The following is a 72089-nucleotide window of genomic DNA, read 5'->3' on the forward strand; positions in this document are numbered from 1 at the left end:
CTATTCAGCTCATTTGCCCAATTTTTAAATCAGATTGTTTTCTTGCTATTGAGTTGTTTGAGTTCCTTGTATATTCTGGATTTTAATCCTTTGTTGGATGCATAGTTTGTGAATATTTTCTCCCATTCTGAAGGTTGTATCTTCACGTTGTTGATTGTTTCTTTTGCTATACAGAAGTTTTTTCATTTGGCATAATCCCATTTCTCTATTTTTGCTTTTGTTGCCTGGGCTATTGATGCCCTCTGCATAAAGTCTTTGACCAACCCAATGTCCTGAAACATTTTCCCTATGCTTCCTTTCAGTAATTTCATAGTTTCAGGTATTACATTTAAGTCTTTAATCCATTTTGAGTTGATTTTTTTTTATATGGTGAGAGATAGGGATCTAGTTTCATTCTTCTGCATATGGCTCTCTAGTTTTCCCAGCACCAATTATTGAAATGATTGTCCTTTCCCCCAATTAATTCTCTTGGTGCCTTTATCAAAAATTTTGGCTGTATATACATGGCTTTATTTCTGGGTTCTCTATTCCATTCCATTAGTCTGTGTGCCTGTTTTTATGCTATTACCATGCTGTTTTGGTTACTATAGCTTTGTAATATATTTTGAAGTCAGGTAGTGTGATATTTCCAGCTTTGTTCTTTTTGCTTAGGATTTCTTTGGTTATTTGGGGTCTTTTGTGGTTCCATATAATTTTTTTTCTATTTCTTTGAAGAATGTCATTGATATTTTGATAGGGATTGCATTGAATCTGTACATTGATTTTGGTAGTGTGGTCATTTTCACAATATTAATTCTTCCAGTCCATGAACTTGGAATGTCTATTTCATTATATTCTCTTCAGTTTCTTTCATCAGTGTATTATAGTTTTCATTGTAAAGATCTTTCACCTCCTTGGTTAAATTAATTCCTAGGTATCTTAATTTTTTGGTAGCTATTATATATGAGATTGCTTTCTTGATTTTTTTTCTCATCTTGCTCATTATTTGTGTATAGAATTGCTACTGATTTTTCCATGCTGGTTTTGTATCCTACAACTTTACTGAATTGATTTGTCAGCTCTAAGAGTTTCTTGGTGGAGCTTTTAGGCTTTTCTCTATAGAAGATCATGTCATTAGCAAATAGGGACAATTTGACGTCCCCTTTTTCAATTTAGATGTCCTTTATTTCTTCCTCTTGCCTAATCACTGTGCCTAGGATTTCCAGTACTATGTTGAATAACAATGGAAAGAGTGAGCATCCTTGTCTTGTTTCATTCTTAGAGGAAGAGCTTTCGACTTTTCCCCATTCAGGATAATATTAGCTGTCAGTTTTTCATAAGTGGCCTTTATTGTGTTGAGGTACATCCCTTTTATGACTAATTTGTCAACAGGAAGAGAAACCTCTGAAACTGTACAAATGCATGGAGACTAAACAACACGCTCCTGAATGACCAATGGGTCAAAGAGGAAATTAAGAAGAAAACTTAAAAACTACTTGAAACAAATAAAATCGGAAACACAATATACCAAAACCTGTGGGATACAACCAAAGCAGTACCAAGAGGGAAGTTTATAGCAATAAAAACCTACATCAAAAAAGTAGAAAGATTTTGAATAAGCAACCTAACAATGCATCTTAAGGAACTAGAAAAACAAAAACAAACCAAACTCAAAATTAGCAGAAAGAAATAATAAATGTTAGAGCAGAAAGAAATAAAATTGAGATCAAGAAGAAAAAATATTAAAGATTAGCAAGACAAAATTTTAATTTTTGAAAAGATAAACAAAATTGACAAGCCATTAGCTAGATGACAAAGAAAAAAAGAGAAAAGACTCAAACAAATAAAATCAGAAATGAAAACGGAGATATCACAACTGATACTACAAAAATACAAGGGGTCATTAGAGATTATTATGAATAACTGTGTGCCAAAAAATTGGAAAATCTAGAGGAAATGGATAAATTCCTGGACATATACAATCTACCAAGATTGAATCAAGAAGAACTAGAAAACCTAAACAGACCAACTATGAGTAACAAGATTGAATCAGTAATAAAAACTATCCCATTAAAGAAAAGCCCAGGACCAGATGGCCTGGCTGCTGGATTCTAACAAACATTTAATAAAGAATTAATACCAACTTTTCTCAAACTCTTCCAAAAAAATTGAAGGGGAAGGAACTCTTCCAAACTCATTCTCTGAAGCCAACATTACCCTGATACCAAAACCAGACAAGGACACAACAACAAAAACTATAGGCCATAACTCTGATGACAAATGATGCAAAAATATCCAACAAAATACTAGCAAACTAAATCTAGCAGCATATTTAAAAGATCATTCACCATGATCAAGTGGGATTTATCCCAAAGATGCAAGGTTGATTCAACACACACAAATTTAATAAAAGTGATACATCACACCAGCAGAATGAAGAACAAAAGCAATATGATCATCTCAACTGATGCCGAAAGAGCATTTAATAAAATTTAACATCCTTTCATAATAAAAACCTCTAGTTTCATCCATGTTCTACAGTTTTCAGTGTACAGGTCTTTAAAATCCTTGGTTAAATTTATTCTTAAGTATTTTGTGTGTGTGTGGCTATTGTTTTCTTGATTTCTTTTCCAAATAGTTTGTCGTTAGTGTATAAAAATGCTACTTGTTTTTGTATGTTGATTTTGTATCCTGAAGGTTTACTGAATTAGTTTATTAGTCCTAACACTTTTTGGTGGCATCTTTAGGATTTTCTACATATGAGGGCACTTTAAAATATTTGAGGGAAAATAAAATTAAAAGATAATACAATCTTTCCATGAACTTTTTGAAGTACCCTTATATAAGATCATGAGGTTGCAATCAGGGACAATTTAACTTCTCCCTTTACAATTTGGATGCTTTTATTTATTTATTTATTTACTTTTTATCTTGCCTAATTGCTCTGGCTAGGACTTCCAGTACTTTGTTGAACAGAAGTGATGAGAGTGGACACCCATGTTTTGTTTCTGATCTTAGAGGAAAAGCTTTCAACTTTTCATCATTTGGTGTGATGTTAGCTGTGGATTTGTCATATATAGGCTTTAATATCTTGAGGTACATTCTTTCCATACCTATTTTTTTTTTTTAGGTTTTTATCATGAAAACATATTGAAGTTTATTAAAAACTTTTTTTGGTATCTACAGAGATAATCATATTGTTTTTGACCTTCATTCTTTTAATGTGATGTATCACATTTATAGATTTGCATATGTTGAGCTATTTTTGCATCATGGGACAAATCCCCCTTGATCGTGTTGAGTGATCCTTTTAATATGCTGTTGACTTTGGTTTGCTAGTATTTTGTTGAGGATTTTTGCATCTGTGTTCAAAAGGGATATTGGCCTGAAATTTTTTTTTTTTTCCCTGAAGTGTTCTTGTCTGGTTTTGGTATCAATGTAATGCTGGCCTTATTGAAACTAAAATTATTTTTACTACAACCTCACACTTGATTAAAAGTTTGGCTTGTTATAGGATTCTAAACTGTAAATTGTTTTCCGTCAAATTTTTGAATGCATTGCTTCCTTGTCTTTCTTTTCCCAGATTATAATAATGTACTTCCAGTAAGTCCAGTCTTTTTTTTATTAGCATATTCATTGTAATAAATCATACTTATTTTTATGCCCCTTATCGAATCTCTCTCCTTTCCCTTCCCTCTCTCCCCTTCCCCTTCCCCCTTCTAATAATCATAGATTTGTTCTCTCCGTCTGATAGATTAACTGTTCCTCTTGGTTTGTTACCTAGATGATCTGTCCAGCACTGAGACAGGTGTGATCAAGTCCCCCCCTATTATCATAAATCAGATGCTTCTTCTCCAGTCTCTATTATTTGATATGGTGTGTTTTCATTCTTTAAGTATCTACTGGACCTACTGTGCACCACATACAGAATTTCATCTATTTAGAAAGACAATATAGTTTAGTTGTTAAGCACATGTACTGAATGAATGAATATAGGCTGCCTGGGTTCAAATCCCAAATTTCCCCCTTTCCAGCAAGCGAACTTTCACAAGTTGTCTTCCTCTTTGCTTTGGTTTCCTCATCTGTAAAATTTTGAAGATGAACTAAACAATTATTTGATGTGCTGGCACATAGTATGCTCAAAATCAGTGTTTGCTATTACCATTAAGGCTCTTCTTTGTATGTGCTACCAAGTAAGAAATCTTTGGAAAGCCATACTTTGCTCAGATATGCTTTAATAAGCCACCACTTCTTCTAGGGTGGGTTTGTTCTGGTTTATTGCACTCTTACTGATTATTGGTATTATTGTGATACTAGACTTGCCTAAGACAAACCAATGCAAAATATTTTTGGTGAATTTAAGAAAATTAATGCTTTAGTGGCCCTAGAAGTCTAGGATATACAGTGAATTACTAAGAAGGACATTATAATAATTTCACCTAAGTGAGCACATAACTACAAAGATTCATTATTCATGGTAATGTGCTGTGAAATCGAGGGCTAATGCCTACCTAATGCTTATTTAATATACACTACGTGATTTACAGGTTATAATAACCTGTCCAGTGAAATTATAATCTAAACTGGAAAGAAGTTAACACTAAGACAAGTAGGGAAGAATGCCAGCGCCAGTCTGTATAGACAACCCATTAGGCTGAGTGAAAAAATTTCATTCCAAGCTCTTCATTATCACATTTTAGGCTCCCATCGTTCTTCTTTGAAGAATTCAGAATAAAGCAAAATTTGTTGTTGTTGTTTTTTTTAAAAAAAAAGGTAAATGTTGGCTATCCTAACTTAAAAAAATATTTCAGTATTCTTGTTGGCACTAAATAAATAAATAAACAATAAAGAAAGGGAGAGAGAAAGAAAGTACAATCACAATAATACATTGCACTTTTAGAAGGAGAGAACAAAACTGTTGTTACTAGAAGGGGAAAGAGGGAAAGGAAGAGGAACGGGGATTAATGAGAAATTAATGAGAAATTGGATCACAGACACAAAGGATGATTATGTATTGTAATGATGAATAAGCTAATTATCTTGATTTGACCATCACATATTGTACACAACTATTGATAGTCAACTTTGTACTCCACAAATATGTATAATCACTTGTGCTTCAATAAAAAAGAAAATAAAAATTTTTTTAAGTGATTTGCTAATTAATATTTTTGTAGCTTTGTGATTTTACTTGAGTCATATATCAATAAGCAGTTCAGAAGAAAAAGCAAATAATTTTCCAAGATTCCAGCTCTCTTCATAACATTTTTCCCTATTGGATTTTACATTTCCCAAGGATTTTCATAGCCAGATACTACTGCCAAAAAGAAGAATCAAGAATCTCCCAAAGGAAAAAAAATTCAAAAGAGAACTAACAAAGTGGAGGAGAAAATGAAAAGAAAAAAAAAAGGAATTTAAAAGTATTTAGAAAAAAAAGGATTAACGCCATTCTTTTAGTGAATAAAGAGAAATTAGCAAAAAAAAAATTTAAATGATTGGGAAGCAAAGTAAAAATGAAAACATATCTATGAAATGTATTCATTAGTTTAGAGAGAAAGGCAATTTGCACAAATTCCTGGGTTGGCAGGTGCTAACTTGTTATGTTTGCATCTCCTTAGCTAATCAAGCAGCCAGCTTTTAGCACAATGGAGTGAAGCTCATAGCTCATGTCCAAAGTAGATCTATCCCCACAGAGTACCCCAAGCCAGCCCATACATGCCAGACTGCTTTATTCTTCTTGGAAAGCTAAAGAAGAATGCAGTACCCCCTTGGCAAATGCTTGATGGGTCTAAAATACTTATCTAAAGTGATTCAAATATTTAGTGGCGAAAATAGAATATACATGTTCTGGCTCTTTTTCTAGGCCTTATTTTTCTCTAGCAAACAGAAAATATAACAGAGTTTTAAAAAAATAAGAGAGTTTAGATGCGCCTCAGTAGATTACAGCCTCCTCTAAACAAGAATCAAAATCTGTATCTCTTACCACACTCAGTACAGTTTTCTGTAATCTTTATCTTTCTTTCCCCTTGCCGTGTATAGACTCTAGCATATGTTTGGTGTTCCATAAATATCTGAATAAGTGAATGAATGAGTGAATGACAATAAATATTAAAAGTACAGTATGTATCTGAGAAAAAGCCAACAATGCTTAAAAGATCTTACATAAAATATGTATGTAAAATTATGCTGTCACTTCAATGAACAGGTGAAGTGAATCATTTCCTCTTACTCCTAAACAGACTGTGTGCTTACCACCCACACTCACACTTTCTCAGTGAAATCTTCCATCATCTCTTGATTTTATTATATCAATAGCACCAAAATTGACTTTCCTGCCACCAGTTTCCTCTAGCTCCTGCTCACTGGTAAAAAAGTACCCAAAGTCCTTCCCCTGCTTTAAAACTGCCTCTGTCTAGCCAGTATTCTTAAAATAAGTCCAAGTTATTTAGCATGACACACAAAGCCCTGTCACATATTATGTGGGCCTTAAGGACAAGATAAATAGGATACAGATAATGGGTGCTTTAGCATCACCAAGAAAATCTCCATTCTGAGGCAAGTTTTCAACCTAGCCAATAGCATCATTTAAACTTTCCACTGATGTAATCTTGGATTTGCAAGGCCTCTTTCAGCCTCATAGGAGAGTGGGGGGTGGACAACATACAATTATTTGCTCCTTGTTTGGGCTGTTTGGGTAGAAAATGTGAACACTTTCTAATATTTCACAGTCCAATTCCCATGCCCCAGAATTGGTTATACTATTGTCTGTCTCCAAAACAATCCCTACTTCTCTTCTACTCTTAGAACAGAACCACCACTTTGATGCAAAATAAGCCCTGATCCACCAGCTTTGAGCAGTTGAGTGCTTTCTGAGGTAGGTAAACTGAGGCTTAATGGTTTTCTGAGCTCACAGACGCAGGAAACCCTGCTGATTCTTGTATTCTTGAGCAAAATAATCCAGACTCTAGGATGACTCACTCACTGTGTTCACATGCATTTTCACAAATATTAACACAGATTAATGCATCACCTCCCACTTGGCATGAGTTTGTTAAGAGCAATTGTGAATTACATTATGACAGAATATATGTCTGTGCAGAAGAACACCATGCTCTCTACAACTTCTGGAAAATGTAATGTTACACACATATCAATAAAAATACCACATAAGGTAGCAATATATTTCTGTCTACTCTTAACTTGTCAGGTTTATTACAGATGTTTTAAGAGTGACCTCGAAATCCTTTTTTTACAAAGCATTTAATCAACAATTTTGAGCACTATTAGGTGTAGTTTCACTTTCACCAGAGTCAATGGCTTTTTCATATCTTAAAATGACCTGCAGATTTTGTCAAATACTAAATGAAGTAAAAAATTGGTGAAAGTCTTTAACAATACCTCTTATTATGCAAACCTTATAGAAGTGCAATTAAGCGGATTTAAGTGTCGTGTAAATTTGAGATACAGTTTTACATTTGTAGACATTCCAGATGGTAAAACACCTAAAATTCTTTTAATACTTTTTTAAACCATGGCATACACAGTTTTTGCTGGCATTCTAAAAACCCACGCATTTTATTAGCATATGCCTCCCTGTCATATTTTAACAGCCCCTAATAATAACCAAAACACTTAGCTCATACATAGCATTGAGCTGAGCCAAACTATAACGTGGAGAGAAATTATGGTTTGATGGCAAGAGCCCGGAGAATGCATCAGGATGTATTGTTTCTAGTCTTGCCTTTAGCACTAACCTCATGACCTTTGACAAATTTCCTCATCTTTCTGGGCCTCTATTCAATACCTCTCAGATGAAAGGTGTCCCCACCAAGGTTTCCTGAAAATGAGCCTAGGAAAAAGGCCTACATGTAAGCGGTTTATTTAGGAAATGATCCCAGAAAGCAGAAGTGAAGAACCAGAGGAATGAAACAGAGAAGGAGAAGCCACTGAAGGGTATGTGTATTACTGTACTGGCCACTGCTTTGCGCTACTGTTTATGAGAAGCTTCCGGGGTGCCCATGAAATGCGTCTCCGAGCAGTCCACCAGGGGACAAAAGGGGGAATGCATTTATTCATCAGTGCCTCATCAGTCAAGGGTGGCCCTAAGGGTCCAGAAGCCCCCACACTTACAGTTTGCACCTGCATGAGTGTGGAGCAGGGTCCCACAGGTGACCCCCCTCAGAGATGTCAGAGAGGCCCTGGGTCAGGAAGCAAAAGGTACAGAGAAGCTTGAAGCAAAGTGCTCTCGGGTTGCTGTGAAGGGAAGGAGGGCAAAGCCTGAGCAGAAGTGACCACCATAGCGGTGAGCAGAATGAAAGCAAAGCCCAGTGCCTGTGAAACGGTGCACAGCAGGCGCGTGATAAAAGACCATTGGTCAACACGGTCTCAAAAACCTTCCAGCTCGAATATTACTTAATAATAGTTATAACTAACTTTAGTTTCAATGGAATGGATTTCTCTGTTTATATTGTTAAGCATTTACATATTCATCTAATTTATGCCACACAACAGCCCTGTAAGTAGACATTGTTATCTGGAAGAGGAAAAGTTACAATTTTGTAAAGGAGGAACACAGAGTAATATGTGAAGTGAAATAGGAAGGTTTTACTTGTTCACAGCTCAGGGAACATTTGCCCCAAGAAGTGATGAGAACTAAAGAGATGAGTAGCAATTAAACAGGCAAAAATGAGAGGGGAGAAGGGAAGAGCTCCAGGCAAAAGCAGAGCATGCCCAGTCTCCACTGAGGGGGAGGAAAACGGTGGTTGTGCAAAATGAAGGCCAGAGAAGGGAATAAACATGAGAGTGCACATGTTTAAGACCACGTGAAGACTCAGACTTTAAGAAAAATGAGAAGCCACTGGACCACTGGAGAGGTTTAAACTGAGGGGGGGGGGGAAGTGTCATGACCAAATTGACACCTCAGGAACTGTAGAGATATAAAGGTCAATGTGATGGTCCTAGGCTTCAAGAGAAGAGCCGACAAGTGAGAGAAAGGCTCACTTCCAAGGTCAAAAGAAATTGAGTGAGGGGTGATAAACTCTTACAACGAGTTCATTATGTGCCCCAAGAAATTTTGTGTGGCACTGAAGGACAGAAGATGCCCAGAAGAGAGAAGCTACACTAGAAAAATGATCTAGCCAATTGTACCAGGACTGTGAAAGGGCTTCTCTCAAGGTCCCCCTGTGATATTTTGGAATATAAGCTCTTTTTCTTTCCTTTTTTTTTTTTTTAAATTCCCATAGAAGAAATATATGTTCATTTGGAAAGTATAAGTGTAAAAAGGTAGATAATAATGATAACAATAATAATAGTTATCCATAACCTCACTTCATCTAAAATATCATTTTTATAAAAACATTATTCACCACTCTCTAAAGGAAACCGAGCCCAGCCCAGTGGCCCAGGGTAGGTATTTGGTTCCGTGACATACAAAGTGCCAACCTGAGATAAAAGAAGGCACTGAGATTCCTGGATAATTAAAGCATCATTGATAAAGAGGCAAAAATCCAAATCCTAGAAAAAGCCCATATTAACACCAAGTTTAGAGATGTCAGAGATAAGAATTAAGGTTAGTGGTATTCCACAATGTCAAGAGGTGGAAGCTGACAGGGTCGGTATTGCCTTGACCACCAGCTGGTAGGCAGGCAGGGTTTTTGTTCGTGATGCATAAGAAAATCCACCTGGTCCTAACACCTAAATCAGGTTTTGAACTGTAGTCTGTATAAAACAAATATCAGAACTACCTCAGGGCCAAGCCCGTGGCGCACTCGGGAGAGTGCGGCGCTGGGAGCGCAGCAATGCTCCGGCCGCAGGTTCAGATCCTATATAGGAATGGCTGGTGCACTCACTGGCTGAGTGCCGGTCACGAAAAAGACAAAAAAAAAAAAAAAAGAACTACCTCAGATGTCTGTCCAATACACTCACACATACACATGAATATGCATAAATTCCTAGTGTCCTTCCACGACTAATGAATAAAGACCTGCTGAAGTTAAGTTCAGGATTATGCATTTTCAACAAACTCAGATGATTCTTAAGTGTACCCCATTTCGAAAATCGCTGATCTGCGCTATGACTACCAAGAGGCTTGGTGCTGAAAGAAACCCATGCCTATTGGTATCTAGTAACTATTCAAGGAACACTGACCCACGCTGCCTATTTAAAGATGTTCTTTTTCTCAGTAATTAGAAAGAGGAAATTGAGGTCCAAATGCCCTGGTCCCTTCCTTTATTATAACCTTCTCAAAGCCCAAAGTCTAATGGAATAATTTCATCAATAGCATGAAATACTTAGCATCAGCAATATTTTACAAATGAATTTAATTATTAGCTACCAAAAGCTGAACAGAATATCATTAAAATATCATTTTTCTTATTACTATAATATTTCTTAAACCAAAACAAAACCAAAAGAGGACTCACTGTACTTCTTTCTTAAATTTTCACCAGCATATGCGAGCAGATAGACTAAAACCTTCTGTCAATAATTTACAGGCTTCTAAAGTGCTTAGCTAATATTGGAGGAGAAAAAACATTGTGTTACTTTTTGTGTGATCTGATACACAAGAGGGAAGGATAGGGTTTGTGTGAGTATAATAAAATAAGACCAAGAAATCACAAAAGATAAAAGCTGAATAAAAATCAAAGAAATATCAGTTGTTTTATTTAAAGCAAGTACAACTGACATTCATAAATAAGGTATAAGATTTAAGAATTATAAAATAATCTTCCCATTATATTCAGCACCAGTCAGACACTCAAATATTAGACCTAATTCTGAAGTCCTAAAATCCAAAGTAATATGTGACAAACTTACAGAGGATTCGGAGAGCTAAAACCTGACTACAGGCTTGGAAAAAACTTATTTTGGAAGAGAAAATCAAGATGGCAGAATAGATGGTCCCCAGCGTCACTCTCTTCCACAATCAACCAATTTACAACTATTAAAAAGCAAAGACTGCCAAGCTGGAGCCACGAGAGTTCAGGGGAAGAGGAGGAGAGACCTACAGAGTTCATGAAGACAGGAGAAGCTGCGATGCAAGAAAGACAGGAATGCTCCAACTGTTTCCAGACCCAGCCATTTCGAGCGCGTTGGTGGTATAGTGGTGAGCATAGCTGCCTTCCAGACCCAGCCATTTCAAGCTTGGCCCTGGTGAGCTCACGGAGCAAGAGCTGGCAAAATCCACAGCTGTGCCCTTTGTGTGACGTTGCCTGGAGACTGCAGGGGAGAGGAGGGCCTTGGTGGCCCCCAGGCCAGCAAGAACACTGACAAGGTTCCTGTGGACCCACATAGGAGTGAGGGGCCACAGACAACTTTAAAAAGGAGCCACTCAGAAGCCAGTGAGTCATTGCAAGGGACCAGCATGTGGCCCATCCTATAGGAAGTATTTGGTGCTCAGGCAGTGGGGGAGGCGGGCCACAGGGGGAACGTCAGGGCACGGCATGGACAGCTGATATGTCACCCAATCAGTGGAGACAGGTCAGGAATACAGAACTGCAGGGGTTGCAGTTTGCTGAAAAGTCTCAGGCCCAGACCAGAGTTTGCACACAACCCAGGTGTACCAGAACCACAAGACACAGAAGTACATACAAGGTCAACCATTAAAACCTGAGCTGCACAAAAATTCTTCCCCCAGGGAATCAGCAGCAAAGCATCAATTTAGCTCAACCACACAGCTCAAGTGCTGGTTCCCACAGGAAGTTCTCCCATTTTAGAAGTAAGCAAAGGACAACAAATTAGTACCAGTGAAGAGTTTAAGTGGTGGGAACAGCGAATAATCCAACACAGAACTGAAAGAAAAAACAAAAAATTCACAAATCAGAAATAAAGGTCTGACATTAATCAGTAAAGGTCTAACACTACCAAAGAACAGCTATAAAACTTAAAGGAGCCAGAAGCCCCCCAGACTCCTGAGCTAGGAGGGGCAGTGGAGGCTGAGGGCCTCAGCCACGCCCCCTGCCGTCCACAACCAGGCCAGTGAAAGAGCTGACCATGGGCCAGCCCCGCCCCCACCACCATTTCCATTCCCCTGCCCCCCTCCTCTTTCCCCTCCCACTCTTCTGCAACATTTCAGAATGTAAAAATAATAATAATAATAAATAAATCTTAAAAAGAAAATACTTATTTTAAATCATCTTAGCTTGTTTAAAAAAAAAGTAGATATATTTCATGTATAGCCAGGCAGATATACCCTGTTAAAGCAAAAATCTGTAAGGGGTGATATTTATTTGGTTTTCCCTCTCTAGGCATCAGAATCTTGACTTTATTATTTAGCTAAAAATTCAATAATAATTTATAGAAAGTTTCTTTAATGCAGATCTTTACAAGAAAATGGAGGGTTCAGAATAAATCCACATAACAGAATAGGAACTGCACATAATTTCATTCCCAGTTAACTTGGACATATTTTTATACATCTAACTATCTAATATAAAGAACCAGAATCTAAAGTGAATTTCCAATGCATTTGTTCAACAAACATGTCTTGAGCAGTTATATGCCAGGTGTTATTTTACATGCTGAGGCTGTAGCAGTTAACAAAAAATCCTGTCCTCATAGAAGTCATATTGCAGTGAGGAAAATCAGACCACAAACATAATAAGTAAATGAAATAGTTTAGATAGCAATAAATCCTTGGACATGAATAAAACAAGAAAGGAGATAGGGCAGGTGGGGCAGGATGTCAATTCTAAATAGGTTGAAGAAGACAGATCTCAATGAGAAGGTCATAACTGAGCAGAGGCTTGAAGGAAGAGAGGGAACAGGCCAGGAGGCTATCTGGAAAAATTGTTCCATCCAGAGGGATCAGCAAGAACAGGTGCTTATTGTGGGAAAATGCTAGATTGTTTGAGGAAAAGTAAGGAGGCCAGTGTGGCTTGACCAGAGTGAGCAAAATGGTTATAGGATAGTAGGCAATGAGGTCAAAAAGTCTTCCAGGGGCCAGATAATGGAGCACCCTGTAAGCCAATAAGCAAGATGGGAAGCCGTGGGTGGGGTTTGAGCAGACCAGTGGCGTATTCTCACGTGTTTTAGCAGGGTCGTTTTTGCTGCTGTGTTGAGAATAGACAGTAGGAAGAACAAGGGCTGGAGAACAATCAATAAGGCAGCTCGTGCACTAATCCAGGGAGAGATGGCGGTGGCAGTGGAGGTGGAGAAGCACAGTAAAAGTGTATTTTGAAGGCAGAACCAACTTGAGTGGCTGAAGGATTTGGAAGTGGGGAGTGGGGACAGAAGGGAAGACAGGAATGATTCCAGCGATTTGGGCCTGAGCAACTGACAGTCTGACGTGAGACGAGGAAGAGTCGCCAGGCAGATCCCGCTGCCTGACCATCTTCATGCTTGCTTTCACGTGTGGAGGGCATAAAAGTGTCAATTTGCCAGCCATGGTAAAGTGCCAAGAGCAGAACAGTGTGTATTCCTTCCTGACTCAAAATTATCTCCTTTTCATTTTGAGTTACTCTCCATTGGGCTAGCTTTATTAGTTGGAATTGATTTTTTGATAGACTGATTTAGCATGTATTACCCTGAGACTGACTACCTTACTACAATTTCATTAAAAGGCTGAGCTAGGCCAAACCACAGAGAGGTGATCCAATTCAAATAATGAAGAGAATGATAACTCAAAAATTGTTCAAGGTTGCTTTCACTTTGGCTAACTGCCAAACCAGCAAATAGTAGGGCAAAGGACAGACAGAAAATAAGCATACATGTAAGCAGCTCCCTAGTGCCTCTAATCTTGCACAGTCCACAGTTCAGCGGTTGATGTAACCACATAAAGTTTAGAATCTGACAGACCAGAGAAGAAACCAAGATCCATTAACTTTTTTGCTATTAGGCTGAGGGAGGGTCAATAGCACTCAAAGGCCCACCCCGTACTATACTAGGCACTTCCTACGGTGTCACATTTCCATAATTTTACACTGAATTTCCCACTGTCATGAGGAAAATAGAGTCCTGAGTGAATGGTCTCCTTCTAAAGAGTGATCATTCAATAGACCTAAGCCAATATTGTGACTCACCTAAATTTTATGACATTAGAATAAAAGAGACTATCATACATCATAATTCTTCCTAAGTGCTCCAAAATCATGAATTTGCATGAATAACTTCATACTATGCCATGTTTTGATATCATTAGATATCCAAGGACTGAAAGGTTTCCCTGAATTATTTAGTGTTGCTAATATCATTTTGGGGACACAGCTATTTCTCAGAACTATCTGGTGAGTCTGAATTCAAGGCTAAAACAAATTTCATTCTTTAAAAAGTAAGAACCTTCTAATTTTTAGGATTACATTACTCCCATACATATCTCATTGAGCAAAACTCTAGCCATGATAGAATTCTGCATATATATTTAGAACTAAAAATAGTTTTTATTTTCATCTCTAAAATTCACTGTCTCCATATCATTCACGGCTATTTATCTTTGTCACTAGCATATGGGGTAGAGCAGGAAAGGAAGAACGGAGAGTCTTCCAGACTCCACCAAGGTGGTAATCTTTAACCACCACACAAATCGATTATTTATTAAAGCTCTTATAATGTTCCAGAACCTTTGTAAATATAATAAATTCAATCTTAACAACACAGTCTCTTATTATTATTACTGTTTTACAGTTGAGAAAACCAAGCCACAGAAAGCCTCAGTAACATGAATAAGATTACATAAGTAGTCAGTAGTAGAACAAGGATTCAAACCCAGGACACTCAGTTCCAGAGACTGTATTTAATCTCTACTCTGTGAGGACCTATTCTCAGTTGCTAGTAATCTAAATTTCTCATGGAAAGTAATATATTAAAAAAATGATTAAGCAAAACAGAAGCATACCATCTTAGATTAAAGGAGCTCAAGGCTTCGTCATCAGGGCCAAGTAGCTCATTTATTATTGCTTTATGAATATAGTTTTTTGTTTTATACCACAAAATCAGAGAATCAACTAGCTCTCATATTCACATATAAAACTATTTCTGTAAGGGTTGCACACGGCTCTCAGAGACATTTAAAACTTTGCAGACCAAATGTAGTCTGTCACTGCCTCAATATATTCACTTATAATCACTTTCTCTACAAAAAAAAAATGATTTCAAATTCAAGAATAAGCACTTGCCGTGATTTTCTTACATTAGAAAGTGCATCAACCTGTTGCAACAAAGTTATACAACATCTTTTAAGAAACTTCATCATTTTTTATCTTATCTTTTCTTCCATGGTTTGCTGCTCCTACTTCAAACAAATTTTTTAAACTACAAAGAAAAATAGAAAAAAGAAAAATATTAAAAGATTCACTCAGCTAAATATATTTAAAGCAAGTAAAAAAAGTAAAACTTTTTTTCTCATGTTTGTTTTTGTAATTAGCAAATTCATGACATTATGGACATTCTATTTAAATGCTATTTTAACTGCATGTAGATTCAATTTACTGATATAGTTTAAGTACTTTAGAACTAGTAGGTATTTACTTATAGATGATGCTTTACAGTGTAATATTTTCCGAGCCCAATGATCTGAATAATTGAGCCAGTTTTATTTTGTTTTAGATAGGATATCCTGTTTTGTTAATAGAAGGATTTATGGATAATTTCTGGTTACTGTTTGAAAAAATAATGCTCATAGCAAAGCTACATGTATTAACTCTACTTTATACTCCATATTGCTTAATGTGTTCATTCTCACATTTATCTCTTGAAAAGGATAAAGTTTATTCAGAACGGTGTTTCACTATGTCTTTGATAGGTTTTCATTTTTTAAATAAACAAAGTCTAAGTTCTCATTTGCCAAGCACTATAGTATGAACATATGCCTATATTATCTAAATTAATGCTCACACCAACCCTGCTAAATAAATATTGTCTCAATTTTAAAGATTCAAAAAACTCAACCTCTAGTATTGGAGTCACTCACGCAGAGCAACAGATTATAACTAACCTAATTTAGACCCATATTTAAACTCTGAGGCAGGAATGCTTTCTACCAGCCATATTTGGCTATTGTCTTGAACTTACAAAGTGTTATATTTCATATACAAAATTTCAAGTCAGTGATTGACACATAAAGGACCAAATTTTAACTAAATATGTTAAGAAGCGTGTTTAAAGTCTAATCCACAAGCATGAAACTAGATAAATTCAATATTTGCCATTGATGGGTTGCAATATCCTTAGTTTGGAACCAATGTGAAAAAATAAGCCAAAAGTGATTATTCAAATAGATTTTAAGTAATTATTATAAATCAAACTAATTTTTGGATCTCTATTAGATCTCTTTATAATGGCCACTTTCACCATTTAAAAGCTATTAATTTTAAATATAATTAAATTTCACAAAGGCAAGAACATTAGGAAGCACCATGCTTGACATAAATAATACATTTGAATAATAGATACTAATGATAATTATCACCAAATGTGGTACAGAACCTTATTAATGTCTTTCTAATCCTCCATCCTCTGTGTGTTGTATTGTCCCATGGTCCCAAAGCAGCTGCTGTAGCTCCAGGCCGTGCCCACAGAAGAAACAACAGAGAAAGAGCAATGTCGGAGATACTGATTCTTTTATCAGAAAATCAAGTTTTCTTAGAATGGCAGAAGAATTCTTACTTACCTAGCCAGAAATAATAACATGTTTCCCTACCCCCAATTGCAAGGAGGTTGGAAAAAAAAAAATGAGCATTTAACTTTTTTAACATCTATTATTAAGACAAAAAAGGAAAATGAAGTTAGAAAAGACACTTGAGTTAGCCCATCAGGAGTGTCTAGATCAATATTATTCATCCTATTTAACAGATAAAGACAAAAATCATTTATCTGAAAGGATTTAAAATAAAGTGGGCAACATAATAGGGTTTTGAGAAAGTATGAATCTATCACTGAGCAAAGAAGCGTATCCCCCCACTCCAAGAAAAAAAAAAGTGAGGTCAGGAAAGTTTAAGATAAAGTCAGGGTCTAAGGGTCAGAGGAAGTACAGCAGAGCTATCTGGAGTCTATGACAATTTACAGAACAGGTCCATGTAGTCATGTTCCTGACAGTAGCCAGTGGGCTTCTACCTTTTGACAGGAACGTTTGAAGACTGGGTTTTACTCTATCTTCCCTAGGCTCTCTAAATTTAAAAGACCCCTTTTGGTTTCTGTCTGAACATAACCAACATTATGAATAGTACAATTTATTGAAGAAAAAATATCATAAACACAATGGCAGACACAGATATTCAGCATTCTTGAAAAAAAAGTGGAACTTTCTGCCCGGGTGAAAGCTGAGTTACATACTTAACTAGTTTATTTTCAGTGTTTTATGTAGTAGAAACAAATATTAATAATATAATAACAATAATAGTAACTGTATATAACTTCCAATTCAACGTGGTGGACTGTGCCTGTACTCTTCACTTCTCCCTCTGAAAATGCTATGAAGATGACAGATAGAACAGGCACATTCTCTGATGTTCGTACATTGAACAACTGATAGAAATAACTTTCAAAGTAAATTGGGGAACTGCTGGGCTGGAGAAAAGAGTGCTCCTAACCTGAGAAGTGGGCCAAACAGAGAAGTAGGCCAGGAACTCTTGATCTTTTCAAGAGACATTAAAGAGAATGAACTATAGAAACAAAAGGTCAGTAGGGTTGGCTCAGCATAGCAGTGAAACCCCCTAAAGTACTTTACCTTCAAGTTATGGCATTTCCTATATGCTCAGTCTGGGAGATTCAGCAGCTTCCCAACTTGTTCCCTTCTTGACAACCTTAATGGAAGCCTGAGTGTTGGCATGACCTCATTTGTAGCTATGGAGCTCTGCAGTAATCAATCAGGATTAGTAAGAAGGCCTGTTAAGGAAAATACAAAGCAACTTCTATAAAGGCTAAGAAAACCCATAGTGGCTACCAGGACTCACCAAACCAGTCTTTTACTTACAAATATAATCATACCACCAAGAATCATCAGACATTTGGGGGAAAACAATAACCAGAAAGGGAGAATCATGTTAACTACTTTCTTAGGGAAGCAGGACAATTAACCACCAAAGAAATATACAGGTAAAAAAAAAAAAAAAAATGGGGGAGGGGGGACTTTGAAAAAATAGTATTCTCTGAAGGATTCTACAAAATGTTGCAACCGTAATATAAAAATAGGAACCTATAAAAATGGCACAGGAAAAGGTTTTGGGAAAGGTGGAACATGATGGCAAAAAAAAAAAAAAAAAGAAAGAAAGAAAGAGAAGTCTGTAGCAAGGCTGTGTGATAAAATAGACACATTTTAAAGCCTAATTAGGATTCTTAACAAGACAAGGATGCTCACTCTCACTACTCCTATTTAACATAGTATTGAAAGTACCTTCCAGAGTTATCAGGCAGGAGAAAGAAATAAAGAGCATCCAGACTGGAAAAGATAAAGTCAAACTGTCCCTGTTTTCAGATGACATGACCCTATATATAGAAAAATCTAAAGACTTTGCCAGAAAACTCTTAGAGCTGATAAACAAATTCAGTAAAGTTGTAGGATACAAAATCAATATACAAAAATCAATAGTATTTTTATAGTCCATCAACAAACTAGAAGAAAAAGAAATCAAGAAAATAATCCCATTTACAGTAGCTATCAAAATAACAAAGTGCCTAGGAATTAACTTAACCAAGGAAGTGAAAGACCTCTAAAATGAGAACTACAAATCACTGAAGAAAGAAGTTAAATAGGACACAAGAAAATGGAAAGACATTCCATGCTCTAGAATTGGAAGAATTAACATAGTAAAAATATACATACTACCCAATCTACAGATTCAATGCAATCCCCAGCAAAATACCTCTGACTTTCTTCACAGAAATAGAAAAAATAATCCTAATATTTATAAGGGACCACAAAAGACCCCAAATAGTCAAAGCGATACTAAGCCAAAAAAAATAAAGCCAGAGGCATAACACTACCTGACTTCAAAGTATACTATAAAGCTGTAGTAACCAAAACAGCATGGTACTGTCATAAAAACAGACACATAGACCAATGGAACAGAATAGAGAACCAGAAATCAATCCACATACTTACAGCCAACTGATCTTCAATAAAGGCACCAAGAACATATACTGGTATAAGAACAGCCTCTTCAATAAATCGTGCTGGGAAAACTGGACATCCATATGTAGAAGAATGAAACCAAACCTGTACCTCTCACCGTATACCAAAATCAAGTCAAAATGGACTAAAGACTTAAATACCAGACCTGAGACTATAAAACTCCTAGAAGAAAACATAGGGGAAACATTTCAGAATGTTGGACTGGGCAAATACTTTATAAATAAAACCTCAAATGCAAATGCAACAAAAGAAAAAATAAACGAATGGAATCATATCAAGCTAAAAATCTTCTGCACAGCAAAGGAAACAATCAACAGAGTGAAAAGAGAACCTACAGAATGGCAGAAAATATTTACAAACTATAAATTGACAAGGGAGTAATATCCAAATATCCAGAATATGCAATGAACTTAAACAACTTAACAGTAGTAAAAACAATCCAATTATAAAAAGGGGCAAAAGAGCTGAATAGACATTTCTCAAAGGAAGAAATGCAACTGGCCAGGAGGTATATAAAAAAATGCTCAACATCACTAATTATCATGGAAATGCAAATCAAAACTACATACATCATCTCACCTCAGTTAGACTGGCTACTATCCAAAAGACAGAATAACAAACACTGGCAAGGAAGCAGAGAAAGGGGAACATTTGTACACTGTTGGTGGAACTGTAAATTGGTACAGCCATTATGGAAACAGTATGGAAGTTTCTCAAGCAAGTACAGATAGATTTACTATATGATCCAGCAATGCCACTACTGGGTATTTACCCAAAAGAATGGAAATCATCTGTTGAAGGGATACCTGCACTCCCTATGTTCATCACTGCTCTGTTTATAATAGTCAAAATATGGAACCAACCTAAATATCTATCAATGGACAACTGGACAAGGAAATTGTGGTATATTTACACAATGGAATATTATTCGGCCATAAAAAAGAATGAAATTTTGACATTTGCAGCAGCATGGATGAGCTTGGAGAAAATTATGTTCAGTGAAGTAAGCCAGGCACAGAAAGAGAAATGCCACATGTTCTCACTCATAAGAGGAGCAGAGAGAGAGGAGAGAGGGAAAGAGGGAGGGAGGGAGGGAGGGGGGGAGAGAGAGAGAGAGAGAGAGAAAAGAAAAAAGGAAGGAAAGAAAGAAAGAAAGAAAGAAAGAAGGAAGGAAGGAAGGAAGGAAGAAAGAAAGAAAGAAAGTAAGAAAGAAAAAGAAAGAGAAAAAGAAAGAACAATCATTAATACTACATTGAACCTTCAGAAGGAGAGAACAGAACTGTAGTTACTAGTGGTGGAAAAGGGGGAGGACACGGGGGTGATTAGAGAGAAATTGGTTAATAGATACAAAGAATGACTATGTTTTGTAATGAGGAATATGCTAATTATCCTGATGTGATCTTCACATATTGTACACAGGTATTGATAGTCAATTCTGTACCCACAAATATGTATAATTATGTTTCAATTAAAAAAAAACAGTAAAAATAATAAAACCTAATTAGGGATTTGGAAAGCCAAGGAATATTTCTGGAATATATTGCAAACATCAAAGAAAAAGGTAATTTTCTGAGAAAGGTTGAGACATGATGCAGTTCAAAAAGCTAACATCTACTTAATAGAAATTAGAAAATAGAAAAAAATAAATATATAATAGAAGAAACTTTCTCTGAGCTGAAGATAAACTCAAGTCTTTTATTTATACATCAAAAATATATTGAGTTTCTATTAAGAATAAGTCACAGTGCTGGCACTGAGCACAGTTTTGACTCTGAAGAACCATGCAAGTGCGAGGAGCTAATTTTGAAGACACACACCTAGACACATTCTGGGGAAACTTTTGAACTCTAAGAAAAAGGAGAACATTATGCATGCTTGGTGAAGGGGAGGCAAGCAATAGAGCAGAACAAATCCCAATACTTGGTAGGGAGAGAGGAATGGAGAAATGTCCACAGGGGGCTATAGGAAAAGGATTCTAAACATAAAATAATGCCCAGATAAACTATATTTAAGTAGGAGAACAAAATAAAGAAATTTTCTAACACGCAAGGACTAAGAAGATTTTCTACCCGCCTTGATTAGGATTCTTTCAGGTGCAAGTGAAATAAATCTAGCTCGAACAAGTTTAAACAGAAGAGGGCTCAGAAAACTGGGAAGGAGAGAGTATTGGGCCTCAGGTAAAACTGCATCAAGGGCCTCAAATATTATCATCAGGTCCCTCTCTCTTTCTCTCTCTCTGTCTTTCCCCCCCACACCCCCAACCCGATCTGCTTTCTTCTATGTCATGGCACTATTCTCTCTCTCATCGGATACATCCTTCCTTCCTCAATGTCACAAGAGAAAGAGGAAGTATGGTTCATATTTCTCCACTAGTAAAAACAAAAGAAAGACTGGAAAGATGCTGATCTAACTTGAATCATACACTCATTTCTCGAAAAAAAAAAAAAAAAAAATCCCTGTGTTCAGTGTGACGTTGTACTATGATTGGCCAGACATGGATCAATCAGGTACCCATCTGTGGTCGCAAGCCCAGAATATTGTGACTAGCTGCTCCACAAGGGTCACATCAAAGGGATTGTGCTAGAGGAGCAATTTTCTGAAGGAAAGCATGTTATTGCCAGAGGAAGGTAGAGCTACTGCACAGCCAAAGTAATGCATTATCATCTACTTACCCTTTCTGAATAAATTTCTAGAGAACATAATTCTGCAAAACAGGAAAAGCAGAATAAAGATTGAGAGAAAAAAAATGCAATAGTGAGCAAAGAAGCAAAACATATAGTTCCATCCAAACAAGTATTGGTAATGTGCATGTGAAGTTAAGAAAATACATTCACATTTATGTAATTGTTAAGAAATGAGTCCTAAAAACAGAATAGGCATACAAAATCTGAAAAATTCCAGATGATTCAAGATTTTTGTGGAGGGAAGAGAAGAGGATCAAGAGCAAGGAAAAGGTGTCCTAACAGTCTCATCTTGTTTGAGTGGATAAAAAGGGGGGGGGGGGTAAGTATACTGTTTAATTATCTATGTTAATTAATATAAAAATATATGTTTAAATATATATGTTGAAATGTTGAATGTAGCATTAAAATAGTGGTTTCCAGTGCTGGTTGTACATCTTAATTATCTGTGATGTGTTAGAAAAATACAAAAGTCTAAGCCCCAACCAAAAAGATTCTCATTCCGTAGATATGGCCTTTTACTTGAGGAGCAGTATTTTTTGAGGTTCTACATGTGATTCTAATGGGTTACTACAACTGAGGACCACTGCACTAATAAAGGTAGGATTTAGAATATCTAAAACACTAGAAGTAGGAAACGGTGGAAAAAATTATCATCCAGGACTAATCAGGAAATGAAATAAGTATATGCAAAAAATAAAGCATAATAAAAGGAAGAGATAAAATAAGATAGCAGACAAGAGAAAGTCTGTAAGTGACTCCAGGAAATATAAATGGATTTCCCCTATGCTAAAAAGATCTTCACATGAGGTTTAAAAGTCCAGGTTTTTAATCCAAAAAAAATTTTTTTAAAGAAATGATCGAAAGAGGTAGAAAATAATGAAAATATCAAGATATTCCTGTTGAATAATACTAAATTTAAATCAAGCGTGGCAATGTCAATCTCAAAGCAGAACGTAGGGTAAAATCATCAAGGTGACAAAAAGGAAAATTTTATATCAAAAAAAGATAAAATACAACAAAAAATTTTAATAGCCATTAACCTTTATTCACCAAACAGCAGAGCAACAAAATATATAATGAAAAACAAAAAAAAGTTGGATCCAAGGAGGTTTAATAAAAATTGAATCATGTGGAAATTCTTATCATGCCTCTTTTAGAACTGACAGAGTGCACAAAAAAAATATAAATAAAGAAAAATATGATTCTATAATGATCATGCTAGATTTATTATTAGATACAGAACTTTGTACCCAACATCCAAACTATGTACATTATTTTCAAATGTCTATGGCATGTTTAACAAAATTAATCGTGTAATCAGCAGCCGCAAAGAAAATCTTAATGCATTCCACAGTGTAACAACGGTATAGGCCGCATTGTCTATCCATGAAGCAATGCATCTTGAAGTTAACATAACAGGAATACTATGAACCTCTTGCCAAGACTGGAGGCTCAGCAACAACCCCTGAGATCGGTGAGGTGATTCTCCCCTCTAGCACTCCACAGGGATCCTGCCCCTCTATTCTTGATCTTAATAGGGTGTTTGGAAAGAAGATGTTGTGAATATTGGATATGATAAATTTAAAAAAAAAAAAAAAGGAAAGAAAAAAATTCAGAGACATGAGTAGATTAGAGGTTACCAGAAGCTGGGGGTAAGGAATAATTGACGCTTATTGCTTAACGTGTACAGAGTTTATGCTTAAAGTGACAAAATAGTTTTGGAAATAGAGGTAATGGTTCTACAACATTGTGAATGTAATTAATTTCATGGAATTATATGCTTGAAAATGGTTAAAATGGTAAATCTTATACATATATATATATATATATATTTTTTTTTTTTTTTTACCAAAATGAAAATTAAAACTTTTTATAAAAAGCTAATGGGAAGAGTAGTTAAGTCTAGTAAGGTAAAGAGGAATGTTCAGTATGTATCCTTGACTACCTTGTCCGTCTCTCTTTTGAATTTGCTTGGCAAAATAACACCCCTGGTTATATCCAATCCTCTACTTACTCTGAGACTGAACACATGAAGTTGAACATGACTGGAGAAAAGTACAATCCCACACATGACTGCTCTCACTTTGAAATTCAAGACCATGAACCTCAAATGGGACCTTATCAATGCCAGACAAACATACATAGATCCTGAATCCATTTATTCTCTTATTCTCCTATACAACTATTTCACATTCTCTTCTCTCTTTGAAAACCCTACCAACATCTCCTTCCTAAACATCAATCTCAGCAGAAAATCAGCTTTCTACATTACAAAGGATTTGAAATAATCAAAAAAGAACATCTAAAGACTTCCATCATTACACCTACATCTACCTCCCTTCTCACCTGTTACCAGAGATAATAAATTTTCAAGCTCCTATCTGAAGCCAGTCCTTCCATAAGTTGACTGAATACCATCCCTTCTGCCTACTAATGGACCACTAAGTACTAGCAGTTCTTTCCTTTCTCTCCCACATCATTTTTTTTTTACTCTCTACTAATTTACCATCATCACACAAACAAGCTATTATTTCTCCCATTTAAAAAACAAAGCAAAATAAAACAAACCTCTTTTTCCTCTCCCCTGATAGCTACCACCCCGTTTTTTTGTTTGTTTGTTTGTTTTTTTCTTTGCTCCCCTTTACCATAAAACTCCTTTAAAAGTTGTTGGCACCCAGTATTCTTTTTCTCTCCCATTCTTTATTAATGTCATGTCAGTTATGCTTTTCCTCATCACTGCGCTGGAACCATTATGCTCAAGATAGTCAAGGACCTTCACATTGCTAAACTCATGATTAATCTGCATTAAGAAGGGAGTGATGCACTTCATCTACTTGGCTTTCAGGATATCACACTCCCTTGTTTTTTCTACTCTCTCATTTATTTCTCTTGTCTCCTTTGATGATTTTTTCCTCCTGTCACTGATCATTTAATATTGGACTGTCTCAATCTTTAATCGTCTTCTCTTCTCTGTCGACAGTCACTCCCTTGGTGATCTCATCCATTCCCATAACTTTAAATACCTTCACAAGATGATGACTCCCAGATTTGTATCTCTAACACAGATGTCTCTCCAAAACTCCAGGCTTGTATATACTATTGCATCTTCGATATATTCACTTGCATATCTAATAAACATCTCAAACTCAATACTGTCTAAAGCCAGATTCCTGATATCAATCCCCCAAACCTTCTCCACCCTCAGCCTACTATCTCTAATTCGACAGCAATAGTATTATTTAAGTTGCTGAGGCAAACATCTTAGAGTTATCTTTGATTCTTTTATTTTACTCACCCCACACATCCAGTGTCAGGAAATCCTTTTGTTTCTACCTTGAAAATATATCCAGAATAAAATCAGTTCTCACCAACTCTACTACTATCTTCTTCCAAGGTTCTGTTCTATTCCACCTTCTAATAGATATTTATTTTATTCTATCCCCCAACCATCTATTTCCCAACAAACAACCCAAGTGATTCTTTTAAATCATGTCAGATCTTACTCTTCCATGTCCTTCAAGTCTTTGTTCCAATCTTAGTTTTCAGTGAGGATTACCTAGACCACCCTGTTTAATATTACAACCTCCTCTCTCACATACACCACCTCTCTCCCTTACCTCATTCTGCTTTTACTTACCACCTACTAACATACTGTATGATTTGTTTATTTTTTATGTTTATTATTTACTGTCTGTCTGCCCACACTACAGTGTAGGGTCCACAAGAGCAGGAAATTTTATCTGTTTTATTGACTGATATATCCCAAGTGCCTAGACCAGTGCCTTATACATAGTAGTTACTCAACAAATATTTTTGAATGAATAAATTCTATTAGTTCTTATATTAATGAATAATAATAAACATTTGAAAAACTGTCTTATGGCAGTACTTAAATACTAATTGCTATCATTTGTTAAATGCCTACCATGTACCAGGCACTCTATTAGACAATTTATAAACTTTATCTATAATTCTGAATTTTAAAAAAACCTGAGAGAGAGATCTTACTATCAACAATTTGCGATGGAAAAAAACAGAATTTAAGAGGCTATTATGGGTTGGAGCCAGATCTCTTTATCTCCGAAAATCAATGTTCTTTCTACTATAATATGCTATTTCTGCTTTCAATTTATTTGTTTTGCACCCTTTTTGGAAATGCGGGGTATAATGTAATCAAAAGTCATTATGATGCATTCATTTTCATGTCTTGCCTGACTCCTTTTCACCATAAAACCAGAACCCAATCTGCTGAATACGTCTCCATAGGTCCAAGAAAAAGGTACTAGTCTACATTTTTCCATAGTACACAAGTCAGAGGAAAATATTTCAAGAACTAAATATTAGGTCAGAAAGACAAACATTCAAAATAGATTCTTAACATCAGTGAAGCTGAAAAGTAGCACATCTTTTTTGGGAGAAAAGTTTTTATTTCTTCATCTCGCTTCAGAATAGAAGATGAGGCAAACATATTTTTTCAAATACCATAAGTCTAAAACTGATAAATCTTCCATGGCTGAAGGCCCAGCAATGTTACAAAATTTAGAGACTTAAAGAATATTGAATGTATCAAACAATCATTTAAAAATGTTTAACTCCTATCACTAAATATATTTTACCTCTTATAGTCTGCAGTTAGGAATAGGATCAGATAATAATCAGTTTATTATAAACTCATTTTTAAGGATTAACTAACGTTAGATAAAATACTTTCACACATATTTGTGAATATTGTCAAATCTGACCTCATTATGCTAATCTTGCTCAGTGACAATTAAAAAAATGATTTGATGAGCTGGCTGGTTAGTTCAGTTAGTTAGACTGCGGGGCTGATGACAACATTGTAGGGTTCAATCCCTGTACCAGCCAAATGTCAAAAGAATAATAAGAAGAAAAATTCAAGAAGGTTGTGTTTTAAATTTTTAATGTTCTATGCGATAAATTTAGAAGTTTTCTTACTATTTGGCAAGCTGGGTTTTAGCATAAATAAAACTAGGATAAAATATATGCATATACATATTTAAAGTATTAGAAAATTTGCATACAGGCTTAAATAGTTTTGTGAAACATTTTAAATATCACATAATCTTCTATGCCTGAATTGAATATTCATAAATTACTGTATTTATTAATATCTGATTTTTTTACCAGCACTTGCTAGGTGCTAACAATTAGCCAGTGGGTAATAGAGGCTAAATTTTTAGAAATTGCTCCTCAGGAACCCATAAATCTTAATATCAATTAATGCTGTGCCATGCCTTTAATGTTTAATACAAAAAATATATTTTTAATTGAGAAAATTAAACTTAACTTCTCCATTAAATTGTTTTCATTTAAGCCAATGCTCTAAGTTATGGAAATTTAAAATACATTAAGTACTTTAACGTTTAAATTAACATTTTTAAATTAGCAATTTAAAAGGTTAATTACGATACTATGCTCTATGGATCAATAAAGGTCTCTATTTTTTGGATTTCTTCCTTTCTACTTCTTGTCCATATGATTTAAGGAAAAGGATAATTAACTTTTATTTTTATTTAATTTTTAGTGTTTGATTCCTGTGTCTCCCCACCAGGTTGTCAGGCTCATGAGAGCAAAGACCATGTTTTATATTCATTGTATATTCCAGAGTTAGTATATAGTAGTATACTAATATACTACTGTCTTCCACACAATAGTGCTCAGTTTTTAAAAAGGGTGTGGGGGGAAAAGGGGAAGGAAGAAAAGCAATATGAAGGCAGGAAGCCAGTTATTAAGTTAATGGGAACCATATTAGCCTTCATTTCAGTTCATTAAGCATTTACTATGTGCCAGGTACAATGTTCGGATCAAAAGCCTTATAATCTGCTTACTTGAGACAGTCACTTAACCTAAATATTAGTTTTATTATCTGAAAATGGAGATGATAACAGATTGCTGAGAGGATTTAATGAGGCAAAATTTAGAAAGCACTGTAAACATTTTTAAAAAATGCAAAAACATGTAAGAATGATAATAATAAATTAGCTACAGTTCTCTAAACAAACACGATAATGGAAAGGAAATTAGGAGTAGCTTATGAGAGATAAGGTTAATGTTTTTGAGTTCCCATAATAGGACAACAAAGTAGAGAAAAAATATCCTGAAAAGAGATATTCAAAATAAACATCTATCTTCCATTCCTCAAATAATGACTGAGTGCTTAAGGGTAAGGTAATTCAAAGACAAAAATTAAATCCTTCCCATCGATAATCTCACAGTTGAGTAAGAGAGACAGTCCAATAAAATGTATAATAACTATTGAGGGTAATAAATCTTTTAATACTATAGGGGTATTTATTATGAGTTCTCTTTTAATTCAAAAAGTTAGGATTCCTGTATAAACAATTTCCATCAGGAACATGCTTATATACTACTAATGAAAAGTAGATGCAAAAGCAGATCGTAGCAATATGGGTAGCTGCAGACAGTAGTATTTTATAAAAAGAATATTGTTGGGGAAAGGAAAAACAACAGAAAAGCACAGATAAAGCCATTGAAGAAACTGATTCAAAATAGAGAGAAGAGAAGAGATACACAGGAAGGAAGAAAAAAAGGAAGGAAGAGAAGAAAGGAAGGAAGGAAGGCAGGAAGGAAGGAAAGTAGGAAGGGAGGAAGGGAGGGAGGGACGGAGGGACGGAGGGAGGGAGGGAGGGAGGGAGGGAGGAAGGAAGGAAGGAAGGAAGAAAGGCCTTGAGCAGCATGCCTTACTTTTGAATCATACCACAGCATAGAAGGCTTAGAGATAATCTCCAAAGGCATAGGAATCACTAGAAAATGAAAGCATTCATTATTCTTTATTGAGGCTGTAATGTGTGAGATACTAAAAATTAATTCGTACTACATTCTGGAATTTCAGTGTATTGCTACCTATCCCAGAAAGCTTCTTTTAATCTTCTGATACACTGAACACAAGTCAAATTCTCAAAATTAAAAGACTTCAAAATATAAAATGCAGAACAATTTTTCACCATAAGAGAATTAAGTCCTTCAATATATTCTTTTTAATGTATATTTACTCATGATTTTGTATAAAAAGTAATAAAATTAAAATGAAATAAAATGAAAAATATACCATTCAGAATTTATGTCTCCAGCTAAACTAAATGGCTCATCTTTATGCTGTTCTGAATATAATTATCTGCCACCATACCCTAACCTGCAATTTTTAAAAATCTTTTAGGTTTAGCTTAAATATCACGTTTCATATATGTGATACACCCTTTCCAGACAGAACTGATCTCTCAAATTTCTGCACCTCCATAGCATGTTGTTTGTTCACTCTGATGTGCATTATCTGTGAATGTTTTTCTAATTAGATTAAGATTCTATATCTTGTCTATCTTTGTAACTCCCATAGTATTTATCAAAGTACCTTGTATATATCAAATCCTCAAGGAATGTTTATTCAACTGAATAATATGTTTTATCTATTTTAATCTAACAGTATTTCATTCTTTCTTTTGAATTTACCAATATACAGTATTTTTCTACACCTAATGATTATTAAGTATTTCGTAAATTTTACTGTATTTCAAGCATAATCTCAGTTACTTTCATAATCCTATCCCAATTTAAAACTTTTCTCTTTGATGTACTGTCCTGTCTACATAAGAAAAAGCTGTTAAGCAAAAGAGTTTATATCCAAGTTCTAACAAATTCTCAAGTAATTTTCAAAGACACATAGGAATGTGTTAGCCATAGCTAAGAATTCTACCATAAAATCAGTTTGAGTCAAAACTAGATAGAGTTGCAAAAGTGAGGGTTTTCTCCCTTCTGTTCTTATGGAGTTATGATGTCACTCTTGTGGTAAAAAAGAAAAAATGAGCAAAATATATTTTTCAAAAAAAGCAAAGTTTAAAACTGCTGTATATAACAATGTGAATATAGTTAATGCCACTGAACTGTACACCACATTTAATTATAATTAAAATGATGAATTTTATATTATGCATATTTTGCCACAATAAAATAACTATTTTATCCTTTTTAATAATTAATTTGTTCGTAGTAAAAGGTCTTCCATGGAACCTAACACAGTACATTACACTTATTAAAATAAATTGGCCAAACATGTACAGTGTTTCAGTTGTGCCTTAATAAAATATTCTGAAAACTATATATTCAAAACATATACTAGAGACTTTCAAGCATAAAGGTAAATAGTACTCAGTCTGTGCTTCATAGGTGGGATCCTTTTAGGCAGAAGACCCTAATCCTTTTATTTATTACCTATAAAGGATGAGAAAGCTCTTTTCTAAAATGTAAATATATCAGTTACTAGTAATCATACGCTTTCTATATGCCAGAAATAGTGGACATTTTGTGTATATTATCATGTTGGTCCAATGAAAAGCAACCAAGTAATCCCTACTCCATTTCTCAAGTCCCCATAATCATTAATATTAGGTATATTGAAATTTCATTTTTTCCAGGTGAGGATAATAAGTCACATCTGCAAGATTATTTTCACAGCAGACTTCAGAAAATCCAAGCAACCATGTTTCGGTTCATCTTATATTATTGACATAGAACAGGAATGAATTTAAGAACAAGTTCCTTATTAGATAGGCCTAAACCATTCCATGGGTAAATCTCTTTAAAAGGCTGTTGTACAGAAAGAATGATAATTAATCTGATCCAAGTTTTATAAATGAGAGAATTTATAGAAATGAAGTCATTTCCATGTTCAGTTCCAGACTCCCGAAATGCCCTCAATAATGCTTGCTGAGGGCATAAATAAATGAATAAATGAATGAATTAGGAAAGAAATCAGATACTTCCTACTTGAGATATGTGGAAGATAAATAATAACGACCCTAATCTTTATTCTTTTTCTTTTTTATTATCCTTTAATAGCAAAAACAAGTTGCTAAAATACCTGAAAATATTGCACATTCTTTGTTATTTACACTTACTGTCTTACCCTATTGGTATTTCTTCTTTTATTTCTAATTAGTAACCCACTAGGTATTTTATTTGCAGAACAAATGTATCAGAAGTTACTTTAGTAATTACAATATACCAAATGAGGAAACATCTGAAAGCCAAATGAGGCTGCATGACATATTCAAGGTCATGCAGAGAGAGTCAGAATCAAAGCTCAAATATCCGAGCTATTCTTTCAGTTGTTTAATGGGTTTTGCCTCTTAGATTTTCTCAACTAAAGTTGAATAGTCTGTAAAATTAGGGGCCATGACATATACATGTGCATATCCCATACAGTACTTGGCAAAATGATACATATTTATTGGGTCTAAATAGATACTTGATGGTTATTAACATTCCTGTAGTCACAGAATTGCAATTACTGTCTTATTGTATTGTATTCTAACGCTCATGCAGTATATCATAGAGCAATCATTGTATAAGACATAAGACAATCATTGTATAAGACATAAGACAATCATTGTATAAGACATAAGACATCACGAGACTAACACTTTAAAATATCCCCCTGTATTAGTCAGCTCTTTGGGTTTTCATTTACTAAAATTTTCAAACCTAGCAGTCTCTTACAGCACCTTAATGTTGACCATTTTAGCCTATGGTACATTTTGAGTCCTAAGTACAGTTCCTGCTAACAAAATAGAAGATAAAACCTCTTTTGGAGTCATTTTATCAAGGCGTAAAATGCTTTGAAATGTCTCTGATCACAAGGAAATTTTTGTCAATGTTGACAGTGTAGTTTCCCTGAAGCTCAGAATCCCCATAAGGAAAATTCATGAGAAAACTTTCAGAAGCAAAATGGACACAGCCACACTTTAAAATGAACTATAATTATTGTCTTTTTTCCCCTAAAAGAAACTGTAATAATAGGAGGCTAGTAGTATATTTGTGAGGTATTATTTCCTAGAGCAAACTTTAGAAAACAAGAAGAGAAATAATTTCATAAAATATTCATTTTTGCCTATTAATGAAAATATACAAATATATTTCTAAATGTTTGTTGAAAATCAGTACTACCAAGGGATAAAAAGTAAGTGGATAGCCCAGTTTCTTCAGTAGTTTTGAGTCACATTAAAAGCCATTTATACAAACCATGCAAGGAAAAATCGGGTTCTGCTTTGAAGCTGGCCTACGAAGTAAAGGGAGATAGGGTCAGTGAGAAAGAGCCAAAGGCAAAAACATGCCAAAAAGCTTCATTGTATTTATATACATTTTCTTCTGCAAAGCCAAAGAAAAATCTACAAACATACTAAATGTATCAATAAAAATATAAAGTCAAGCATAGGAAATCATGACATAAATGCTATATTAATATTCAGCATATAATCAAACTTTTTTTAGTACAGAGCACTGATCAAATGCTTTAGAAACTGCTAAGAAGTTTATAATGCACAAGCTTAAATAGGCAAAGAGAGTACAAGGCAGGTGTAATAAATGCTTGATGAATGAATTAAAAAGGAAGCACTATTGTTATTCAGCTGACATGGCAATTATGAAATGTTCAAGTAATTGGAGAAACCATTATAGAGATGGTAGTTTAAGGATAGATAAGGTTTAAATAGGTGAAAGAGAAGAGTACCTCAGGAGATGAAAGAGTATGAGAAAAATGGGGAAATATCACTTGGGAGAAAGTGGAGCATTAATAAACTAGTTTAGTTGCAGGGAAGTTGTGGGATAGCCAATCTGAAAAGTTATATTAGGCAAGGTTACATTACAGAGGCTCCAAAGAGTGAAAAAGGATGTATAGGTTAGAGAGGTCCTTAGGAGGAAGAAGAAACAGGATTTGACAGTGTGAAATAAATGTCAAGTAGTAAAGTGAATTGATGAATGATGATATTTTAGATAGTATACTGAGTTGAAGTTATTACTTGCAGCAATGTGGAAATTAGGACAGTATAACATCATAGTTAAGAGCTTCGGCTCTGGGACAGACTGCCTAGGTTTGAATCCTGACTCTGTTGGGAAAATAGAATACTTTGTTCAGGGCCCTTGCCTCAGGTCCAGCTGGGTGTGGTTCAGCATTCTTTGTAAGCAAATTGTGTGTGTGTGTGTGTGTGTGGAGTTAGTGCACATGCATGCCAATGTATCTTTTCAGTTGTTGCTATTCTTGTGTTCTTGAGAGAGAGAAAGAGAGAGAGAGAGAGAGAAGTTTTAATGAAGCAGGCAGGTGGATATCTGCCTCAGGTGTCTGCCCTGCGTGGCCATGCTTTCCAACCTATGGCTCCAAGGACCTTTTGGCCAGTTACCTAGCTCATAGACATGTGTGTGAGGGGTCTGGTGACCCAGCCTGGTGTGTGAAGGTTTTGTGACCCAGTCTGTGAACAGGCTTGAGGGGTCTGTGAGCTCCAGACCCAGCCCTAGCTTGGCTATTGGCCCAGTCAGTACAGGATTACCAGCAGGTAAAAGAGCCCAACAAGTAGCGGGTTGAGTAGCATTACAATTGGCATCACGGACAGGAATAAAAGTGCTACAATTGGCAATGTCAACAGGATTCCAGGCATTAGCTGTAGAGCCTGGCTCCATATTTGGCATAGTCTGCGACAGGATTCTGAGTAGGTACAGGAGCTGAAAGCCCTTGGAAGGAGGAGATGTGGCTACTTTTGAATGTGCTGTGCTCTATGGCCACCTTCCTGTTGATCAGGATCTCTTGCTGCACAGTTTACTGCAAGGCAGCATAGACCAGGTACTACAATGCAAAACCCCTTTGGAGGGGGAGGAAATGTGACTGTCCTTGAGCATGTGGCGCCCAGTGGCAACTTTTCTGCTGACCGGAGCCTGGATGCTGATCACTATGCTGCAAACTGATCAAGATTTGTGGCAGAAAGTAGAGTTGTTGAAAGCATGGATAAATGTGCTGGAGGATGACGTGCAGCAACTGGCCACTCCTGCCTCTCACACCAGGGAAGACGACCAACCCAGTGGTGAGTTGGGGAAACTGTGAGTCTCTGGCACGATCTGCTGTGCATGAGAAATTGAGACAGTAAAGCAGCAGAACCAGGGAGAGCGCCTGTCTGCTACAGCTATAAGATCTAGGGATAGAAGATGTGAGTGCTCTAGAGACTATGTAGTAAACGCATGTTGCATTTGTCTGAAGGCAAATGGCTTGAAGGGTGCCACTTAAACCCAATGGCCGGCCGGGTGCCATAAAACCCGAGAAAAGAGTGCCACATGCAGATAGGCAGATGACCCAAGGACATGTGCCCCTGCAGAATTTCAAGTTTGTTTTCACCTGGTGAAAAGGTGGAAAAGTTAGTCTCCGTTACTACATGCCTGTCTCTGAGGCAGCAGCTGTAGATTGGCCACAGATGTGCACAGGGGCAGGGCAGCCACTCCTTGATGGACTGGAAAAATGCAGCTGTTTGAACTGTGTGGGCAAACGCTCTAAAACTACCTGAGACTGAATGAGTAGCCAGTGTAAGCCGAGCTGATTGAAGAAATTCAAAAGCCAGAATGTAAAGGGAAGCAGAGCATAAAGATTTAGAAAATTTGCAGCCTGGCCATGCAATAGAAAAGCTGAGAGCAGGAGAAAAATGCCAGAGTGAAGTAGATAAGCTGTTTGCTAAAGACATTATCTTGGCGGTGAAGCAGCCAGATGCCGAGAGCCAAAACAATGGGGAAAAAGCCCTAAATAGATTTGAGAAGTCTGGATGGGTGCCCCACCCATCACAGGCCCTGAGGGCATTTGAGAAGTTTGGAAGAGCGCCCTTCCCATCCTAGCAGAACTGAGTTTGTCCTGGAGGGCAGACCTGAGGTGTCATTGCCTTTGTAAAACTGCTCCCTGCATCCCAGCTGCTCTGGCTGGAGCAATCCTGCCTCAGCACCTCCAAAGAAAAAAGCAGAAAACCTCGGTGGCGTTCACATTGTGTTAAGTTTGCAGGCCAGCAGTGTGTGAGAGCAGTGGAGGCGTAGCAGCCTCCACCTAGATTTCGGAAGATGTATGAATAAGCTGGGGGACTCAGGCAGAGACCTGCTGCAGGGGAGGAGCTGCTGTGGAGGTCATCTACAGAGCAATGTGGAGCAGAAAAGTGGGGTCAGAGCCCCCACAGAGAACCCCCACTGTGGAAATGTCTATTGGAGACAGGATGGCGGGACTGCCGCCAGGAGCCCAGAACTTTGGGGCTGCTGGCAACATGCAGCGATGGCTTAGAAAAGCCACAGGCACCAGGCAGATATTGAAAGTAGAATTTGAGAAAGATATAATTTGATGTTAAAACCATAGAGTTGGTATGGTAGATGATCTCAATGAAAACTGATGAGATTTCTAAGATATAAAATACAGAAAAAAAGGAGCCAAAAGTCCACAGACTTAACCTTGGAGTTTGCTTGTATCTAAGGATCAGAAAGCAAAAAAAAAAAAAAAAAAATACAGTCAGAAAAAAGGTAATGTATTGCCACAAAGTGAAGGTTTCAAGAATAAAAAGCAGCTAGCAATGCAAAGAAATAGAACAAAATGCAAAGTGAAAAAGAGCCAAAGTCCTCAGGGACTCTTAAGAGTGTTCTTTCTGGTGAGAGGAAGCAGAGCAGGGAAAAGAGAGATAAAGACTCAGAGGTAAGAAGAGAAGGGATATATGTATTTAGGGCTGGAAGCTTAACAAAGTGAGTAGGAATTAGAGCTAGTGGATGTAGAGCAGTGAAATAAAGGAGAGAATTAAAATAGAAATTAGTCAGGCAGCAGAACCAATTGCAAAATTTTTTTGAGAAAAGGAAGACATACAAACTATGTAATTAAGCATGCAGATTAAAATGAAGTTATTATACTATGAATATTTTTTAAGTAGTATTAAGAATATTTGAAAAAGTTAAAAATGAGAATTTCTAAAATTGCCTTTAAAATTTTTTCAATTAATTAATGTATTTTTTCCTCATAGAAGTAGAGAGTAGAATGGTGGTTACCAGAGATTGGGGTGGTTGGGGGGAGAAGGGAGGTGGGGAGTTTTGACCAAAAGATGTATAATTAGAATTAGATAGGCGAAATAAGTTCAAGAGATTTATTGTACAGCATGGGGACTATAATTAATGATGGTATTTGTTCTTGAAAAATGCAGAGATAGGACAGTCTCATCACAAAAATAACCATGTGAGGTAATGCATTTGTTAATTAGCTAATTTTAACTATTCCACTATGTATATGTATTTCAAAACATCATGTTGTACACAATAACATGAGTACATGTAACTTTATGTCTATTTTTTAAAAAATAAACTTAAAGAAATTAATTTTAGTCAAAATGTCAGATTCACTAAACCCATTTGACTTTTCAAGTTCCAGTTTAACATTGAAAGATTTTCCTTTTTAATCTTAAAATTTTAACATGTTGAAATGCATAAATTATTAAATTGATTAAGTATACCTTAATGAACAAATTGACTTGTAGAAACATATATTTAAGGAAAATGACAAATACATATATTTTTAAAGTGTAGTTATAAAGTAGACAACAATTAAAAATACCTTATATGGGCCGACCCCGTGGCTCACTCGGGAGAGTGCGGCGCTCCGGCCGCGGGTTCGGATCCTATATAGGGATGGCCGGTGCGTGGCCGGTGCGCTCACTGGCTGAGCGCAGGAGGGTTGCAATCCCCTTACCGGTCACACACACAAAAAATACCTTATATGCTTATTAATAATAAAATATTGTTTCATAGAAATACATAGGGGCAAGGAGCAGCTAACAATTGTTATTACTACGTATTTTTTTTACTAGTACAAATAGAAGAAGTCATTAGAAAATTTAAATGTATTATACTTATTTCATTTACAAAGATTTTAAATGGGATAGGTCATCGTTAGGCAGGTGAGTTTCTGAAAAAAGATACATAGTAAGTAATCTAGACCCAAGCTTTGTTTTCACTTCTTTGCTAAAGGAGAAAATACAATGGACAATAGCAAAGAACAGGGAAGAAACCTTTAAATTCCAGAAGGGCACAAAGTTACATACCTAAAAACAAAAAAGTTTATTCAGCATGATATATTTAAGAATTACCTACTCTGGGTCATATTGTTCATTCTTTCATTTGACCAACATTTATTGAATACTTACGTCAAGCACTGTCCTAGGCACTGGGAATACAGCAATAAACAAACTAAACACGACCTTTGCTGTTACAGAGTTTAAAATCTAGTGGGAAGGACAGCCAATAAGGAAAAGCAAAATACATAGTATGTCAATACGAAGGTATTAAAGAGGAAAAACTAAAAGCAGGGAAAGGTATAGATATCTTAGCAGGGAAGAAAGGCCACACTGAGAAGATGACATTTGGATAAAGTTCTTATAAGGGGGATGCAAGGCAAGCTATACTGATAGTTTAGAAACAAGCATTTCAGAAAGAAAGCAAGCACAAAGGCCCTGAGGCAGGGACCTGCCTAATGTGTTCAAGAAAAAGCAAGGCCAGTATGGTTTCAATGCAATAAACAAGGGAAAATAGTAGAGAGGAGTATCGGAAGGTAAGAGAGGGTCAGATCATGATATAGCCTTCATACATCAAAGTAAGAGTTTTGGTTACTACTCTGAGTAAAATGGAAAGCCTTTGGAAGATTTTGAACTGAGTCATGATGTGCTATAACATATTTTAAAGGATCATTCTTGCTACTGTGTGCAGAATAGACTTAACAGGGAGTAAGGATTGAAGCAGGAAGACCAAGTAAGACTCTACTGAAATGATCCTGGCAAGAAAAGCTAAAGCCAACAGGATTTGCTGATGGGCGAACTGTGGGTTGTGAGAAAAAAAGTGTCAAGGATAACTCCAAGATTTCTGCCCTGAGCGACTGGCAGAATGGAGTTACTGTTCACTGAAATCAGAAATACTGTGTTTGGAGTTTGGGGTGAAGTTATCAGGAGCTCAGTTTGGGTCATGTGAGGTTTGAGATGCCTACTAGACATCACAGTAGAGATGCTAGCAAATAGTCATGAGTCTCAAGTTCAGGAAACAGGTCTGCAAGATTTTTTGTTTAATTAAATGTGCCTCGAAGTGACAAAATTTACAAAATTACTGAAGTATAATTACGATGCCCTTTAGATCATGAGTTTATTCTTTTCTCCATAGCCTGGATAGATAGAACAGTTGAGGAACTATTTCTTCTGAATTTTGTTATAGCACATGCCTGTGCTTTAAGAAAAATATTAAATAGGCACATATAGCAAGGATGGTTTCAAACAATGACATGTTTTACAACAAAGTGAGGAAAATATAATTTAGGACCCTCTGATATCTTAATATACTCCCTTTAATCCAATATAATATATAATAATATAATAATATAATCCCTTTAATCCAAAAGATTATTGTTTAGTAGCATAAACTCTGCCACAAATAATTGTATGTCTATGTAAAGGTGTAATGTCTGTGATAATTAGAAAAATTTCCTGAAATGTTGACTGGCTCCATAAACATTCTTTTATATGGCAATTTAGATGTAACTAAAGATCAGTTTTCCTGCGTATTTTGTTTTCCATTTTACTTAACTAAATAAGGTTAAACAAATAATATTAACTCAGAGGTTCGTATACTTATGGTACTGACTATCAATATAATTTTTTCAAGTTGATTCAACATAGGGCTCTGCTTCTCTTCTCATTCTCACAGTTATGCTTCCAAAATCTTGTTACTTTAAACTAACTTAACACAGAGATTTATTCTAAGGTTGAATAAAAGCAAGTATTTTTTGAAGGGCTCTTATCCTTTGAGTATTTTTCTTCTGATCTGAAAGCATTCAACTTTTACATTTTAAGAGCAAAGATATAAAGAACAAGGTGGAGAGAGGATGGATTTCAAGTTAAAATGTCTTCTACCACAGCTCTCATGCAGCCTCTTCAAACCTGGCTATGAACATACAAAAACATAAGAGCTAAAATGTTTTCTCCCTCCTACCCTCCAGCTTTCTACTTCCAGAGAAAAGAATTCACACAAGCAGGCAGGAGAGGGCAGGTAATGTCTACTTGTGTATATATATGCATGTTTGGAGGAAGAGATGGAAGGGTTGCTTGAGTAATGGCACTAGCAGGAATAAATTTTGCATTTTGGAAGGTGTAATCCCTATAAGAGAAGTTCTATAGATGAAAGCAGTTATGGGGCAGTGACACAGAAAACCACTGTAAGTAGTACAGTATGTGCTAGGAGTTTAAACTTACTCCATTCAATCAGTTCAGAGTATAAAAGAACCAGCTGTGAGTGCTTATAAGCAAATACACCATTTATTACAGAAAGGATGAAAGTAGCCTCCTAGGGACTAGGAATAAGACTGGAAGTACATAAACCTGCCCTGGAGAAGTAGATCTAACAACAGAATTCCGTATTCATACACAGCAACAGAGACCAGGGAAAAGGACCAAGGTTTGTGAAGACAAAACTTGTGATGAGATCTGTCCTTGCCTGAAGATAAAACTTCAACATGGGGCTTATAATAATAAAGAGGAGGAAGAAAAGGAGGACCTTTGCAGGAAAAAAAAAAAAAAAAAAAAAAAGCAAAAGAAACATTTGCATAAAAATTAAAGAAATAGCATACTCCTGAAAATAATCCAATGCAGGATCCAGGAAAAAAAAAATTTCAAGGAAAGGACAAACATTACAGTTATTAGTTATTGAGTAGTTACTAGATATCAGTAAATAGTTATTCATTATTGAGTAATTACTTTGTATCATAGCTGTTATAAGTACATACTATGGATTAGCCCATTTAATCCTCATTACAATCCCACGAGATAACCTTTTTAGAAATGAGGACTTGCCCAAGGTCATAAAGCTATTAAGAATTCAAAAATACAGCTATTATGAGACAGGAATAGAAATTCATTCACTCAGATAATATTTAATGACTATGTACTACGGTATTATTCTGGGTACTTGGAATATATTAGTGGGAAAAAGAAAAGAGTCCTGCCTTCAAAGAGTTAGTATTCTAGTAAATTATAAACTATAGTATGACAAGGTGATGAGTTCGGGGGGTGGGGGGCAGTGAGGGGGGTGGGAAGAGAAATTAGAGCAGATACTGAAGTTGGAAAGTATGCAGTAGGGGATGGAAATTAATGAACTGGACCAAATTTGAGGTGATTTTTAGGGAGTGTGAGAACCTCTGCTTGTAACAGGATAATTTAATCCAGTCATATTTATCTTGTGAATACATTTAGTCTTCCTTCTGTTGTCATACGCTTTGTTTTTTATACCTCTTTGATGCTTCTTTACTTTTTGTTAAGTAGCCCGTTTTATAATTTCTCCATCTAGTGTTTTTAAAAGTATATTTACAATGTGGTTAAATTTAAATTGTGTGTATGTATATCCCACATTTCTCTACCAATCTCAAGCATGGAAAATAAGCTCCATAAGGCACGGTCTTGATGACATATACTTTTAAATCTTCTCTATCACTGAGACTAATATAGAAGGAATGTTAAAATATATTTGCTCTATGAGTAAATAAATAGTATGCATTAACTACATGATCATAATTTTGCTCTGGGACCACAGATAGATTCTGGAAGAAGAAATAAAAGTTAGAAAAATAGAAATAAAGATTAGGAAGAAATGCAGAAAAAAGTAAGAAAGAACGCTAAAGAGGAGAAAGCTTCTATTCCAATCCTAGCTCAGTTATCTTAACTTTACCCTTTCCACATCTCTATTATTTCACCTGAAAAAATGGGAGAAATGGATTAGAACTTCATTCATTTTGGGGGGGTCACATATCCTTTTGAGAAACCTATAAAGGCTATCTCCACAAAAGAATCATATGCCTATATCATGAAAAATAAGTCAACATGCTTTATATGATCATGAAAAGACTTTAATGTATGTATTGTTTATATAATATGAAACATCAATAAAACATGTTATTTCTTTTAAACATAAGGTAATTCACAGACACACACACAAAGAAAAAAACCTCCCCATACTTTATAATAAAGAAAGCCCAAAACTCTCAAGCTGGAAAAAAGCATTTATCCAAAGAAAGAAACAAAACATTTCTAGGTGTTGTGAAATATGAGAGTCCAAAAATCTTCTTTTAAGTCCTCATAATATTTATTTCAGATATGGATGAAGTTGTTTAAGTCTAGCTTTCCTTGACAAACCAATCCTGATTGGTCGACTGCATGTCTTAAGAGGTTGTATTCTTGAAATGCCGTGTGAAAAATGACTACCTAAAAATAAGACAATAAAAGTATATAAATGAGTAAAAATTACATATAACTTTATATCCTTAAAAGTCTTTACTTCTATTTATTGTACTAACAGCACTGACTAAGCACTTATTATTTTTGTGTCAGGCATTGAGCTAAGTGCTTTAAATGCATTATTTTATTTAATCCTATACCCAGTTTTAAAATGTGGAAACTAAGCACAGAATAGTTAAGTACTTTGCCCAGTATAAAATACCAATTAAATAAAATGAGTATTCCAGACCAATAATCTGCCTTAAAAACAACAAAACTATACAGGTTTTCAAGCCAACTTGATGTAGTTGGCTGATATAGTTTTAAACACTATGTCATTCTTCTACTACAAGCTAAATAACTACATTTATATTGTTAATGGTTATGTTTGGTTTCTCATGGAGATTATTGTCAATAATAGAACTCAGGTGTATTCCATCTATTATTCATCAATGGAGAATTCTGATTCTGAATTTTTTTTAACATCATACTATATCATTTTCAAAGAGGTTCAAAGTATTTTATGGAGGTACATCTGTTACCTAGTTAGCCAGACAGGTACAATCAACTACCTTTGATAATGATATACAACAATATCTCTGACTTTCGGAGTTTTGTTTTTTTAATAAACTGTGGGGCATATACGTAAAGCTAAAAATGTAAATTAGACTTTAATGAATTAGTATGACCTTAATATAAAGCACGTTATATTAAAAACAATCAATATACATTTCTCAGTATACCTGGGAAAAGGTATGCTGTATGATTTCTACTAAGTTGAACCAAACAATCTTGAATCTACATAAACATTAATGAAATAGAATACAAAATTAAACTACATGTAAATAGGGAGAAAAACAACTTAACACAAAAACTGCTGTAAATCAGTTTATGGTATTTGATTCAATATTAAGATTTTTAAGTTATAAAAAGAAAAAATACCTGCTGGGCTCTTTTACCTGCCCAGAATCCTGCAACGAACTACACCAACTGTATAGCTACACTAATTGATTATCTGGCTAGTGCAATTGTCGGAATCTTGCCAAGGTAGCCAGTTGTCCTGCTAGGGCTCAGGGCCCACAGACCCTTCAAACCTGTTGTACTGGCTGAGACACCAGGCGCCTCACACGCCTGGATGGGTCACCAGACCCGTCACAAGGAGGTCCCGGAGCTAGATAATTGGGAAAGATCCCGGGAGCCGTTGGCAGAGGACATGAGCTCAGTCCTCAGCGTTCTCAGCAACAGCAGCAGCAGCAGCTTACAGCAGATCCAGCAACAGTAGTGGTAGCGGCGTCTAGGGGCATCCCCCGGGCCCTGGCAGCAACAGCAGCTTGTAGGAAAGGCTTTAGCAGTAGCAGCCTCCCCGTGGACCCGGGGGGGGGGGGGGGGGGGGGGGGGGGGGGTAGCGGTGGGCCACACGCAGCAACAGCAGCTGTCTCCCTAAACCCCTCGCCTTTCCGGGGGCATACCGGGGGCGAGGGGCACTGTGGAACAGAGCCATTCGTCCTTTATACTTAAGTCCAATGACTCAAGACACCTGGGCACACACGCGCATCCACACCAAGAAACACCTGGACACACGTGCATATTTATATCAAGTGCTCGGCTGGATTCCGAACCCCTGAGGGGATCCTGACTGTTTACTTTCCCTACAATACCATTTTATTGCTTTTTTTTTTTTTTTAACTTTTAAAAAAGAAGGAATTGTATGAATAAGACAAAATCGTTGAATCATACTTGATTGATAAACTAGATTTGGTTATAAATTAGAAAATTTCAGTAATTTATGCTGTGTACTTTAAGATTATTATTTCAAAACAGTGTCGTGATTAGTAATCTATTTGATTACTTTTCAATGGATAACTCTCCTCTTTTATATTCAAACATGATAAATACTTCTGTTACTTTTGCAATGGATGGGAAATTGTTGAACTGATTTCTATCAACATCAGGTCTTTTGCAAAGCATACACATATGTCCTTAAATAGTCACTAAGGTATAGTTGTGAGGATGTATTCCTTTGTCTCCTTGGATTTCCTACCTTCTTATTAAATAAATGATGATCTCTTTGTTACTATACACTGGATTGATTCACTGTTTTGTATTGTTTAACAACTCTAAACACTCAAAAATACTACGAGAGATAATCTTATAAAAGTCAGTGTTTTAAGAAGTCATAAAATTGATTAGTGGTATTTTAGAACTAATACTACCATAGTTGTTTTCTAAATCCTTGCAACTAGGGGCTTGTTAAAAATGCAGAATCTTAGGACCAGTCTCACAACTGAAACAATTATTTAATGAGGTCCCCAGATGATTTATATATTCATTGAAATTAGAGAGGCATTGGTCTAAATGATATATAAAGTACCTAGCAAACTGGCTGGCTGGCCTATAACACACACTCAAAGTAATTTCAAAATACTTGCCTTCTATACATCACAGAGTGAGAAGACAGTCACAAAAATAGACAGACAGGGGATGCACTGAAGACATTAGTGGTAGAAAGAAAGCATCATGATGACAAGTAGTTAGGTATCAAAATATTTCAGGACAATTAGGATCTTTCTGATGCCTTTAAAATCACACTGTGTAAGCAGGCACCAACTCCACCTAGGCAGAGAATTAAATCCATTCTTATTAACCCCACATTCAAGTATCTCCCAAGTTTTCCCTTACTCTATGGATTTTAAGAAGCCTCAGCAAGATCACTCAATTTTTATGCACTTTGAAAGTGAATCCAGGATGAGTATCCTAACGTAGTGTTAAATAATTCTGGCTGACCTCACATTATTTTTCATATTTCATGACAAGCCACTAACTTGTGAAGGCAGAATCACATTATTATGGGTTTAGATATTTCAAACAAATGTAACATTTCTTTTCCCATTTGTACACATACTTAATCTTCCTCATATATTCACTTCATTATCACAATTACGATCATGATAACAACGTAGACTTTTGCTCCCTAATCTCCCTCTATTCTACATCAGAATATGTTCTTAAATCCAATTTTGTTCTTTCTTTCTGTCCTAGAAGCAAACCCTATCCTTTCCAGGTTAATTCTTGCCACCCTGTTTTTAAACTTATGGAGTATTGTTTCATCGATTATTTCCGTTATTCAGGAGAGAAGAGACTACCTGTGAGCTTTTGATCTTCCAAGGGCATTAATTAATTATTTTTAAAGATTATTTCATTGTAAGCTAAGAAAAGAGGAAAAGGTACAGTTCTGAGGTGACAGAAAAGGTATCAGAAACAGCATTCTACTGATGATGAGAAGCCAGGAAAAATGTTTTCAGAAATGATGCTTGACAGAGATGTTTTGGTAAATATATTTTTACCTACAACATTAATCTTTTTAAATATAAAGTTACATAATAACAGAAATTTCTGATGAGACTATAACTTTACCTAGTTGCCCATTTTTAATCCTACCCCTGCACCATACCCATTGGTACCACAAGTTAGAATGAATATTAGACATATTTTGTTTTATTTTGATAATGTGGACCTCTTAGGCAAAGGATAAGGTCAGTTGTTTAATTTTTATTTTGTTTCATTTTATTAATAGTAATCAGAAGTATAAATGCCATAGTCAAAAACTTTGTTAACATGCCTAAATGATACTGAATTTTTATTAATTTACAAAATAAAATGTCCATATAAAGAGCCCTATAAAAATAAAAAGTATAGAGAGCATTGATAATAAATATATAATTTGGAGTAATATCTCATAAATGGAAATCCAACTTAGATAAATGCCTTTTTTAGTTTGTCAATTAATGTTGCTTACCTTAGATGTGTATTTTAGACATACGCAACACCTATCTCATCACATGGTTATTGCAATACATCAGCGCAAATATTTGAACACAGTTTTGTAAACTGTTATTTCTCAGGAATATTCTAAATAGCATTTTAATTTTTAACCACATTTTAATTACTGAAATTTGTATCAGTAAATTATTAATGTTTTTGAAAAGTACTAAAACTTTGTATTTATTTTCTAACAAACTAAATATCCATATTTCCCTTATGCTAAAAATACAAGAATATGATAATCATCTTAGAAGGTATCCTAGAAAATAATTAAAATCTTACCTCCTCTCGAAATATAATTAAATTTTTCTTCCTTGCATTCATCAGAAAAAAAGGCGGGTCTTTTAGGTAAAGGTTTTTCACAATCTGAAAATGAAATCTATATGTTAAAGCAATAAGTAACTTTTATATTAAAATGCTAACACTATAAACAAATTATTTTTTCAGAAATATTTCCTTCAGTTGTCTCCTAATATTTAGAGAAATGAAACAGGACTTTTCAAAGCTCTTTTTAAAAATTTAATAACTTGTTTGCTTCAACTTTAATATATTTTTTAATATTTGAACAGACCTTTATGAGAAAACAGTATGAATCAGTAAACATTGTCATATACTTTATCTTCTTTTTTGTCAAAATTATATATTTGGCCTACACAGAAAAAAGCAGTAATTTTTAAACATGAAAAAGAACACTTGAAAATGAATTTTATACCTTCCTCAGAAGTAGAATAGAGTAATTCTTCCTCTGATGTTTTCAGACATCTATACTTATTAGGAACTTGCTGTTCTCCATTATTGGGTACTGTTTTCCATTTAAATAAACTTTGGTGTCTTTTATGCATATTAGAACCCGCTATAGTATCACAGAGCAAAGAAGATGCACATATTTTGTCAACTGCAACCATTTTCAAATCTTTTTCTATCTCCTTTTTTTCCTCCTCAACATCATTATTTTCTCCAAAGTAATTTTGTTGCCCATTGTTTGCTTCCACAGTGCTTAGAATTTCGTCTTCCTTACTAATTTCATGAAACATACGAAGTTCTTCAAGAACTAAATCAAATTTACTCTTCATCTCAAAATCTTTGTCTATTGTCAGAGCTTCTGTTGACAAACATTTAGCAGTTAAGTCCTGAAAACATTCATTGTTCTCTTCACTTAAATCAGTTTCAAATTGATGATTAACACATAATGTAGAGTCATTTTTTGGATAAAAATGCTTTGAATTAGCTAACTGACTTTTTTGCAAAATGCTCTCACATTCATTTCTGTTGGCTATGTAATTTTCATTAACATATTTAGTTTCTTCCCCATTTACTTTCTTACTCATTAATGAAACTGACTGCACAGAAAACATATCATCCATTGGGGAAAAACTATCTTTCTCTTCATTTTCTATCTTAATATCTTTATGAACTTGGCAACTATTCGCTAAACATTGTGCTGTGACTTTTACTTGCTCCTTTAAAATTAAGTTTTCTTTTTTTTCTCCTATTTCACTTTGTGAGTTCCTGAAATTTAGCACCTGAGTTATAGTCATAGTATTGGTCTGTTTACTATGTATTGTATTATAGCTTGTCAGTATGGCCTGTTGCCTAATATTGAAAAAATCTTCAAATATGCACTGAGAATTAAAGCTACTGATCTTACTATGCTCCTGTTTTCTTTCAGTGTCTAAATCTTGGTTGTGCATATTTATTTTATAAAATTTTCCATTAACATATAAATGGTTGTTCCATATAAATTGAGGACAAGACTTAACATATGTCTTAACAATACTAGAACTACAGTGAGCCAAATTTTCCACATTCATGAGTTGTTCAGGACAACTCACATTCTTATAACTAAACTTTTTTGTCAAATAAGTTTCTTCCATGTCATCAAAGTCCATTAAAAGAGGAATTTTTTCATATGTTTCAAAAATTGGAAAATGTATATTTGTAGTTGTCATACTGAAGGAATTAGGTTTTTTCTTAGACCCTTCAAAAACTTGTTCGGTTTTAAATAGCTTTCTCTTCTTTACAATAGGTTTCATATTATCTTCTAATGGTCTTGAAAAAGTTAAAATTCTTACTAGATGTGCAGGATAATTTTCCACAATAAGATTTTTTTGATGATTCAAATACACTATTCTTTTGAAAATACATCCCTCTTCTAATTCAATATCATTTTCAATTCTTGTTAAAGAGTCAAAGTCACTGAGCAAAGAAGCTATGTTGGTTTTCAATATGATATTTAAAGGTTCTGAAACATTGGTTAGTAAATATATGCTTAAAATGCCACTCTTTATATTGACGTTCTTATTCCTCGTTATTAGATCTTGAACACCAGTTTGCTTTTCACATGTCAAAATTTTATACCATGTTAAAATACTATTGTCTTTTTGATTTCCTGAAATACTTTTAAGGAAATGAAGAATTCCTGTAATAAAACTTTCAAAAATATTGCTTAAATGAAAGTCTTTTTGTGCAGTATCATATCTCAGCTGTGACATATTATCATTTTCTTCTTTACCATTTAACCAAGCAATTTTTATTAAAGTTTTTTGGCTATCCAGTATTTCTATCATCAGAGGCTTTAATTGTTCTTTACACACATTCATGACTTCTGTATTGTGATAATCTTCCTCACTTAAAAGGTCTATTTTGAATAAATGTAGCAAATTCAATTTTTCTTCAGTTGTTTTTATATTTTCACATTTCATCTTGTAATTATTCATAATCCAACAATTTTCACTATTTCTTCTCAAAATATGTCTAATGTTATAGTCCCAGCTTTCAGATTTTTCCAAAGGGATAGGTATGTAACTGTTGAGACATGTTTCTGCTTCCTGCCAATTTGCATTTTCTAGTACTAGAGTCAAATTCTTTGTAGAGCCTCTTACATCACACTTGATACTACTGTGATTATAGTAGTTTGAACTGATCAAGACTTTTTTTCTCTCACAGTTCTTTTGGTTGCTGAGTGCCTGGTAGTTACTTCCATAACACTCAGGAAAAATATTTTCTGTAACCACAATTTTTTTATTAGCCTGTAGCTGTTGCTTCTTAACATCAGGTCTATTTTGGGACCAGTAAATGTTTGTGAAATCCCTAACATATGCCTCGTTTTTGTCATTCTTTTTCTTTGCTATTTCCTCTAAATAGACAGAGGACATTTTTCTATTTAAGTACGTTGGAAACTTCGGGATACTTATTGTGCTGCCATCTCTGAAAGAGCTGGGTTTGGCAATTTCCAAGCTGGGCTGGTTTTGAGATTTGGATATTTTTAGTACAGACGATGAAATGTTATGTTCTTTTTTATTGGATGGCATAACATTGTCGGCTTTACATCTGTTCTTCATTTCATGAAATGTTGATTTAGTTTCCTCGTAAAAGGTAACATCTAAAAATGGATTTTCTGTCTGTTTTATATAACTATTGTCTTTCAGAATATTGTCTCTCTCTTGGACTAAACATTGTTTTCGATCGTCATGTTTCACTTCATGTACACCGTGTTTGGAGGTGTTGACCAGAAGTTGGCTCACCGCTGCTTTAGGTCTGTCACCGCAGTGCACACCAAAAACCTCTTTGTCATGAGGTCTTGGTTCAGACCTTCCCGAAGCCCTCAAGTCAGAATCAAAACTTGGTGAGGGAAGAGACTGCGGACCGCTATTCTTCTGAATTTTGCAATTTTGGCATCCCAGATTACATATGGGCTTCCCACTACCTGACTTCTCCACACAGAAGTCTGTGGAGTTATCAAAAAAGGCATCCTTTGAAACAAGGCGCGCCTCAAAGGGTCTGGGAGACAACTGCCGGGCCTTTTCCACCTCAGACAAGACAGGCACCAAAGGCAGCCGCCACTCCGCCTCAGAGACACGGTCAGGTTCCTCTACACGGAGCCGCTTGCTGCTGGGTGGCTGGGAATCGGGGTCCTCCTCGGGAAGCGGGAAAGAGGAGGCCGGCCCCCTGAGCTCGGCAACCCGCTGCGTGGGGCGCGTGAGCGACATGACAGCGAACGGAAGGGCTCTGTCCGAGGTCCCGGCGAGCCTTCAGCTTCTTAACAGGCGCGAGGAGGTGCCGCCCCGCCCCCGGAGCCGCCCCGGACACGCCCCGGACACGCCCTCGAGGCCTGATCTCGGCTATGCTTGAGGACTAGCCCCGCCCCCTGCCCGCCCCGGTCCCGCCCAGGCCTCAGTCCCGCCCCCGCCCCCTCCCCCCCCGCCCCCGCGCGCCTTGAGTTGTTTCCCTCCGAGGCTGAGGTGTCCGCGGCCATCACGTTGTCTATTTTTAGCGCCTCTTTCTAATGCCACGACTGTAGCTAGTCTAAATATTTTCTACCTTCTTGAAGAAGTAAGGGGAAAAGTCAGAATCTGTCTTTTTTTAATTTGTGAATGGAAACAGCTTTATTTTTAAAATTCTAAAATTCTATTTTCCTCAGAAGCGGCTGAAGCGGCTTCTCCACAGTTGGTCGAGTGACTTGTCCAGTAAGATCGTGTCGCTCTGTGAGCACCGGGTCAAATCTCTCTGTGTCTGGAAAGACTTTTTAATCACCCCCCTGGCACTTAAAATCACATTTTTCACTTCACTAATAAAGTGTGTATTTAGCGGGAAGGCGCTGGTACTTAATCTGAATATCTGAGGGAAAGTGTGTGGAAATTATCCGGATCATTATAATTCTTCACTTAAGACGGAAAAAAATCATTGTCATATACGTTGTGTGTTTTTTTTTTTTTCTCCCTCAAATATTGTGAAGAAAATTACTTAGAGATAAAAATTATATGTTTAAACTACCCCACTCAGTGTAAGCATAAATAATAATACAGTTTGGACTCATACGCAATAACGAATTTTTAAATGTTACTTCTTCTTTTCCTCCGCTTTGAGAATCGTTTCTTTATGACTTACAGTCAACTCTGATTTCTGTGAATTCCATAATCATAAAGAAGAAAATTATTTTCGAAATGCATGTTATTATGATATTCATGTTTATTAAGAAACATGTAGGGCCGGCCCCGTGGCTCACTCGGGAGAGTGTGGCGCTGGGAGCGCCGAGGCCACGGGTTCGGATCCTATACAGGGATGGCCGGTGCGCTCACTGGCTGAGCGTGGTGCAGATGACAGGGAGCAAAGGGTTATGATCCCCTTACCGGTCACACACACAAAAAAAAAGAAAGAAAAAAGAAAAAGAAACATGTAGTTACTACTCAGTCATCAAAGCCTCACTCCCTTTGGTGGTTGTTTCAAAGCTGATATGTTCTATGTTTCTAAAAATTTGCAAGAACTACAATTATGTACAACAGGAATCCTGATTTCAGAACCCGTGGGAGCATGTATGACAATATGTGACTAGCACACTACCTTAGGTAATGAGCTTCATCAGCCTCTGCCATGTAAATACTAGATATGCTGTGACTCCAGTTCTAGGCATTTGCTATTGCTGTAGCTTGTAAAGTCCTCCAGAGAAATGTTTACTTAAATTTGCAGAAAGCCTTGCAGCCTAGGCACTTCATCAGCACTACAAATAAGAATGAGGTGGTGGTTCAGATTATACATCAGTGAATTCTCATAGTGCTGGTTCTATATATGTTATGTCCCATTGCTTTTCCATCCCAGATTCCCCACATTCTATTCTAATGCACTCTGTTTTATGATTGTGATCAGCCCCTGAGGACTGACTTGCACAGCTATGGTCGATATAATTGGTGTAGTGGAGTGATATTAACAGCAACCTTTTTAACTGTAAAGTAAATGCCACAGCTTTGTTATTTCTAGATTGATCTATAACTTGGTGTTTGATTATTTCATCATCTTGCTAGTTTGCCCAAGAACTATTTTTTAGATCTCTACCACACCATTATTTAACAACTGTTCATTTTTTAAGGACTAGAATTCAAATAAAACCCAGAAGTATTAAATTTAATTCAACAATTGTTTGAGAACTATGTCCAAGACAGTGTTAGAGGTACAGGAATTTAGACCTTTTTCTCTATCCTAAAGAAACTTATAGCAATGAAGACCAAAAAAGGAGGCTTTTCTTGCATTTATTTATTTAATGATTATACTAATGGTCACTGCCACTTCAATGAATTCCCATCGAAGCTACTATTTATGTGTTTATACCTTTTTTCTTCAAATGCTACCTTGAAAATGGACTAGTTAAAAGTGAGAAATGCAAAAGTTGTACCTTCGACTCATCATAATCAAAATATAAATGAGACTTGCTCAAATCTGACCCACACTTCAAAGCCCATTTCATATGTCATGTTTTATATCTTTACCTGCCCTTCCTTAGGAAGCACTTACTTCTTTTAATAACAGTAAACTGAGCTTTTCAACACCTTTCTGATTCCTTGTAGCTTAGTTTCTTATTACAGTTCAAACCTGAATGAATGAAAGAATGAATGAATTCATGAGATAAACCTCACTCACACTGAAGATATGGTGCAATCTCCTATTAAAGTTGAAAATTCATTCAGTACCGTGACATGCCTGATGTCCAATGTCCTTATCATGGTATGCCACATCTTTACCTCTAGATCCTATCTTAACTTTTTCAGCTTCATCTTTTATTTCTACAATTTGCCCCATGCTGTCTATACTAGATGGTTATTTTCTTGCTATTCCATGCATGTTCTCAATGTCCTTCTCTTTCTCCACCTGGCAAATTTCTATTCGGCCTTAAAGACTAATACCCAAAAGTGACCTTCACTGTGAAAGCTACTGTACCTCCTCCCTGCTCTATTAAATCTCCAGGCAGAATTACCTGCATCCTATCTGTGTTCCTACAGTACTTTATTTCTAACTGTAAGACAGTTAAAACATCTTATTGTATTGAGTTGTTTATATATTCCCTCCACTAGACTCTATTAATCAGGACAAGGATTTATTCATTTTTATATCCCCAATACCTCCCACTAAGTGTCTCAGTTAATGAGAAAAAATTAAATGATACTACTATTAATATACATTTACCAGTCCAAATGGATTTTGTGTTGTCTTGAAAGTATTTTAAGTTTCTTGTGTTTGTTTTATTTTGCTTTAGTTTTATTAAAGTGAAGACTTGTTTCTATGATCAAGCTAAAACGCATAAAAACAAGACAAATATGTTGAGCCATACCACCAGGAGAGCCAAAAATTGACATTAAATATTAGTGGTTTTTAACATCATTTAAGTTTCATGGTAGGATGAGAAATGTGACATGACAGTTTTTCTCTTTTACTTCTTTTAATAAATCATGTAAGCAGTTAATAAATATGCTAAATCTAAAGTTTTCAGATTGAAAGCTAATAAAACATACTCTAAATACTTATTAAGAACTACTAATAAAAATATTTAAACCAAATGCAGGTGTTAGAGAGGGAAATACTATTACTTACTAAAAATATTTAAAATAAATATGGCTATATATAACACAAACAGCACTTATCAACTCAACAGTAAGTATAAATGGGAAAGTATTTAAGAAAACCATGATACTATCTATATCCATGTATGCAGTGAACATGTCAGTCAGGTGAGAATGATCAACTATTTACAACATCCATTTGATGTTCTAACAAAGGTTACTATCAATTAAAAGACTCTTTGTCATTGAAATAAAAGCAAGAGTTTGTATTATATTGGGAGTCATGCAATTGTGAATAATGCCTCTTTTAAAAATAATTGTGAGTTCCTTTCAATTAACCTTTCACCAGAATCTTCTCAATATTTTTGATGGCAAATGTCTATCTTTTTTAATCACACAAACATACAATTACTTAGACTGCTTTCTCCTCTTATACAGTTTTTTTCTGAGATGAATCACTTTGTTTTGGTTGCTTGCACAATAAATATTTAGTTGGACATTATAATTCATATAACTAACTTTTACTTCAAATTTTTAAAGCATTACATATATTTACATTAAATACAAAACACACTTAACATGAAAACTATGCTGAACATAATTTAATTTTTTTATCCTGGGAGCATGTAGAATAGTAGTAGTAGGGTGGGTGGCTTCTGGAATCAAACTAAATTTGAACCTATACTAAAATTTTCCTAGATGTGTAATGTGAGCAAATTATTTAGCCTTTCTGAGACACAGATTCCTGTAAGTGAGAATTATAAAGTAGAACCTACCTCATTGATTGGTGTGCGAATTAAATAAAATATACTATATAAAGCATTTAGAAAAGTGCTGGGCACATAAGTCACTGTTAATTTTAAAATTTTTAAATTATAATATTATTATCAAATTCATAGTATTCTGAGCTGACTCCTCCAGATGCAGTTGAGCTGCTCATTAACATCTCTTCCCAACTGTGTGTTTCAATAACTTCACGTGGGTAGTTTGGAGTAAGGCCATGATGGAAGTATTTACATGACTGAAATGCTGCAAATCGGAGCTTTTTTTAAATTCTTCTTTGTAGAAAGCCAGTTATTAGTTACCAGATTCGTACTTCATCAAACTCTATCTTACTGTAATACTTCAGTTACATTGCTGTATAAATCAATTCTCACTACAGGGTTGTAGCTGTTGTAATCTAGGCAATTTGTTATATCTTGTCTGCCTAGGGTCAAAGTTGAGCAATTCAACTGGACTATACTTGATGCCAGGACATATATGAGAGCTTTATTTAAAAAAAAAAAAGTCTGTGTTAGTTTGTTTTCACTCATTTGATACTCTCTTATGAATGGAGAGTACAAAATTTACCACATACAGAAAAACAAGTAAGCTTTTCAATATTTTAAGTGCTTGTAGTTCCATGATTTCAAAATGGAAATAGGTTCAGTTCAGGGGAAAACAATGTATCAAGAGAATACTTCCTCTACCATTATCTAAGGCACAGTGCTGCTATTGCTTAATATAAATCAATAACCATTGAGCACAGAATAATATAGTCTTCAAAGTATTTTTAGGGAGATGCTCTTATCTAATGATTTGATTTAACTCTCCTTTGATTAGCCGAACATGTATTGTGTGCAAAGAACCCGGCCTGACACTGAAGTAAATACTATGACATATAAGATATAATCCTTGTCCCTAAAGAATGCATTCTAGCAAGAAATGTGTATATAAAGGATAACTAACAATAAATAACCTAGTTAATCAGGCTGTTCATAACTTTGTCTTCGCTATTTTCCTGTCTTATCTCCGATAACTTCATTCTTCTCTCCTCTGCTACACAAAAGTACTTGCAATTTCCCAGACACATGTTTTTTGCTGTTTTGTTCAATTCAGAAGACATTTATTGAGTATATCTTATGCACCAAGCACTATATAAGGTAGTAGGAATTCAAAATTAAGACATAGTCAGTTTTTTCCCCATGAATTTACAGTATAGTAAGGAGACAGACATATAGCATTTATTTCAATATAATAAATAGGGTAAGTGTTACAGTAAAGGTGTATCCAGGCACTGAGGAAAGGGAACCAAACCAAGTCTGGAGGCTTAACAGAGACTTTCAGGAAGAATTGGTGCCCAAAAGCTGATTCTTGAAGGATACATTCATTCATCCCATTCTTATAAGCCTACGGTTTTTTATAAAACTCCTTTATCTCTATACTAATCGACTATTCATTCATGTTTTCATAGGATTTCAGACACCTATTGTAATACTTATACAATTATATAGTGGTTAATTGTATACATACTATATCCTCCACTTAATTATTAATTCCTTGAGACTTGAAATAGTTAACTTGTTTACCCTTGTATTTCCAGTATTTAGCATGAGACCTACCACAAATAGACAATATTTTTTTGTTGGCTTAAATATATGCCAAGTGAGTCATATATTAAATAAGTACTACTAAAAATAAATTCTACAGAAATTCAGAGAGAGTTTAAATCAGTTCTAGATAGAGTAGGCAAGGAAGGCTTCACAGAGGAGAGAATTGAACTGGGTCTTGAAAATCGGGATTCAGAAAGCCTCAGGAGAGTAATTTCAACCAGAAGGCAAAAAAAATGGATCTAAGATCCAGAAAAACAGAGCCCTACTTTCTCAGAGGCAAGAAAAGTAGAGAAGTAGCTCTAGCATTATACTGAGAAGTAGAAGTAAAGATTAATTAATTGGGATAGACTCCGACCCAAGGGATCTGGCCAACTCATGAGTTAGCCAGCCAGGATGAGAAAAAATGAGGGCCTGAAAGAAACTAAGCAATATTTTAAAAAATTAAATCTAAATAGAGATTACAATATAGTAACTTACTTATCCTGAATGTAGTATGTGTCACAGGATTTCTCTAATTGTAATGAATGGGTCTGGTACATTCTACATAACTGAATTCAGCATGTTCTATACTACAGCGGACCTTATACAAGGAGTATTAATAATGGAAAATGTGACCAAGCCCATCTACTCCCTTGAGCAGATTTTTGAAGGGGTCTTGCAGAAAGAGAGCCAGGAATGATAGAAAGTGGGAAGGCAGTGTGACATTCATTGGGAGATGGGGAGAGAGAGTCAGTGCCTATTGCAATGTGTTGTCACACATTTTTTCTTAAGAGCAATCTTTTTTGCTTATTTTTAAAAGTTTCTCATAGATAAGTATTTCCTATGTGGGAAAAAAATATCAGATCAGCATACATGTTTAATTTTGTAATGTCTGATGCACACTCATTATGTACTCATTATAATATTTGTCATTCTGCATACTACTTATCATGAGTAGAAAGGAAGTCAGATTGCAAGATGTCACTTGCTTTGCAGCTTTGCCTAAGGCCAGTCATGCTAATCACCCACTTACTGTAGTTGCACATTAATTTGAAAAAGCTAGAGCCATGATCTCTGGAGACCCTCAGTTAGAGAAGACTTTCTTAAAAGTTATCTAGCCTGCTCCTTGAATAGTAACCTGGAAAAACAGATACAGAACATGGGCTGCTCGGTTACGGTTACAATGCCATCTTCAAGAAAATATTGAGAGAAGGCAGGGGCTGAGCTTGAAATACAACGTGTAGCTAAGCAGGGACAGAACCACAGTAATCATGGCTGGGGTGAAGAGATAGAATACATATATTTATATATGTACATACATTTCTTTCTCACATGTGAAAAACTAAAAGGTGAAAAGAAGAAAAAGCAAAATGACCATACATTTCCAACCTGTGCTAATTATAATATGATATATTACATACATGTAATATAAGTAACACAATGAATCAAAGGATTATAAGTAGATTTTTAGTTTAAGATGCTCTATAACCATCAAGTGTTGTATCAAAAAAAAATAAATAAAACATAATAAGGCACAGAGGTTTTCTTCTTCATTTTTTTGTTTGTTTTGGGAGGTTTTTTGCTTAAAAAAATCTTTGTTGGGTGCAAATGAACACACACAAATATTTAATTTAATTCAAACAGCATTTAGTACAGAATATATGCTCATTATTGCCCTGAGTGTGGTGTTCTTCTGATATAGGTATAGGATTTAGTCATGAACACTTAAATATGTGTGTCTCTTTGTTGAATATCCTTTTGCTTGCTTAGCGATGTGATAGCAGCAATATCTGTTTTACCTTTTCTGCCCAAACTCCTGTCTGGTAGAATAATTACTAAAAAAAAAAAAAAAAGAAAAAGAAAAAAAGAAAAGAAAAAGCAAGTATTTCAGCTGCTGCATGCCATTGCAGGAAATACCCCTTCCATTGGGTTGGATTTATAGACTAATTGCCTCAAACTATAGTTACCCATCCTAGAAGTACGGATGAAAGGTCAAACTTTGTCAGGAACATTAATGTGGAACCAAAATATGCCAGTTTCATCTTTAAAAGAAACATCACAGGTGTCTGCACAACAGTTTGGCATTGAGGGCTGACCAATAGAAGCTGAAATTGTGGCATCATTCACCGTTGATCCTTTCTGTAACCCTTGTGCTCTAGTACAGACATAAGCGAAAAGCAAAACGGTTTGCATGTAGTCGAAACTACGTTAACTGCATTGCTCAAAATGTGCTTTTACTGAATTTGCCAGAAGTTCAGTAGAATTACAAAAACTATTTTTGCATTTTTTTAAATTGAAAAAAAAATTGTATTTAAACTCTGGCAAGAAAACAAGTTCAAAATTCAGGCTTTTTGGCTTTTTTTTTTTAATTGTTTTTCAGGAATTCACACTATAAATTTGAATTAATTTAAACTGAACTCATAGTAAGGACTTTAAGGTGGACAGTAATAAGTCCAGAAATCTATTGAAAGGCAATATAGAGTAGCAGTTCAAAACATAAGTGTGGACTCTGTACCCCAAAAGTCCTCGTGCGTAATTAAGCCTTCTACTTCTTTACCTGCACGGTGTGTGTATTTTGTGATAATTCGTTGTGTGTACATTTGTGAATAATATCCTTTTCTGTCTGTATTTCCTATTTTCAGAAAGAAAAAAAAGATAGACAAAGAAAGAAAGAAAAGAAAGGTGGGGAGAGGGGGTAAGAAAACACGGATTCTGGAACCAAACTGCCTGTATTTGAATCCGGATTCTACTACTTTCTCTGACTTTGGGCAAATTCCTTAACCTTTTGCACCTCAGTTCCGTCAACTGTAAAATGAGGATGATAGTACCATACCTGCTTCATTTTGAGTTAATACATGTAAAGCACTAGAACAGTGCCTTACACATAGTAAATTCTATATGTGTTTACAGTTGTTAATAGTAATTCATCAACCTCTCAAACCATTCTAAGGTAAGAATCCTTAGACCATCCTTAAAGAAAATCACTGAAGGAGAATTCCTAACTTGTATATTTTTCTTTGGTATGTTAGATTGATCTTTTTTTTTTTTTTTTCTTCTTTTGCATTATGGAAAGCACCATAGGAAATAACTCTTTATCACACAGGGTTTTCTCTCTCTAAATTTAACATAAAAGGAATAGAGATTAAAGTTTGGACATTTCCAAATATACAAAATATCTTCATTGACATATAGTTATCACTCTACTTTTCAAACACACTATGTTGATTCTGTTTTTCAAAATGTCTATTATGCATATTTATTCATGAATTCTTATTTAAGAATAAACTTAGCCATTTTTTGTGATTATATATCTTGATTTTGTTCTGCCTCAGTTGTCATCATTTATAGTTTTTTATTTACTTTTTTAATTGGCGTACATTGATTGTACATATTTATGGGGTACAGAGTTATATTTTAGTACATGCATACAATGTGTGAGGATTAAATCAGGGTGATTAGCATAGTTGTCATCACAAAAACTTATCATTTCCTCATGATGAGAGCATTTGAGCTCCTCTCCTCTAGCCAATTGAGAACATACAATAAATTATTGTTAATTATACATGCGTAGCACTACCATAGACCACCAGAAATTATTTTCCCTTTCTGGCTATTATTTGGCATAGTTTATTTTAATGGTTTAACTAAATATAGCCAAATAAGATCCCCATTACTAAGGATTCAAAGGCATTTACTCTGGGAACCATGCTTTTTACTAAACAAAACAGTCAATAAGTACTAGTACTTATTGTATTATTCGGTGTGATGCCAGGTGCTTTACAAGGAAGGTATAACACAGAGACAGGTATTAGCAATAACAAACATTAAATAACAATATAGGAGGTTTAAAAAACTTGTATATAATTGTTAAGTAGATTCTATAAATAATATATACTTTCTGTTCAAAAGAGTTTAGTTATTGAGGTTTGGAGTGGGCCTTAAGGCATCACAGAGAATATTTATGATTTGGATATGAGCAGAATACAGTAGTTCCCTCCTTATCCATAGTTTTGCTTTCTTCAGTTTCAGTTACCCACAGTCAACCATGGTCTGAAAATATTAAATGGAAATTTTGAGAAATAAGTAATTCATAAGTTTTAAATTAAGTGCCGTTCTGAGTAGCATGATGAAATCTCGCACTGTCCTACTCCATCTCACCCAGGATGTAAATCATCCCTTCACCCAGGGTATCCATGCTGTATACTCTACCCGCACATTAGTCACTTAGTCGCCACTTTGATTATCAAATCCACATCGCAGTATGTCAGTGCTTCTGTTCAAGTAATCCTTATTTTCCTTAATAATATATTACTAATAATAATTCAAATTATTAGTTATTGCTGTTAATCTCTTACTGTACCTAATTTATAAATTATATTTATCATAGATATGTATGTACAGGAAAAAACATGGCATATACAGGCATACCTCAGAAATACTGCAGGTTTGTTTCCAGACCACCATAATAAAGCGAACACTGCAATAAAACAAGTCACACAAATTTTTTGGCTTTCTCAGTGCATATAAAATTTATGTTTACTTTTATATGTACTGTGGTCTATTAAGTGTGCCATAGCATTATGTCTAAAAAATGTACACACCTTAATTTTAAAAATTCTTTATTGCTAAAAAATGCTAACACTCATCTGAGCCTTCAGCAAGTTGTAATCTTTTTGCTGGCGTAGGGTCTTGCTTCAGTGTTGATATTAGCTGACTGAGCAGGGTAGTGGTTGTTGAAGGCTGGGGTGGCTGTGGCAATTTCTTAAAATAAAACAACAGTGAAGTTTTCTGCAATAATTTTCTCTTCTTTTAATGAAAGATTTCTCTGTAGCATGCAATGCTGTTTGATAGCATTTTACCCACAGTAGACCAAACCCCTTTCAAAATTGGAGTCAATTCTCTCAAACCCTGATGCTTTATTGACTAAGTTTATGTGATATTCTATATCCTTTCTTGTCATTTCAAGAATTGTCACAACATCTTCAACAGGAGTAGATTCTATCTCAAGAAACCATTTTCTTTGCTCATCCATAAGAAGCAATTCCTCAGCAGTTCAAGTTTGATCATGAGATTGTAGCAATTAAGTTGCATCTTCAGTCTCCACTTCTAGTTCTATTGCTATTTCTACCACATCTGCAGCTACTTCCTCCACTGAGGTCTTGAACCCCTCAAAGTCATCCATGAAGGTTGTAATGAACTTCTTCCAAACTCGTGTTAATGTTTCTCCTCCTCCCATAAATCACAAATGTTCTCAATGGCAGCTGGATTGGTGAGTCCCTTTCACAAGCTTTTCAATCAACTTTCCCCAGATTCATCAGAGGAATCACTATCTATAGCAGCTATAGCCTTACAAAAATGTATTTCTTAAATATATTTTGTCAAAAATCACTCAATTCATGAGCTGCAGAATGAATGCTGTGTTAGCAGGCATGAAAACAACATTAAGCTCCTTGTACATCTCCTTCAGAGCTCTTAGGTGACCAGGTGCATTGTCAGTGAGCGGTAATATTTTGGAAGAAATCTTTGTTTATGAGCAGTAGGTCTTAACAGTGGGCTTTAAATATTCAGTAAACCACACTGTAAACAGATGTACTGTCATCCAGGCTTTGTTTCTCCATGTAAAGAGTACACGCAGAATAAATTTAGTATAATTCTTGAGGGCTCTAGGATTCTCAGAATAGTAAATGAGCATTGGCTTCAATTTTAAGTCACCAGCTGCACTGGCCCCTAACAAGAGAGTCAGCCTATCCCCTGAAGATTTGAAGCAAGGCACTGACTTCTCCTCTCTAGCTATGAAAGTCCTGGATAGAATCCACTGCAACAGAAGGCTGTTTCACATACATTGAAAATCTGTTGTTTAATGGAGTCACCTTCATCAGTGGTCTTAGCTAGATCTGCTGCATAACTTGATGTGGCTTCCAAATCAGCACTTGCTGCTTCACCTTGCACTTTGATGATACGGAGATGGCTTCCTTCCTAAAAACTCATGAACCAACCTCTGCTAGGTTCAAACTTTTTGTCTGCAGCTTCCTTGCTTTTCTCAGTCTTCATAAAATTGAAGAGAGTTAGGGCCTTGCTGTGGATTAGACTTTGGTTTAAGGGAATGTTGTGACTGGTTTGACCTCCTATGCCGACCACTAAAACTTTCTCCTTATCAGCAACAAAGCTGTTCCCTTTATCATTTGTGCATTCACTGATGTAGCACTTTTAATTTCCTTCAAGAACTTTCCCTTTGCATTAACATCTTTGCTAACTGTTCCGACATTAGAAGCCTGGCTTTTGGCCTATCTCAGCTTCTCAGGCTTTCCTTACTAAGCTTAATTATTTCTAGCTTTTGATTTAAAGTGAGAGATGTGTGACACTTCCTTTTACTTAAACACTTAGAGGCCATTGTAGGGTTATTAATTGGCCTAATTTCACTTTGTTGTGTCTCAGGGAATTCAAGGTCTGAGAGGAGGGAAAGAGATGAAGCAACCACAGGTCAGTGGAGCAGTCAGAACACGTATAACACTCATTGATTAAGTGGGCATTGTTCATGGTGCCACAAAACAATTACAAGGGTAGGATCAAAGATCACCAATCACATATCATATCAGATATAATAGTGAAAAAGTTTTAAATATTGCAAGAATTACCAAAATGTGATACAGAGACACAAAGTGAGCACATGCTGTTGGAAAAATGGCACTGATAGACTTGCTCCATGCAGGGTCGCCACCAACCTTCAATTTGTAAAAGAAAAAAGATGCAATATCTGGGCTGGCTGGTTACTTCAGTTGGTTAGGCCAGCAAAAAAAACCAAAACAATACAAAACAAAAAAATGCATGCAGTAACTGTAATGCACAATAAAGTGAAGTGCAGTAAAACAAGGTTTGCTTGTATAGGATTTGGTATTATTTGTAGTGTTGGGCATCCACTGGTGGTCTTGTAATGTATCCTGCACAGGTAAGGGAGGAACTACTGTAGTAGAATACATTCCAGGCAGGAAGAAGTGCATGAACAAAGGCATAGACAAAAGTGCATGATATGTTTGGGCAATAGTGAGTAAACAAGTGTGTTTGAGAGAGAATGTTTTCATGCGGGGGTAAAGAAAGACAGAGAGGAAGGAGACTGAGGTTAGTGTGCTCAGAACCTTGAATGACATTCACATTGTATTCATGGAAAATTAACTCCAACACTGTCACTTTTTATTTAAATACTTTTATGATACATTTTATCATAACTGATACAAATCTCTATTGCATAATATGAAATATAATCATCTGCTCGGAGATGTCCATTTTTCTATATATATATATATATATATATATAAATCATAACATCACATTGTAACCCCAAAATATATACAATAATAATTTGTCAACTAACAGTAATAAATAAACAAGTATATAAAATCACTTTTAAAAGTTTTTTCTCTCTTTAAAATCGTATAAGAACAACTATTTCCCACTGTTTCATGTTCTGTAAGAGGAGAGTTATATATCACACCTACTATACCAATTATGAAATAGAATCATTTCTTAGTTTTAAAACTAATCTTCCAAATTATCAAAATTACCAATGGAATTTTAATTTCCCTAGAAAGTAAAATCATAGAAAAATAGCCTGCTGATAATAAAAATTAAAGAGACAGAAAGTTATTGATCAACCAAATAATTGCTGAGCTCTATTATGAATCAGGAAATTGGCATTTTGTATGATACAAAGCAGAAGCATAAAACACAGCTTCTGCATAAGTAGCTTTAAAATATAGTTGGATACTAAAATCTAAAAGGACAAGTATGTGTCATGGTGATATTTCATTGATTATTCCATTTATCTTAAGACTACTGGAAATTGAAAAGAAGGAAATATCACCCTGAGACAAATAATCAGGGAAGTCTCCATGGGATTTGAACAAGACCTTGAAGAATCAGTAGAAAACATTGCAGTTACACAAATTAAGCAATGCACTGAAATATGAATATTCTCATGGAAATATGCTAGTCCATGTGAATGCCTCATTTGTGGGTACAAATTTAAGTGGTGCTCTAGAAATACCACAGATAAGAGGTTGGAGGATCACTTTGACCTGGAGATGCTCTTAATGAGTCTGGAAATATTTGTTTGAGAGGATCTTTCCCTGCTCAGACTCATTTAAGGTGTTCTATTCTACTCTAACTGCAGGCATAGAATCTGGTCAGAAATCTCTGACTTGACACAGCCTGTTACCTGCCCAACTCCCAGTTCACCACACAGCAGAAGAGCATTATCATAACAACCAAAGAGTACAATTCTCTTCTCTCTAAAGGAGAAAGATTGTGTTCTAAATCTGAGGAAATTCATCTTTGGTATCTTTTCACCCATTTATACTATTTGAATAATGCACCACCAGATAACAGCATGATACTTGCTATAGGAGGAACCAAGAAGTAATATTCAGTGTAGAAAATAAAAAGCACACCCACCTGACAGCACCAGGGACATTTACCCTTAATGTTCCTGTATAAAGCTTTCTTAATTAGTTTTAAAGTGACCTTACAAGTTATTTCAGCACCTGATCAAGAGATGCTGACTCCTTGGATGAATATTGTTAAGTCCCTTAAGACTTAAGTAGGGTTACTACGTTCTTTCCTCTAGACCAAAGTGGCAAAATGTTCACAATGCTTTTAGGATAAAAAGAACACAAGCATAATAATATCATTAATGGTTCATTCTCTTAGATTGATAGATTTATTACCTTATATAATAGGAGAAAGAACTTCGATCTATTTAGAAGTCTTTAGAAAGGCCTATTTTTAAAAATGCATGTTGAATCTGTAAAGACCAAAGAGTAAATTTCAGCTTTTTAAAAACTGGCCTTAATCCATCAGATTCAAATTGCTTTCAATTTGAATGCTCTCAAGTTTCATGCTCTCAAGTTTCAATTACTTGTTTTTCAACTAGTACAATGACTTGTGAAAATTTTAATAATGTTTCTAGGTAACAGGATTTTAATAGAATGTGGCCTTTATATGTTTAATCTTTGGGCTATATCTATTTGTGAATGACCTTGAAGGTTATCATGACAGATAGTAATAAGTCATTTTGCTAAAGCACAAATGTGAATTTTTTGCAACTCTGAAGTTGATACTTGTAACTCAGTAACTAAATTAGTAAGTCTAGTCAACTGATCACCCAGCATCTGCAGGTCCATGTAACTTTGCTGTCATTATTAAATTTATCATCTCATTTAATATTCTATAAATAGGCAATAATATGTCCATTTTACCAACAAAGCAATTTTATCCTAGAGTGTTATTTATATACTAGGGAGTCAAGAGGTCTTAAGGCATATCCTTATGAATATGAATAATCTACAATATATTAAAGAAGCAATACGATTAATCTGTTATTTAGTCTTATTTTTCAACTGATCCATGCTATGGTTTGAATGTCCCTGCCACAACTCCTGTTGAAATTTAATTGCTATTGTAACAGTATTAAGAAATGGGGCCTTTAAGACACGATTAATGAATTAATGCTTCTATCATGGCAGTAGATTAGTTATCCTGTGAGTGGGCTTCTGATACAAGGGCAAGTTCAGCCCCCATTTGCTCTCTGTCTCAAGCACTTGCTTCTGCTTTCAACCCTTCTGCCCTGGGATGACACTTACCATATAATGACACCATGCTTTTGGATTTCCCAGTCTCCAGAATTGTGAGCTAAATAAACTTCTTTTCTTTGTAAATTACCCAGTCTGTGGTATTCTGTTATAATAGCAGAAAATGGATTAAAACAGGAAATAAGCAATTTTATCCTAGAGTAATAGTGGGGAGTAGAGAAGGTCTTGGGACATATTCCTCATGAATATCAAGAATCTATGATATATTAAAGAGGCAATACAATTTACCTGTTATTTAGTCTTATTTTTCAACCAGTCTGCAATCAACATGTTTGAAATTCTAATACTATATTACAATTTGCACAATCAGAACTCAGTACAGTCTATAGTCAAAAAAGTTTCTAAAAACATTATATGTGCTATGAACCTAAAATTGCTATAAAAAGTAAAGTCTACTAAAAAAAATTTTATAAATCATTGGCAAGGTAAATCTAATTTCAAAATATCATTTAATATTATAGTGTTATTAATATTCAATTTTATTTAAATATTCATAAACTAGCCTGGGAAATATTAAACAGAATTCTTATTACTTCTAGCAGCAGTACTGTGATCAATGTACAACAATATGAAAGGTTTCTAAGGAAATTATTTTAAATGAACATAAAACCAAAACCATGATTTTAATTCAGTTTTAAATGAAAAGAAACTGGCTTAATATCATCTTAAATGCAAATTAGCACTATTAACTTATATGCAGAATTTTGTGGATACTCAATGTATTGAATTTCTGAACCATAGAGCCCTACTTTTACATAGATTTTTAATATTTCTAAATTTATAAATGAAGAAGTTAAGGCATCAAGGGAAGCTAAGTAATTTGCCCAAGACCACATCTAATGAGAAGCAGACTTGATTCTCGAATCCAAGTCTCTTAATTCAAAGTTTGGCAATATTCACCGGGGGCCGGGGGGGAGGAGACTGTCTATTTGTAGAAAAGAAAACCCTTTTTTTGTTTTATTTATTTATTCATTTATTTATTTGTCAGCTGGCTATTACAGGGATCTGAACCCTTGACCTTGGTTACCAATACCATGCTCTAACCAACTGAGATAATCAGTCAACCATTTTTGTTGTTGTTTTTATTTATTCATTTATTTATCTATATTCCTGATATCTTACTGCCAAAATATTCTTTATTTTATTTATTTATTTTTATTTTTGTCTTTTTCGTGACTGGCACTCAGCCAGTGAGTGCACCGGCCATTCCTATATAGGATCCGAACCCGCGGCGGGAGTGTCACCGCGCTCCCAGCGCTGCATTCTCCCGAGTGCGCCACGGGCTCGGCCCAAAATATTCTTTATTTTAAACTTAATTCTCACATTCTGTGTTTTAATGCAATTTTCCTCTCTAGTAGTTTCCTAGGGCTGCTGTAACTAATACCACAGACTCGGTAGCTTAAAACAACAAAAATTTATTCTCCCACAGTTCTGGAGTCCAGAAGTCCAAAATCAAAGTGTCACCAGGGTTGGTTTCTGTTGGAGGTTTGCTCCATGCCTCTCTTCTACCTTCCGGTAGTTGCTGGCAATCTCTAGTGTTCTTTGGCTTGAACATAACTCCAATCTCTGCCTCTGTAGTCACATGGCACTCTCCTTGTGTGTCTGTGTCTCTGTGTTTTTCCTCTTCTTAAAAGGATTCCAGTCATTTTTGCATTAAAGTCCCACCCTAATCCAGTATTACCTTATCTTAACCTAACTAATTACATCTGTAAAGAAACTATTTCCAAATAGGGTCACATTTGAGGTTCTGGGTGGACATGATTTGGGGGAAACACTCTTCAACCTAGTGCATCATCTTACTTAAATTGTGATAGAGGAAAGTTAAGAAACTTTTTTTCATCCTGAGTTATGTCCTTCATCGTCTTATAGATTTTTAAAAAATAATTCAACATTATATGGAATATTAAAAATAATTTTGAGTTTAAAGTCCTTATTTCCCTTTCAATGATTGACCAAATCTAAATAATTTCAAAATTAGTAAATGCTTTCCTATGGAATCAAGAATCATCATGTCAGATATGATGTACTATTTTGTCATAAAAAATTAACAAAAATTGAGATATCTGAATTTTATTTGCCTTTCTACAAAAAAGTATTTTATAGCCACTAAAAGGTATATAATTTTTCTGGTGCTTGATTTTTTCAACAGCAAAATATAGTCACTTGTAATCGAACTACCTACCTCACAGGGTTATTGTGAAGATCAGATAGAGAATGTATGTGAAAGTGTTTTAAAGAGTTTTGTGCACTATGAAAATACAAAGTGTTATTATCAATTACAACAGCTTTAGTTGTGCTAAATAAGGGCTGCACCGTGCTTGGCAAATGGTATCTACCCATTAAACATTTGTATAACTGAAGCTGCAGGTTTAGCTCCATTGTCATCTCCTTCAGGTCCTCTCTCATAGTCTAGATTCCTTCTCACGCCAATATTCTCCCATACCTTTGTGCTTACTTTTATCACAGAATTTATTAAACTGCTTAGTAATTATCTATTTTCTTGTCCATCTCCCTGAACAGACTGCAAGGCTTGCAGGCAGGAAGTATATCTTCTTAACCTTTGTATCCTCATCCTCTGGCATTAAGTGCTCAATAAATGTTTGCTAGATAAGGATAGTAGGAATGATTTGCTACACTGGCTTCATTTTTTTATGTCATATTAAGGGAAAATTGTTTGTTGTCACTAATAAGTTTTTGAAAGCACACAATATATTGCTTCGAGATAAACACAGAAACAGCAATTTGATATATTTTTCATCAAAATTCTCATAAAATTAGAGCAAAAGACAAAAATGTCACCAACAGTGTAAACTAAAGCGAAGAGAATTTGATAGATTTGGGGGGAATTTCAACTTGCACTGTATAAGGATGGATTAAGGAATATGTTGTTGAAACACATACCATCTATCTTACCTTTTAAACCAGACTATTACAAATGGCCTCAAATTTGATTCAACCTCACTGTTGGCCCTATGGGAGACAACTAGACCAGAATTATGTTCTTTATAACCTCTTTAAAAAATAAAAAAGTACAAACTGTAACTGTTTAGCTTATCCAGACAGCCTGAAATAGAAAAAATAGGTCCAATCTTCATTCGACAGAGGAGATCAGACATACGAGTATACTTACAAGAAATTACAAAATGAACAAATGGGTAGGCATATCAACTTGCCTTTTAAAGCTAGGTCTGAGAGAAGTTACCAGTGCCCAAGTAAACAGTGAAAGGGCCTAAAAGCAAATTCAAATCTGTTGGAAAATTCTGGACCAAACGGTGCTCTCTCCAATTAGAAATAAACAACAAAATGACATGGCACTTACTCATTGAAAATGCAAAGACAGAAAAGGGAGCATTGCTCTAGAAACTCATGGGAAAAACATATTTCTAAAATTAATATTCTATAACAAATAGGAGGAAATTTTAGAAGACAGTTATTTTGCATCTTCAGGAAAAAAAATAGAAGAAATGGCCTCTTTGGAACTAAAGCAGAAAGATAACAAACTGAAAATGAAGGTGGAAATGCTAAAGCTAAAAAGAAAACATACAAAATGTATTAGCAGAATTAAAATCTGTACTGGACATAAAGGAACAGAATTAACAGTACAGAAAGCCAAATCAGTATTAAGGAAAACAAAGTTTAGACTTCACAGAATACAGAGGACATAAACAAAGCTAAACATGATGAAAAATGTTTACATATTAGATTTTCTGGCACATGGAAAAACTGTCACAACTCTCTCCATATCAAGTCCAAGTATCCAAAAGAAAAAATCTAATTGGTCCAGTTGGGTCCTGGTGTTCAATCAAGCAACAGACAGCAGCCAGGAGCCTATTTCTTTAGACTGGATGAGAGACAAGGAAGCTGTTATTTTGTGGGGTAGGCATACTTTTCAAAAGTATCTACTACAGACCTCAAACATAAAAACAAAAAATTAGAGAGAGAGAGAGAGATGATAGATATAAATGCACATGCATACACACACACATATGTATGCACGTGTGTGCATATGGATAAACTGGTAATCATCAATTTAATTAAATATTAACATTTTATAAGACAATTCAACCAACATGCATATATTTGAAACATACATTACTATTTTCATTATTAACTATGGACCATATTCTGCTTTACCTGGGCTATATACACATCTTCACTTTAATCCCATAAATACTTTATTAAAAACAATATCCTAAGTTCTCCTTGACAATGCTGAAATGAGTAAAATTGTTTTTACTTTGTAGGAGTTTGCAAACAAATATATAAGGAGGTAACAAGTGTGCAATCAACTCTTCCAAATTCCTTTTTCCAAACTTAGATGATTCCTAAAGTTTTACCCTTCTTGTCCCTTCTCTCCATACTTCTCCTTTGTCAATCATTTCTATTCTCATGGCCTCAGCCATTACCTGTATATGAATAACTGTCCATTCTATATTTCTAGTGCAGACCTTTAATCAAAGTTTACAACTGCAAGTTCTTGATGTCTGCTGGTCTTCTCCACATGGATATGAAAATAGACTTTCAAGTGCAAGAACATGTCCAGAAGTTAAGCTAATCCTCTTTTTCTCTTTTTCTCTAAACTTGCATTTCTCTTTTTACTAAAACTAATACTGTTGTCCCAATGACCCATTCTAAATCTTATGATTGTGTTTGACTTTACCTTCTCCCATATATATAGTTATTAAATTTTGTTATTCTACCCCAATTATATCAAATTCGTACTCTTTTCATTTCTGTTACTACTTTTCTGGTTCAAGTGGTATGATTGTAAAAACTTCTTCCAGTTCTCTTTTCCTTTAGGTATGCTTCTTCTGGTCCCCTGGTGACTTTAAAAAAAATTAGCAATGCAATCTTGTCTTCAAAGAAAATTATACATGGAAATTCTATTTATGCAAAACATAAAACTAAAGCTGTTCTCATAAGTGATCTTTTATTGGTTTTATTTCTGGTTTCATTGAAATCCAAAATTTATCAAAGCAGTCTGAAATAAAACAGTGAACTGCAACTCAGCCACTGAATATCAGTGGATACCCTCAGAAATACTATAGAGAATTTACCAATAAAAATACTTCCTCATTTCATTTTAAGTAACTTGAATAAAAGTGGATTCCTTGATGCCTCTGAGTTTTGAGGTGGAAATGTATAAAGAAAAATATACTTTAATAAGCACATAATTTTCAGTTTTAGTGCAAAATTTTCTATGATATTAGATTATTAATGAAATGCCCAACATCCTTTGTCTTTGTGTTTGTAATGTACTCTGGTTTCCTAATTAAGGATAACAAAGTGAGCCAAACATTTTTGGTTTTCTCCTCTAGTAGTGTAAATAACAGTAATTCACCTTCTTCCTAAATTATAATCTACTACTGCATGTATTTGTCATCAAAAAACCTTGCAAGAACCTGAAACTGGGAAAGATAGAAACTAGAAACTAGTGGAACATTTTGTCAGTCAGGGAGTAGCTATCGAAAAACTACGATTAGATTATCTAGTTCCACCACATTATATTCACATAACTTCTAGAAAGCATTGTAAGATAACTTTTCTAAAGAGTTAATCTCACCTATAAAATGAAGATAGTGATATCTGTTTGCAGATTAAATAATATAAGGATTGTGAAATCATTTAAAAGCTATAAAATACAAGCTATCTTATTGTAGTTCTACACTTGCAATTTATACTTAATGTCCAAACAAACAAAGATAATGAAATAAGTCATTAAAATCAGTTAGTTAATGAATTATTTTAAATATTTAAATATAAATTATTTTCATGATAATAATTCAACCTTTATGATAGTAATTTAAATCAAGGTGGAAGACACGCTTAAAAATTATACAGTTTCTTTATATCAGCTAGGGACTTTAAATTCAATGAAAACATTCAAGAGTTTATTCTCATACCCATGTAATTTACACATTTTGCCTTCTGAAATGAAAAGCAGACAATATAAGCTTTTATTTAATAATTAATAGATGAACAGCTATTACATAGTAATCTTATGTTTAAGTAGAGGTACGCAGTTTCTATTTTCATATGTACTATCTCAGTCGATCTTCACAACAATCCATGAGCTGTCTGCTAGCTTCTAGGAAGAGAGAAATTCCTCTGTCAGGAGATAATATTTCAGCTAAACTTGAAAGATTAATAAGACTCTTGTAGGCAAGACAAGGAAAAGAAGAATTTCCAAGAAGAGAGAAAACACATATGCAAAAGTACAGAGAAGTAAAACACTGTTAAATGTTTGGTAAACTATCCATACTACAGTCTGGTAGAGCACAGAGCAAAAAGATATGGCAAGAGATGGGGCTGGAGGGGTACACCAGAGCCAGGACATGGTCTTGTATCCTGGGCTAAGGAATTTTTATTTTTATTGCTGAAAATGAGAAACCATTTACAGTTTTATTCAAGGGAGTGATGTGATTTTATTTGAGTTTTTGAAGCCGTTATGAGAATGAAAAAGAACAAGTCCAAGAGTGAGATGATGAGAGGCTGAACTTACCTGAGTGTGGTGGCAGTGAGGGATGGATCTGTGAGACTTTCAGAAGATGGAACTCACAGGACTTAAGAAATGATGTGATAGGGGATGAGGGAGAGGCAGGAGCCAAAGATGACATCCAGGGTTCTGACGCAGAGGACTAGATGCCTTTGATAGGGCACCATCAAAGTGCTCGGGAGCACAGCAGGCAGAAGAGATCTGCGGAGTCAGAGGGGCAGGAGAGAGAATTATTTGGAGATGTTGAGCTTTAGGCATCTGTGAGAAATTCACATGGAGATGTTCTGTAGGCAGTTGTAAGTAAGAAACTGAAGGGTAAGAAAAATGTCTGGATTTTGGAACATCGATGGTCATTCTTTTCTTGAATACTCCCTCCTTAGAAATGATAAAATGAACTTTAAATGAGGTGTATGGTAAAAACTCTGAAAGAATGACAGAGCCCACTGGTTTCTTTCCTCCTTCAGGCAGTAGGTAAGAATATAAACTCAATTGTGAAAATCTCTCGGTAAAAGAATGTGGGTTTTGCTAGGTTGGTTGTCTCTGAAGGGGTGTAGGATTAATTATTTTTATTTTCCCTTAAATTTTATGCTATGGTTCTCTGTTGGGGTTAAGAGTTTCATTTGAAATTCTGTATTAAAGAAAATACAGATTGAAGGGAGAAACAAGTCAGTAAGATCTGCTTTAGGTGAGAAAGATTTTGAAAGACCCTCCTGGAAAATGGTCTCCAAGTACAGAGGTCCCAGAAAATGGACCCATGATATTATTTGCAGTGGTTATTCACACAACTAAAAATGAGCACCCTAACATTAAGGGCTTCCTAAAAAGTCACTGAAGAGAAGAAATAGGGATCATACACTGTCCAATTCTGTTATCATCATTTCCTTTGGTTGTCACTAACAACAGTGTTGAAAATTCCCAGCTTAAGAGCACTGCTATGAATCTACAGGTCTGGTTTAGAGGTCTGGGTGGATAGTGGTCACCATCAAAATGCTAGGCAGCAAAGGAGGAAGAACAGATCCATGGAGGCGAGGAACAGGGGAGCTAATTACTTGGGGATGTTGAAAGACTGCAGAAGAGAGAATGAAATAAAGCATTTTCTATTCTTCAGGCTGCACACCATCTGCGTGTGCTATGACCATTTCTGAAGCTCCAAGAAACTTCCAAGAAATTCAAAAATTTGACGATGAAACTTTTATTGCGGATTGTTCAAATTTTAAGGGAAATTGGTGTCTACAGATAGAGAGTGATCTCTCAAACTGAATTTGGATCCAATCAGATTACAGAGTTAAATCAGGGTCGGACAAGGAGAAATGACCAACCAGGTCCATTAAAACTAGAATTTTTAATCCCTTCTCTGCATAGAGAGGCACGGAATTCCTCCCTCTAATGACATGGGAATCACATCTTCATGGTCTTACATTTCTCTACTTACTATAGAAAGACATGTAGAATGAGTATACAAGTATACAGTATATACAATGAAACATTTTATGTGTCAGAATAACTGCTGTACAGTGGTATTCTGGGACATAACTTTCTATTTGACTTTAGGTTATTTTATTTTCTCGGTCTATCTATATATTTTTTAAATAGAATAAGTCAGGATAAACATAATT

At 35.2% G+C, this 72089-nt stretch overlaps 1 protein-coding gene across 1 annotated transcript; it reads right to left on the reverse strand.

The window, feature by feature from the left end:
* Positions 1-40701: 40701 nt before the first annotated feature.
* On the reverse strand, positions 40702-48643 carry RAD51AP2 (RAD51 associated protein 2). The gene is made up of 3 exons (XM_063077714.1): positions 45367-48643; positions 44937-45020; positions 40702-40820 (listed from the first exon to the last, which is right to left on the reverse strand). Exons 1-3 carry the CDS (start codon positions 48641-48643, stop codon positions 40702-40704), a joined length of 3480 nt encoding a protein of 1159 aa, XP_062933784.1.
* Positions 48644-72089: the final 23446 nt, after the last annotated feature.

This window comes from Cynocephalus volans, chromosome 14 (assembly GCF_027409185.1).
Source record: "Cynocephalus volans isolate mCynVol1 chromosome 14, mCynVol1.pri, whole genome shotgun sequence".
In the NCBI taxonomy this organism is placed as follows: Eukaryota; Metazoa; Chordata; class Mammalia; order Dermoptera; family Cynocephalidae; genus Cynocephalus; species Cynocephalus volans.

What these genes read in the sequence shown, in the direction of transcription:
- RAD51AP2 (XM_063077714.1), bottom strand. Translation starts at nt 48,643, where the DNA reads ATGTCGCTCACGCGCCCCACGCAGCGGGTTGCCGAGCTCAGGGGGCCG. An exon ending in CTATTCTACTTCTGAGGAAG is followed by an intron (nt 45,021 to 45,366) that starts GTATAAAATTCA and finishes TTTCATTTTCAG; the next exon opens with ATTGTGAAAAACCTTTACCT. An exon ending in TAATTATATTTCGAGAGGAG is followed by an intron (nt 40,821 to 44,936) that starts GTAAGATTTTAA and finishes TCTTATTTTTAG; the next exon opens with GTAGTCATTTTTCACACGGC.